Consider the following 62,855-nt stretch of genomic DNA (forward strand, 5'->3'; position numbering starts at 1 on the left):
CCCATTGTGAAGAATACTTACTTCTTCACTTATAATGAAGGGTTTTGTTTTAAAGGGAGTCCGATCCAAGCGGAGCAGCCTTCCACACCTAACTTTTTTCCTTCAAAAACAAAATGGAGGTGCGTCAGTTCCCTATTTTGAAGAAACCTTTTCCGTGTATGACAGAGTGGTATAGATTTGTGGATGAGAAAACTGCTAACACACAATCAATACTTATTCATAGCCCAGTGCCTGCATGGTTGGGTTGACATCACAGACAAGTGACATAAAAACGGAAAGTATTATTATGCAAAACACGCCTTTCAAAATAGCAAGGTTTAACAAACAGTGGTATGTGTATACGTCTTTAGTTAAACCCCTTACATCATGACTTATAGGTGTGTTAACATGTACAATATCACTACGCGGGGTAATTCCTAAAATGGAAAAGACACAGTCAGACACCTGATCAATAAAATCAATTAAGATCCGGATTACGTTCCGGGGTTACGTTTGAGGTTTTAAATAGGTCTATATGTTTTTATTTATAATTTTCTTTAATTGTTATTTATATATGTATATCTGCCTACTCTATGTTTGTATAATTTATCAATAGGCCTATTTAATATTTTTCAGACTATAATAACTTAGACTAAAATTTAGTGTGCACACCGTTAGGCCCTATTTCCAGGGTAGCGCAGATATGAGAGCATGCACGACACCCTTATCATCGTAATTATATGAAAAGATGGAATTTTTTCCCAGGAGTGGGTCTAGAATTTATAAATGATCAAGTTGCCATGGGACTGAGCACGCTAAGAAATAAAAGTTCTAAAAAGTTCCTGAAGTTGTCCTCTCATGAGAGCCCTTAGAGGTTCCTCTATAATGAACCAAAACTCATGTGATTCCAAAACCGTCGAAAATGGCTCCAAAAATGTGACACAGAACCGTTTTCGGTTAAGGGTTCTCCAAAGTTAAAGAACCTTTTTGAGAGGTTCATGAGGGAAGGTTCTCCTGAGAGGACAAAATTGCCGACAAAATATATAAAAGGTTTAGAACCTTTATTTCTTAGGCTAAATTAAATCATAAGACTGACTCGGCATTTTAAGGGGGGGGGGGGGGTTGCTTGATGGCGTCATACCGTGCAAGGGATAACTTCATGCGGCGGTGGATAACGTAATCTAATTGGTAACTTTTTGCAGGTCATCTCTTCAATCAACTCTGGAGTTCAAGTCTTTTTTAGATCTATCAGAAAGTGGTTGTCTAATTTCAAGCAAAATTCTTCCTAAATCACAATGCATCATTGGCCCTCATGGATGAAGTTATACCAAGTCGTCCTGTCGCTTGTAGAAAATCAATTTCTATAGATGTGTAAAGATTTCAACTTATAAAAAGTAACTTGCAAAAAGCTGTCAAAGTACACACCCACTTTGTTTACTGTCCTTTTGTATATAGTTATTAGTTTCGAGCACTTTTACAACAGTGTATCTCTGCATGGCACTCAATTCAATTTGACCAATGGTGCGTCAACAAAATTATAACTCCGGATTTAATAATAGTAGGCTAATAACTAATATAACACATAATCAAGCAAAGCATTCCAAACAAAATCATCCAATTTAGCCAACCTTGTTGATCCTGTTGTCTTTAACAAGAACATTAATTTTTGGGATTGCATGCTGATACTAGTCGAAGTTCTTTTGAATTTAATTTATCATCTAATGTCCTCAGAACCGCTTCAGAAAAATTCACCGATGATGAGGCATTCACAGGTTTTATCATAAAAAACACAGATATGAATAATATGTATTTAACTTCATTTATTTATTTTGATGAAACCGTGCAAATCGAATTCATCAATTACACTTGGGCTAAATTGTGGCCAATTGCTGATGATTGCACTGATAATAATTTTTGTGACAAATATCTTTTAAATTTAACAATGAAGTAGGCCTATATATGGTCGCGGGATCGGGAGTATGACAATAATATTAATTCATGATTTTTAAAATATCTTAATGTGCAAATGCAAACTTGAAATCACAGCAAATCCCAATGAGTAAGGGGACTCGTGTTTTATCTTCTGATTTTCCAACGATCATTCTTCTCTGAATCGATTTAATTGGTTGTCAAACTCATTGACTTAACTTCTATGCACGTCACACCGGTTATGTCACCTGGCGGAAGGGTACACAATTTGCAGCCTCATCACACATTTAAGTAAGGTTGATAGTGGTGCCGAAAAGTTCACTCATCCGAGGAAGACTATTATCATAAATTATTCAGGACTACAATAGGAAATGCCGTGCTAGGACGAATGTGTTTGGTTGGTAGTTTACGAAAGAAAGTCGTGACAATTCAAGTCACTGCATTTCCAGGCTGTTAAACCCTGCTTCACGACAGTGCATGTGATTTGTAGGAAACTTTGGGATTTGGTGTTCAGGGGCAGGGCATTCAAAGACATCAACAATCTGCATAATTTTCGCTAGCCGAATGTCATCAAGTTTGCCGAGGATGAAGATCACAACCTTATGATTCCAATATAGGATTTGATTTATCGTAACGGTGTATTTATATTGAACTTTTTACTTAAAATAAGGATATTGAAATTAACAAAATGATGCCCAAAGTGGGCTTAATATTTACGCTGTTGGCGTTCTTAGGATCGCAAAGAAATTTAGGTAAGTGAACTGCACATGTACAATTCATGTTTGATTTTCTGATTGCCGTATACTGTACATGTATATATAAATCGATATGTTTGTATTTTACAGCCTTGTCTGGTATTTTACTTTATAGAAGACTTGGGAGTTTCTTCGCAGGCATTATTGTGTGCGTTTCGCAAACTTTTTAATAGTAGCTGAAGTTGGTTCCCGGGAGTTGGTTGCTCTGCATGCAACAACCGTCGGGAGACAATATTGGTATCTCGATGTTACATTTAACCCTGGGACATTAACATTATTATGTTTTGATGAATCCAAGTGTGTGAAAATATTGGATCCAATAGGCCCTAAAATGATAAAATTGGATACTTTACGCCCAATATTTATTGGTCTCACTAGTAATAATGAGTTTTAAAATATTGGACGAGACGTATTTAAATAGCTCGACCAATAAATATGGACTCAATGGATCCAATTTTATATCATAAATACCCAACTGGATGATTGATACATGCCGTCTTTGATACAGATTCAGTCATCAAAAGCAATTAGGCCTATATTTATAATCCTATAATGATTGGATATAAGAAATTGATACTTGATGGAATAAAATTATGTTATTATAAGTTTACTGTGGGATATCGCCAGGTCCAGCTAGTCTCTGCTGTCTTCGGAAGACGAGAATTGGGAAAATGTATCTTGCAAAACTTTTTTGACTCGCTGAATAGAGGACTACCGAGCATGATATAATTTTGAGCTATGATATTAATATTTTCTTATATTTAATTACACAACATCCGTGGAACCAATTAACGTCTGGAACCTTACATTTGAATATAATAGATATTAATTGATTCGTGAATGGAAATAATGTACGGTTTTAATGACTTTTAATAGATGATTCAACTATATTTTTTAATGTTGCTCGATTTTCGCATGCAGAATTTTTACTTCCGCATGTAAAATGGGAATGGATAGGTGTGATCTGGTAGTACTGAAAAATATAGGCGGCGCTGTTGCAGTGGAAACCGGGATTTAGCCTGAGAGCTATAGTTTGGCCCATAAAGTCAAGTTTGCATGTATTAAACCGGGGTATTAAAACTTAACACTTTAGAACCCGGATTCCCGGAAACGTTGCAAAAGTTTTGCATGGAATGATACCGGTATTTAAGGAAATGCTCTGTATCGGAGTATTTTAAAAGGGCATATCGTGATCCACAGCCTCATCCCCCCACAAAAAAAAAAAAAAGTTGAGATTTTTATACCACTGGAAGCCTCTGGCTACATAATAAATGTTTATGTACCAAATATTTCTTGCAGATTAATTCGTTTAGCAAAAATATCGCTAAATTTGAACGAAATTACAACACTGGCCTCTAATGGAGCGGCCTACACATATTCATGCATAACTCGCAAACGCAAAACGGGAATCAACTTAAATTTTGGGAATAAGCTTTTTTCGTGAATGTCTACTGAAAAATGTCATAAAAAGAGGATACAAGGATCACGAAATCTTCCTTTAAAATCAACCATGACCAAGTAAAAAAAGTGTTAGTGTTCACGTCCGCATCGAAATTGTGGGGGTGTGTGTGTGTTTTCGACATAGTCCGCAAAAACTTTAAGGAAGTTATTATATTGGCCCCATGTTTGGTTATTCCTTCATGTAATTTTACACGAAATTAGGGTTAAGGTTAGGGTTAGTTTAGGATTAGGATTAGGATTATGTCCAATAAGCATTTTCAAGCAGGTTTTGTGCAAATCAATCCATCATAACCATCAAATAAAAATTTAGTGCAATTCAGTATGTTTCATACAATTTGAACGTCGTCTGATGTTAGATTTAATACTATTATCGGTAATTAGATTTTCTGATTTTGACAACATTTTGGTTTGTTTTGCCATTATATAGCCTATATTTATCTTATGTGATGAAATTTGGCGATAGTAGGCCTATATGTTTGAGAATATTTGAAGGGGAAGGTCATAATTTCATGAAACTTGGAAAATATGAAAATTGGTGGCAGCCAACTTTTTTCAATGTTATCGGATTCATGAGGTCAAATAAGTACAGGATAATGAATTTATCATGAAACTTGTTGAAAATGATCAGCAATATCTAGGCAAACTTTTCCAATGTCATTTCAAGGTCATCCGATGTCAGAATTATAAGGGAAGATTTCCATGAAAGCCAGTAATTTGCTAGTCAATATTAGAAAGTTATGTGGAGGTCATCCGAGGTCAAAATATATTCTTGAATTCAAGTTTATAGGCTGTCTTGTTTAAATTTGGTGTCGGGGAAAAATTAGGACCAAAGGTCGGGTTTCTTGATGCCGTTGGAATCGGCATAACATGAACTTGAACTTTCTCCCTATATTGACTCCAGACCTAAACGTTCGAGTTTCAAGTGAAAGGTTGTCGAACTTTATACATGTAGGTTCAATTATTTCAAACTTCAATACTCAAAAATCATACCAATGTATTTCCTTTAGTCATAAGGATTCTCCGATTCAGGGTTGACCATGGTTTGACTTTGACCTATGAACCGTTCTTGAAATATTTGGCTCTATGGGGGTCAAAAAAATACAAAACTGCTCAGATTTTGATAAAAATGGTGTCAAAATGTTTTGATAGGCCTATAACAATTCAAATAAAGATATAGAATTGCACGATCTACATCAAAATACGTCAAGGTCAGTAGGCCTCAGTGGTATAGGGCCTACTTGACTTGACTTATTTTGCTGTTACATAGGTAACGAAACATCCTAGATTGTGAATGAATCTACTTTTCTAAAATATCAGTTAATTCGTAAGCCCTGTATAGGCCTACATTTGCTTACATTGAATTAGCGAGTTAGGCCAAGAATATATATAATCAGGTAGGTCTAAAAAAAAAAAAAAAAAAAGAAGATATATCGGAAACAAGAGTTGGTCTGTATCGAGTTTGCACATCTGGGAGAAAGTTCAGGAAACCGGCATCTCGTATCGGAAACTATGGTACGAGATGCCGGTTTCCTGGAACTTTCTCCCAGATGTGCAAACTCGATACAGACCAACTGGTATCCATTTCCTGCGAAGACCATTATCATTATCAGATTCTCGCGATCAGAAGCTATCAGATTAGGCTATAACTCTTTACGGGCGGATACGTGGTGGGTGCAGGGCACCCCAACCACCACTAAAAAAAGGCAACGACAACGCACAAAGGGGAAAAAAGAGAGCATAGAAAACCTATTCAGACGGTGGGAATGTACGATTTCCCCCGTTTTGTGCAAAATTTTCCGACTTCGATATCCGTGGCCCGTAGCCACCATAAAATATATGGGTCGATCAATTTCGAGACATTTTTGGGGAACCTTCCTTTAAAAAATGGATCTGCGCCTGCAGTGGCGTAGCCAGGGGGGCCGGGGGGGGGGCAGATTCCGCCTCCCTGCTCCGTTGTGGAACATGATGTTAGGCCTATATCCCCCTCCCGGGATGCTTGCCACCTGACTTGAGACCTTTTTTTACCATATTCGTAAAATATCTGGAACCGTACGAAGAATGCAGGTGGCTGACCAGTAAACTGGGGTTTAAATTTCGACCTGTGTGTATTGTAAAAGCCTTACTTGCGGTTCATTAAATCTTTCTACACATCCATGTATTTCTTTTGAGGCTGGGGGGGGGGCTGAATCCGCCGCCCCTGTAATGGTCCTGTTTGTGAAATAAACAAGGAAGTTGAATTGTGATCTATAAACATGGCATGGTGTAATTTTAAGGAAGCAGAAATGTTGTTATCACTTCCTTAATTTAGGACATATACCGACGAGTGACCTGTTTTAATCTCTAAACCATAACTCTGATCGCTCTGCCTCGAGAAGGGCGGCGTGGTCCCAGGACTTTCGCCAGTGGCCAGAGGCGACGCTAGTGGGGGGGGGGGGGGGTATGGTGTGTGACACCTGACACCCCCCCCCCATACACAATTTTGTCGGCAAAAATTGACTGTTGTCGTAAAAACCGTGTGATTGTCGGCAAATGTAGTAAAAGCTACCTGATTGTCGGCAAATTGCCAGTCATATAAAAGATTAATGTGTTACGAAATTGTGCTGTTGTTACGCAATAGACCTATTGTGAATGCTAGCGCTAGGCCTTATATAGTAGGCCTATTACAAACATTTGTGTCGAAAAAATGATGACTCCTACCTGGATGCTTCACGCCCAATGTTTATTGGTCTCGCTATGAGTTTTAAAATATTGGCTCGTATAGGCCTAGGCCCCCATGTTTCGCCCAATTTTTTTTAACTCATAGGCCTACACCGGGGCCTACACAAATGTAGCTCTACCAATATGGGCTCAATTGATTCCCGGAATGAATCCAATTTTATATCAAAATTGTGGCGTCCCCACCCCCTCTCGTTAACAGAGCATCCACAGAAAAATAATATTCGTTGACAGCATTGATGAGGGGCAGTCCACCGCGCTTTGGGTATGCCCCTACGTGCAAATAATAAAGCCCTGACAGGATCGGGCATAGAAGAGCCGAGCTTTTAGAAACCGACCCGCAAACCGAGTTAAAAGGCTACGGGCTGTTAATAGCAGTATAAACCATAAACTGCTTGGCGGAAGTTTCTGAATTTTGATGCGAGATTCAAGAATTCAGAATTACGATTGAAAGGAAGTATACATAAATCAAATAGGCAGATAACTATGTTTCTTCAGATCAAGAAAATGCTCGGCATCCACTCCCAGGGTAACCACTGCGTGGAGATTTCCGACACAAGGTAAACAAAGGCGAAATACAATGAAAATGATGTTGCTAGGCTAAACCTTTAACATGTTCATGATGGGCACTTCGTGATCCACAGCCTCATCCCCCCACTTTCTCAAAAAAAGTTGAGATTTTTATATCACTGGAAACATCTGGCTACATAATGTTTATGTACAAAATATTTCTTGCAGATTAATTCGTTTAGCAAAGATATCGTGAAATTTGAATTTCGTTCTGGTGCACCAGAACGAAATTACAACGTATTGTCTATGGTAGACATGATCACATTTTGAACATGTGAGGGCGGGCTTCATTAAGCTTACTTGTGCACCAAGATCCAAGGAAAATGAAGAAAATATGGATTTTGACCCTCAAAACTCCAATGTAGCATGATTTTTAGAACTGCATTTGAATAATATTTAATACTATCAAGTAATGAAAGCCACATTTCATGAAACATTTATGAAAGTTTTGTAAAATGGCCCTTCGTGCTCAAAAATTTAGCCATAAAATACAAACACACATGTTATGACATAGGAAGCCATTGATTATGCTGGGACACACAATTTGGCCCATTTTGGGACATTCAAGCGAGCATACTTTTCCTCATAACATTGCCAATTATAGGCCTACACACATGATTGACCCTTCATTTTTTAAGTTAAATGATTCTCTTTTGAATGAAAGCAATTTTAGATGAATTTATTAAATTTCAAAATTTTATGAACATGCCTATCTATGGAGCAGCGTAATACACATAATCATGCATAACTCATAAACGCAATATCGGAATCAACTGAAATTTTGGGAATATGCTTTTTCGTGGATATGTACTGAAAAATGTCATAAAAAGAGGATGCTAGGATCACGAAATACTCACTTTCATATATAATGTACCGGTACATGTACGATCTTTTTTTCAGAATATACCTTTATTTTGTTAAAAACCGATTTTTTGGCATATTTGTAATACTTACACATGTTCCAACTTAAATCCATGAGCAAACTATCAAAATCGCCCTATTTGTAGTCAGGGGTATAGCTAGGCAAATTTTAGTGCCGGGTGAAATTTGTATGAAAATTGAAATGGACAATGGTATAAAAAAAAATTGAAATTTTGATAAGAATTGCTTATTTTTATACTGATTGTTCATGTTCTTTTGAAACATTGAGACTTGAGTGCCTGGTATTTAGGCTCAAAATTAACTTGAGTGCCGGGTGGAAATTAGGAGTGCCGGGCAGGTCCGCCCGCCACCGCCCAGCATAGCTACAACCCTGTTTGTAGTAAAACGGGATGATTTTCTGTTGGTTCGACATATTATCATAATTTTTCAGATTATGATAATGTGTCTGAACGATCATAAATCGTAGTCTCCTACGAATCCAATTTGGTTACGCTCCCTCCACATGTGGAGGGAGCATAACCAAACTTAGCCCGAGGTACTCACACCTCCGTCACTACGATTTCCACTGTCCTTCTCCGTACGAAGGTCTGAGACTCCTGAGCATATCTGGTCCAGGGTACACATAAAATACCACCTTTTCTCATAAATACCACTTCCTATCAGTCCTCACGTGAAGATGAGACTTAAACAAAACATATTTGGTGCATGTTCGTAAATTTTGAGCACATTTGAGGATGTAAAAGACCAGACTTGTGACTGTTATCGTCGCCGTGTTTTGAATTCTTCCTATAAATAGATGCTGTCAGTGTGACGTCATCACCGCGACATGAATAGGAGACTAACTCTGAGGCCGCACTTGTCGTCCTCATCCAAAAAGTCTGAGATATTTTGAGTGATAGAGGTGAAGTTTATGTTGTTCATGTTGTTTCTTTGCAAATTCCCCATGTTTTTCGCGTCCAAATGTATTGGGAACTTTCATAATGATTGCATATTATCATTTTGGAAGAAAACAAGAAAAATCTAAAAATTTAAAAATATCGTACATTAAGGCTTTAACTAACACATGAACAGCATGGACTACAGGCATGACAGGAAAAACTTCAGGCTCAGCAGCCCAGGGTTTATCATTGTAGTATGCTAGCTTTATCCAAAAATAAATAGGCCTATATTATGATCATGATCTCCGAGTTGAAATGATGACCCAGCCATACATGTTTATTTATATACAAGCTATACCAGTAGCTCGCGGGTGGTGAGAACAAAATTGTTAAAAGTAATCCTCCTAAAGTCACTGATCCAGACAGACCTGGGGGACAGACGTCACAAATAGACCAATGCATTAACTTATTTATCCTGCGTCACTTGGAAATCTTCACCCTGACGTTATAAGTCCAAGTCTGACCGACATGGTGCCAACTACTCCACTATACGACCCGACAATGTTGTCAACTTCCCCTACCAATATCCGACGTCAGGCCTATGCTTGTGTGTTATCAGGGTATGCACACGCTTGACGTCACGTCACACATATCCAAAAATTTGTGAACGGTTACATGCATTTTAAGTGATGCAGCGGGTGATGGGAATCAACTTTCATTAGCCTAATGGGGCGCATGATTGAGTGAGAGAGATTAGGTCACAGCTGATTGGTATGATACTGAGAATGAAAATTAGAAAAATCTTATTTTCTATTTATAGGCCTATTATTATTTGATTGGATACAATCACTCTGGTATGTAGGGCTTTGAATGGGGCTATTACTTTTAGTAATAGAACTGAGGGCACAACCTGGTTGATGAAGTTACACACACAACTGACGAAAGCTCGACCACTCACGCAGGGACAGGATGCACCCCGGATCAGGGTCGGATCCAGGAATTTTTGATAAAGGGGCGCCTTTTGGTCGACGACGAAAAAAATGTGTTAAAGGGGGTTACCCCCTCGAAAACTCAACGGTTTTGGCCCATTGTTTGCTGTTCATGGCCGAATTGGTTCCTTTTTTTAAATTTCTTACAATTTTTGTATTTTTAAGTTTCCGGCGCCCTTTGCTAGTCAAAAAATAGCGCCGGTTGCGCCCCCCCCCCCCTAAATCCGCCTCTGACCGACGGCACACTCGTAGAAATAATGTTTACTGAGTTTGTCCTTCCATTCTCTTAATGTAATGAGCTCCTAAAATAATGCACAGGGTAAAGCAAACATACCAAAACAATAATTGTGCTTTCCATTATTTGTTTATTTCAGTTCTGTCTCAAACAACAACCCTGGAACCAACGGAACCCCCAGTTACTGTTGTGGAGACAGAGGCACCTACCACAGCGGCTTCCACAGAAGGTCCACCAGGCACAGTGGATCCTGATGCAGATATAAGTACATATACTGATGATGAAATAGTGGAGTATGAGAGTAAGTAGATCAATCCTGAGGGCAGGGCACCTATGTTTCATAACCACTAAGGTATAGGGCATTTTTTGTTTTAGCTATAGTCCCCTCTCCAGAAGTACCGGTATTTAATTATATTTGTACTTGCTCAACATGTAGCATTCAATGCGAATTTTGCTACACAATTCGATGCGGTTCTTTTTAAAACGGCCTAAAATGAGGCTATAACGCCCTTTCCAGCAATCTCTAATATTAATCTCCATGGACTTGACAAGTAAAATTGAAAAGGTCCATAAAAAAAAGAACGGCATCGAATTGTGTAATAGAATTTTTCAAAAAAATCACTGATTTAAATCCAAATTTTTTTACCATTTTTGATAAATCATGTAAGTATATTTCTTTTTTAAATTGACTGTTTTACTTCATTCCTAATGCTTCTACAGCTTTTGGATACAAAATTACAAATACCTCTGTGTCCTTTTATCTATTGCTAAAACTTCATCTTCAAGGTGCAGAATTCAACAGGTTTTTTTTCCATGATTTAAACAATTTTTTTAGTTTTTTGCTACATTATACATTGACGCCCATTATTATAGTACCGTATATACTATATTTTCCTTGGCATAGTCAGGAATATCATAATGAAAGGACCTCGCTATATAGACTAATCCAATTTCACACATTCCTAGACCTCAATGTCAGCCATATCAGGGTCCCCGTCGGATGTGGTCTTGGCGGGATTTTAAACTGCATTCCATCACTTGTGTTACACATAGACAAAAGAATGATGAAAGTGTACAACACAATACAAGAAAACATCAATTTTAAGCAGTTTTAAGCCACCCAATTGGGTAGTCACAACAACAGTTTGGGTCCCAGTAATGGCCAAATGAATTCTGACCATCACTTTGCTCGTTGGATTCACCTATATCTGTACACAAAATTACATTAAAGCACCCACAAACATGATTCCTCTAGTGTACAAAAATATTAGGATAAACTTGTAGACTGCATATTGAGCTCACGGTGTACAGTAATGACATACTTATTCCTTTTTATTGTGATTTTTGTACAGAACTAGTTGGAGTCTTTGATGAGTATGTGCATAGAGAATATGAAGGCTATGATGGATGGTACAATAACAAAGCTCACCCTGATTGGGGAGGCGCAGGTGAGTGGTCATAATTATTATTTACTCTCAAGATCAATTGTGAGGTTTTTACATATATCTTAAATAAAGAGATATTTTGCTCCACAACGCCGTTTTCCCCTATGAAATCGGACATTCCTAAGCGAAGATATTGAGTTCGTAAGTTATGGTATTATAAGATTGGAAATTGAGATATATCGGCCTTTAAAAATATTATTGCCAATGTTGAGAATAGGAATTTCCTTGAAAAACGGCTCAAAAAATACAAGATGGCAGTTATATTCCGGTCTGAAACTATCAAACAATATTTTTAACATTGATAACATCACAAATTCGCAACAAACCCAAATTGTGAAAAAATTACCCCCGGGCAGATTTTTGGCTATTTCTCCATTTATGATCCTGCCCAAAAGTGTCTGCTTTTGACATGACACGTCACAATTAATGATCGATCAAAAATTTGATTCATTTTTCAATTTCATCCACATTCATACTTTTAACATTTAAGGTGGTGCTACACCCCTGATAAATTTTGTGACTAATTTTACATTTTCTCAAAAATAACTACACACTGGTAACAAAGTTATGTATATTATAGGGCAAGGAACCCAATTACTTCACTGAAATTTCAGTGATTCAAGACAAGTGGTTCATTATATATGTTAAGAAATGAGGTACATTCTAGCGGTACCTCTTTTCTTATCATAAATAACATACCGCTTGTCTTGAGTCACTGAAATTCCAGTGTAGGAACTGGATTCCTTGCCCCTATAATATACATAACTTACCAGTGTGTTATTATTTTTTGAGAAAAATTCAAAAATAGTCACAAATTTATCAAGGGGTGTAGTACCACCTTAAACCAACCCTCTTCTTCTCTCTCTCTCTCTGTCATAAAGCTTCATATTTGCATACCGTATATTCTGTAATAAATGCCCCACTCTAATAAATGCCCCCGCCATTTTTTTCAAACCAAACTGTTTCATGCACTGTCAAAATACCATACACCACCCTTATTTTTGAACATCAATCTCCGATTTCATGATATCCATATGTGAGCGACCATTGTTGTCAACATTGTTTACAGTATTTGTAGAAATTCCGTATTGGTTGTGGAGCACCGCAGCACTGCAAGATGGCACTAGCAATCTTTTAACAGGAATTATCGTTGTAAAAAAGACCACTAATTAATGCCCCCCCCCCCTTTGAAAATGTTATGCCTCGGTGACATTTATTAGATAATATCGAGGGTTGACAAACAGAAGGCCTTAACTCAAAAAGTGCCTTTTTGAGAAAAATGAGTAAAATAATATTTTGCATTGAGATGTGACCAAGTATTATTGTGCTATAGATGCAATAGGAAGTTGAATTGAGTTAAGGCTTTATGATTTTAAGAATCTGTGGTATTACAGATTATTTTGGTACCAAAATCTCAAAATGGCCAAAAGTGAGGCCTTCTGTTTGTCAAACCTCGATATACGGTATATAAAACGTAAATGAATGAAAGAATATTGTGTAATCAAAATTATGATTCACTCGGATAAATCACTGAATCACCTTTTGAATATTAAATGGCTGGCTAGTACACTCAATATGTTGCTTACATTTGACTTGTGTAGAAATGGCATTGACTCGAAGACTACCAGTAGCATATGAAGATGGTGTGTACTCTATGGCAGGCAAAGATAGACCCAATCCTTTTGAAATCACATGGAACACAATGAGGGGACTCACAGGAAAAGCTTCTTTTATGAACAGAACTGCATTCTTGGTCTTCTTTGGTAAGTAACACTTTACACCCGGGACTTTACATGATCATCAGTTTTCACACACAAATATACTGCAGGATCCAATTTTTTTAATTAGAGGTTAATAACTGCGCATCAGTTATTTGGAGGGCATTGTGAAAAAACATTTTGCCTTTGGAACCGAGGAATATCCCGAGGTCCAAAGCAAAATGTTTAGATTTTTCACAATGCCCGACATATTACCGATGCAAAGTTATTAACCTCATTCATAACCATTACTTTAATCACTTTACCTTACAAAATAACACAAAATTTTGCTCAAAAGTTTATAAAAATAGATGATTTTTACATCTTCCCTTTCCGAAAATCGATCAGGCTAAAACATGACGACCAATAACAAAAGTGCGTATCACAATCTGTGCAAATATGGTAGCGCGCAATCCAAATACGCGCGCAGTTTGTTCGCCGCACAACAACACGCAAATGCCAGTCAATTGTGTGCGACATTGGAACAATTACGCATTTTGCGGTCAATTGTGAGATATTAATGACCTCGATTTGCGTTCGCCTTTTCACAAATAACTAAATGTAATTGGATCGCACACATCACGTTTATTAATGAGGTTATGAATATTTGATATTCCTTGCATGTGGGGTCATTACCCTGATGGCCTAGTACCATAGTTTAAATTTCCTTTTCACATTAGGGTAATAGTATCTGGGTATTACAGTTCCCCGCAACTTTTATGCCCCTGTCAGACTTTCTTGCTGCGGCAAGCGGCATGGCGTTCATTTGTCTGCAATGCCCATGCGTCAGTGACTCGGCAGTATGAAACCAGCATTATGTTAAGCTTGAAGATATAAAGGATGGACGGAGGGCTTCCATAAACAAGAGAAGCTACAGGGTGTTGTGTTATTTTATTTTAATTATTCCTAATTACATTAGGGGCTCACTGTATTATCAATTGTGTTCAACAAATTTTGGAACCGATTCTAGGTGCGCAGTTCATAGTTCTATAAAATATATCCATGTACAAAGTACTCACATTTTTGGAGACTTGACATTGTGAAACCGGGTTTCTTTAGTCATGAGTGATGACTTGCTCCAGCAGCACTGGTGGTGTTTCTAGAAGACGTAGTGTTTCAAAAAATTGCAATAGAATTACACTACATCTTATAGAAACACCACCAGTGCTGCTGGGTCAATTTAGTCATCAATTTTGACACCAGGCAAGTAAGTTTTGAAATGTCCAAACATGTTAGTATTTCTTACATTTATATGTTTTATAGAACTTAAACTGCCAATGGAACATTAAACTATCCAAATGACCCTGTTCAAGAATGTTAGATACCCAGTTAGATGTAGATGCCCAAGAGAATGTGAGAATGGGTTATTCCAGTTGAAGTTCAATATACCCTCTATGGAAGACATGACCTTAATCTCCTACACAGGGAGTGTGAATTTCAAATGGAGTCGCCCATTCAGGTAACCCCTTTTGATATTCGCACTCCCTGTGTGGGAGATTAAGGTCACATCTTCCATAGGGGCTGTATGGATTTCAATTGGAATAGCCCAAAATACCAACCTGTCCAACCATGAATGTCAGTCCAATTGTGACCTAAAAACCAGGAACAAGTTTCAGATTCAAATGTCATGAAATTAGTCATTTGAAAATTTGAATTTTTTTGGGGGGGGGGGGAATTCCATCTTTATAAGGCTGTATTAAACTAAAACAACGTGCCTGTCAACTTGCGCCGGGTTTTGTGGGAGCGAGTCGCAATTGTGCTTGTGAAGATATAATCCGATTGTCACAAAACATGACGAAACTGCACCTGTGAGTGGTCCTTTTTTTCTGTCACTCAAGTACTTGAGTAAATCATGCTTTCTCTCAACATCATTTCAGGACAACAAGTTGTGGAAGAAATTCTTGATGCCCAGAGAGGAGGATGTCCTGTGGAATATGAGAATGTACCAATCCCAGAATGGCATGAATTCAGGAATACACCCGAGACTGAACACTTGACGGAAATGCCTTTTGTTAGGACCAGATACAGCTTTAACACAGGATTTTCACCTAATGTCCCAAGGGAGCAGGTATGCCAAAATAGGGAGTCGTCTTAAAATTTTGAAATATATGCAAGAATTTGTGTGGGGGGGGGTGGGTATCGTCAAGGTTTTCCATGAAATTTCCAACTGAAATTTATACCCCCTGTGTGGGAGATAAAGAGACTCAGTACACCGGTCGATCTTACCGTTTCCGATGTTGATTAAGATACTTCTTGCATCGATCCCGAGATGCGGAAAAAACCAATAGTCATTTTGTCCCACATAAATGAATAAATAACAAAACCCCCGATCCCCGAGTGGACTCACCCATTCGGTGACGCCACACTACGATAATCACCCCTTATCCTCCTTGGTTTCTAGATGAGATAGACGTGTGGATTTTTCTTTACCAACGCTAAGTATCATTACGAACCAAAGGACGAGATATACAGTTTGTTTGTTACACTGAGGTAAAAACCAACCAGTATAGTCGCTAGGGAGATAGTTTTGACGACATTTTTCGGCTAGAAAAGTGACAAAAACGATCCAAAAACTTAGCTTGTATGTGTGTTTCCGTTCATATACGGGGCACACGTTTTCAAAATGGCCGCCCTTAGGACGCCATTTTATTTTTGTTCTCACGTAAAACAACTATAACAGACTAGTAAGTTACAATAGATGTTTGTACAGTACTGTGTATACATGTATGGTGAGTGATTATCGCTATGTTTATGGTGTGCTCTATCGTTATATCTTTCAGTACGCGCCTGATGACGCCGAGTTACTGCTAAGAGTTCGGTGGGTTTCGAAGGACCAGCCTGACAAATCTTCCCCAAAAGGTTTTCAGTTTTTCATCCCTTTGTATATATATTTTTATATCATACCACTACATCAGCGCCAGCCACTGTGCGTGTGGGTCTGTTTATTGGGCTTGAGCTTGTGTTCGGGGGGGTAGTGCTGTACGCTCCCCGATTACCACAATGTCTAGGCCTTGTCAATCATGCCCTTCCTTGTACCAGAGTGGGACCCGTGATCCACTCTGCTACTCCCACAGGGATTGCTCTAAATCAAATAAGTGTGCTTCCTTTTGCATAGGCTTATCGGACATCCACTTCGAGGATTTAGAAAGTAGCGCTCGTTTAGGTCTTCGACACAGACAGAAGACGAAGACTAAGAAACAGAGGCCTACAGGTAAGATTGATATGGTAGGTACTAGCGAGGCAGGCAAGGGCCACGCTAAGGTAACCTCTGGGGCTCCGGTCCCGGGCAAGCAGGCGGACCCTCCGGGGACTGCTAGCGAGCCCGAAGGCCTAGCAGCCAGCGAAAGCACTGACTTTACGTCCAAGCTAGTAGCAGGCAGCAGGGCGGTACTTGCCCTAACAGGCGAGTACCAGTCTACCAGTGAGATCTCTAGCGAAGCTTCTTGCAGGTGGACACCCGTCTATTGCTGGCTAACGAAGCGGGTCTAGCACCATGAAGTAGCCGGCGACGGACAGTATGCCAAGGGTACCCGGCTTGCCTGGGTTGAATCCTAGCATACAGCGTGCAGCGGACTTGCCTCGGCCGGTCTGTAGCACGCAGCGTGCCAGTGGAACCCGGGCTTGCCTGGGTTGATCCACGGCACGCAGCACGCTTCGTTCGCCCCGCAAGGGTCGAATGAAAACGTGCATGGGTTTAGCAGAGACGATACGGGGCTAACGCTTCAGGTGTAGTCTTAGCAGAACCAACTGGGGTTGTCACACGGCAGCGTTCCATGGTGGGACCGCCGAGTGATTCCCTGGGCCTTGGAATGGCTGCCGGCTGTCCTCCGGGACTGGCTAGCGGCTATACCGGGGTGGGGCTCGCAGTCGCTCACGGGACAGCGACCCAAGTGCAAACAGTGGCAGCTACCGAGGACGAAGCACGGCTTGACTTCAGTGGTAGCCACTATGCACGCGCGCCCATAGCTGCCGTGAGTGGTCCGCCACACACAGCGACCTTGGGCGAGGCTCGAGAGGTTAGGGTAGGTAGTTTGAACAGCCTGGCTGATCAACAACCCACTTATGTCCTCGAGAGCCAGCAGAGCGTGGGTGATCCATTACAGTCAATGGGTCAATTACCCTCTTATGATCGATCACTATCTATTCAGCGGAGCATGGCTCCATTGATTGATACTGCCTATTCAGGTAGCGAGGTGACTGATCGAGGGTATACACGCTCAGCTACCCGTGATACTAGGCAAGCTCCCTTTAGCCAAGGGACAGCCAGTATGGCGGGTACCCATACACACGGCTTGATCCTCTAGCGGGAAACGCTGTGAGGCATGGGTACAGTGGTACGCAGCCGGGAGCCCTACCGGGCACCTACGCTACAACCACGCAGGTACCGCAGTACTCGTCCTGGTTACCACAGTCTCTGTGGCAACAGGGGGAGGCGGTACTGGTACTGCCGCTCCATGGGGTTTCCCTGGTGGCGGATCCTTTCAGGGTCAGCTACCAACAGGGTATGCCCCGTGGTATCCGCCGCAGGGTGGTTTCTTCCACGGTCTTCCACCGTGGCAAGTGCCGCCTAGCGTTGGGCAAGCAGTACCACCAGTTGTTACCCAACCGGCGGCGAGTGGCTAACCCTGATACAGCTCAGGGTAGGCCGCACACTGCTATGGCTAGGGCGACAGCAGCGAGAGCGTCGGCGGATCCCGGGTGCTATAGCTAGCATCTCGGGGTCTAGCGGGAGTACTCCCTCTTCTGCTGGTGTTCAGTTGGCTAGCCACACGGTGGCGACACCTCCCTGTCCACCTTCAGATGCCCGTCGTCAGACCTCTTCCTCATCAGAGAGTGAGTCAGAGTCTGAAGGCGAGGGAAAGGAGTCGGAAGATGAAACCAGTAGCGACTCACAGTCTGTTGAGACTGTGCAGCTAGCTTCAGGTATCCTTCCCCGCTTCCCCGTGAGGAACTCGCTAGCAATGGTCTGCCTGCGGACACCGCTGAGGTGATGAGCCGTGTGGCCCAAGGTTTGGGCCTGGCTTTCTCTCAGGAGGAGTCCGTTCAGGAGGACCAGGGCATCTTTTCAGTAGGATGCCCAGCTAGCTGGCGTCCACACAAGGGTCGCCCGCACTTGCATTCCCGGCGGACCTCAAGGGTAGGTTTCAGTAGGGCTGTCAGGCTCGCTGGAGCTTCGACGCCGCGTGCTTGCACGCTTCCACCGCGTGTTTCGCAGGAGGACTACTGAAACCTACCTCAGGGTCCCTGACATGGATCCAGACGCGTTGCCAGCGCCTGCCGCTAGCGGCCAAGGCGCACGGGTCGTTTCTCCCCCAGTGGGAGGAGGAGCTAAAGCTCATCGATAAGCGAGCACGCCCGCTCATCAGAGTCTCTAGCGTCGCTACCACGCTTGCCGAGCACCTCGGTAGGAAGGTAGCGAACGACCACGGGCAACGCGGAACTCTTCCGCGAGGTTAATCTGTTAGCGGTGCTAACAGCTAACCTCAACGAGAGTTCTATGGGCCTAGCCCATAGGATGTCATCGCGCCGCCGGGGGAATGCCTGTCTGTCCCTCCAGTCAACTTACGGCTCCGACTTTGCTGATGCAATGAAGAAGTCAGACTCGGTGGGACAGGGGCTACTTTGGACAGGCCTTTTTGCGCTACGGTTGAGGACCGGGCAAAGAAGGCCACCAATGAGAGCACTCTGAAGAAGTCGGAGGCTGCCCTGACCAAGGGAAGGGCAGTAAGGCGAAGAAGAAGCACAAGAAGAAGAAGTCTTCTAAGCGTTCTTCAGCGCCAGCTCCGGCTTCAGCAGGACGCGCACCACAGACTACACCCGAGCCCGAGGCTACTCCAGCACCTCCCAAAAAGACTGGGAAGCGCAAGAGTAGGGCTGGACCAGATGGCAAGCCCCTAAGAAGAGCCGTTCTTCTAAGGGTGGCAAACCAGATCGGTCCTGAGGGCACGGGCGGTCGACAGTCCATGCCGGCAGGTTTGGACTTCCCACAGGGATTCCCCTGTGGGCGGCCGCTGTGCATTACGCCCAGAGATGGCATGCCATCTCACCGGGCGCCTGGGTATTGTCAGTGGTCAGTGGGGGTTACAGGCTGGAATTTACCAGCCACCCTCGTGGCGCCTGCACAATTCAGAGGTCCACGGTAGTGCCGCCAGACGGCCCCCAGCGCCGGGCACTACTGTCAGAGGTCACTCAGCTTCTCACGAAGCAAGCGATTGTCCCGGTCTACCCCCCTTTCACCAAGGGTTTTTGGAGCACGTTTTTCTGGCTCCAAAGAAGACCGGCGACTGGAGGCCCATTCTGAACCTCAAGCCGTTGAACGAGTTCATCAGGCCCAAGAGGTTCAGAATGGAGACTCTCGCCGGTGCTAGCCTGCCCCATCAAGGGTATGTGGGCGGCATCGCTAGATCTCTCGGACGCATATCTGCATGTTCCGATCGCACCTCAAGATCAGAGGTTTCTACGCTTCAAGGTACAGGGTCAAACTTACCAGTTTCGATGCCTGCCATTCGCTTGTCCACCTCCCCAGAGTGTTTACACTCCTGGTCAGGGCGGTGGCAGCGTACCTGAAGCGCAGGGGAGTCAACATGTGTTGCTACCTGGACGATTGGTTCATTTACGGACGCACCCCACTGGAGACACAGTGTCTCGTGGAGTTAGTAGTCCGACGGTGCGGGACCTGGGATTTCTGATCAACGCCAAGAAATCCAATTTGGTCCCGGACGCGAGACACCACTATTCTTAGGGGCCCAGATCAACCTCAAGGAGGGATCGCAGGCGCCCTCACCCGAGAGGGTGACGAACATGGCGAGGTGTGCCCGACTCTTGGCCGAGTCAGAGGGAGCACCCGCTGTGGCATGGATGAAGGTTTTGGGCCTTATGGCCAGTATGGTAGACCTCGCACCCGTGCTGCCGCTTTCACATGAGGCCTATACAACTACACCTTCTAGCCTTTTACAGGCCCAGTCGTCACCAATATCCCTCGCGGTTCCGATGTCGGAGATCGCGCGAGAGGAACTCTGGTGGTGGACCCATCAGCCCAATTTGACTCAAGGTGTCAGGTTCCCTGCACCAGCGGTGCGTCACGTAGTGACGACCGACGCGTCAAAACTGGGCTGGGGGGGCCACATCCACGGGACTCAGTCTCGGGCCTATGGTTCGGCCACGGAGACGGAGTTCCATATCAACCTTCTCGAACTTTGGGCAGTGGAGAGAACTCTCCAGCATTTCGAGAAGGTGATCGTGGATCTCATATCGTTGTCCAACGGACAACACAACCGTGGTGGCCTACCTCAACAGACAAGGGGGCACAAGGTCACCACGGTTGTGCCTGCACGCACTCACGCCTGATAGGGTGGTGCAAGGCCAGGCAGATTACGTTGAGAGCGATGCACATAGCGGAGTCACCAACATCCTCGCGGACGATCTGTCACGAGGAAAGGTGTCGGGACCTACAGAATGGTCCCTTGCTCCGCAGGTCGCCCAGACGATCTTCGAGGTGATGTACCACCCTCGATAGATTTGTTCGCATCTCATCGCAATCATCAGCTGCCGGTGTACTGCTCGAGGGTCGCAGACCCACAGGCATTCGCCGTGGACGCTCTGTCCGTGAGACTGGGGAGGAATGACTGCTTACGCTTTCCCCGATCTCGCTACTCGCAAGGGTGGTGACCAAGATCGGGAGGGAGGATTGCAACGTCATTCTGATAGCACCGTTCTGGCGAAACACCTGTGGTTTCGACCGATGGTGGATCTACTAGCGGCACAGCCGCGAGTACCCCCGAGTTACCAAATCTACTCCGGATGCCCGGGAGAGGTACCAAGTCTACCACTAGAGCACCTGCAGTTAGCTGCATGGCCCTTATCAGGAACGCGGCGGCGGAGGGAGGCTTTTCATCAGAAGCTGCTTTCTCATCGCCGGGGTAGACGAGTCTACCCTCCGCACGTATAGTCAGCGCTTGGCTCCCTACTACGCATGGTGCGATGAGAGAAATACATCTCCCACTAGAGCCTCTGTGCCTCTAGTGGCAGATTTTCTGACAGAAAAGTTCAGGTCAGGACTTCAGCAGGCAACGATAGCCAACTATAAGTCAGCCATTCTCTCGATTCATCGAGGATTCGAAGACGGGTCGACTATCAATTCAGACGGGTCCCTAAGTCTTCTTCTCGACGGTATGTTCAACGAAAGCGCTCCGCCTGAAAGGAAGGTGGTCCCTCCATGGGACCTCAACACAGTCTTGGAGTATATTAAGGGTCCCCCCTTTTGAGCCCCTGTCAAAAGCGACCCTTAAATACGTCACTCTTAAGGCGGCCTTTCTTCTGGCGTTGGCTTCGGGACGGCGCTGCTCAGAGTTGCACGCAGTCTCAAGTCAGCCTCCGATTTGCTAACAACGGGCGACGCTGTTTCTTCGCCGGATTTCCTTGCAAAAATGAGCGAAGTACATTCCGACACTCGCCCCTCTTCCTCCCCAGTATTGGGCAGGGTTCGTCAATAGCCGAAGACAGGTTGTGGTGCCCGTGAGGCGCTACAGCACTACCTTGGCCGAACACAAACCTTAAGAGGGGCTCATGACCGCTTATTTATCACTCACGCCGAACCGCACGGTCCAGCCGCTAAACAGACTCTGGCACGGTGGCTGGTCCAGGTGTTAGTGGACTCGGGGCGGCAAAGACGCCGCCCCAAGGCCCACTCAACCAGATCTATCTCATCTTCGTGGGCCTACCATAGGGGGGTCCCCATAGAAGAGATTTGTCAGGCTGTGTCTTGGAAGAACCCGTCGTCCTTTTCCACGGTTTACTACAAAAACGTAAACCAACGACCAGGCGATAAGTTCTCCAGGGCTATTCTGCAGAGATAATATGGTGGTTGGGTATCAGGTGTTTTGCGGAAAATCAGAATTCCAACATGGTAAGAACCAGTGTTTCTATTCTTAACCACTGAACTTTCAGTTCAGGGTTTTTGTCTGTTCACGTAGTCTTTCTGTTTCCGGCCGTGAGGGGGGGAAATAGTTTGACCTCGCGATTACCATGCTACCCACTCTCCCGATCCTTATCAGATGCTGGCCAATCTTGTACCTCCATCCGCCGGTTACTTGCTAGATCGATCTTTCAGATGTTGATGCAAGAAGTATCTTAATCAACATCGGAAAAGGTAAGATCGACCGGTGTACTGAGTCTAGTCCCAAACAAAAATGTTTGGTAGACTCATAACCGGTGCGATCTTACCTTTCCGATGTTGATTATCCCGACCCCGCCGCCCCTACAAGTTTGGCCGAGTAGGGCTGCCCAAGTCGGATAAGGGGTGATTATCGTGTGTGACGCCACCGAATGGGTGAGTCCACTCGGGGATCGGGGTTTTTGTTATTTATTCATTTATGTGGGACAAAATGACTATTGGTTTTTTCCGCATCTCGGATCGATGCAAGAAGTATCTTAATCAACATCGGAAAGGTAAGATCGCACCGGTTATGAGTCTACCAAACATTTTTGTTTGGGACTATTATGTCTTCTATAGGGGGGTGTATGGATATCAACTGAAATAACCCAATGGTGCTGTCAGCCATGGAGAAAATTTTTTGGAAGTAACCTTTGCCAGCATTTGCATGTATACTATGATAAAGATGAACTTGTGTTGTTCTTTTGTCCCAATCAATGTCTTGCACCAAGAAATGATTAAATTATGCTGTGTGTGTCTAGCACCAGCAGTGATTTGTTATAATTGAAGACTGAATTAAAAAGACTGACGGCCTGTCAACCAGACCAAAAATGCCATACTGCGCAGGTCAGTAACCAATCACACCGTGCCGTTGCCCTGACGTCAGACGTAAACTAGTCTTTTTAATTCGTTCTTCAATTATAATGCATTTTGAGCAAAATTCAAATACCCACAAATATTCCTCCGTGGCTGATGAATTGTGATTCCCATTTATATATTTCTATGAGAAATCTTAACTGTTTTTGTTGACTTGTTGACCACATACTTCTTTTAGAATCACGAACTTCTGCAAGAATTGACCTTCAGAAAATAAAATTACCCAAAAATATTTCTGAATACTGTGGGTCATTATTGTTTTATGAGTTTTTTATGATAATACCAAGAGTTTTATTATAGCGTTCTGAGCTTTCTTGAGTGCCACCTTAGCGGTTTAATTTGATACATGAAGCGATACTATAATCAAAGACAAAATTAAAAAACACTAGTTTACGTCTAAAGTCATCTGTCAATCAAACTCGTGCACGGCTTTTTTGCAAGTGTTGTGATGATGAGTTGCTGAAAACAGGTTGCCTCAAAAGTTAGGTCTTCATAGGAGGAAACTTTCTTTCCTGAAGGCACCATGTCAACAATGCCTAGGAAAGTTGCTTTTTTTTGCCTTGTAAAAGGTAAAAGTATGTAATTTTTTGCCATTTTCTGCAATTCCTTTTCTCCGATCAACACCAAATGAATTGACCTTCCTTTTACGCGCTATTAACCAATCAATGATCCTAGGGAGTTCGATTGACAGTGACGTCAGAAGCAAACTAGTCTTTTTAATTCTGTCTTTCATTGTAGTCACTTTTTAGTGTAAATTTTCCATTTGATGCCTATGTTCAGAGATGTGTTGGTATGATTGAAATAGAAACCGGGATCCCTCTGAGTCTGCCATGTTCGCTTTTCACACAGTATAGATCATGTACATGTATTAAATATTTTTAAAATGTCCCCCCCCCCCCAGATGAATGAGATCACACCCTGGATTGATGGAGGCTTGATGTATGGTACAACTAAGGCTTGGGCAGATGCTCTTCGTGCTTTCAAAGGAGGCGCATGGCTGATAATAGTGCCGAGGGCTAACCCATGTTTCAGAGAGGAACACAATTGGTTTACCTATGGCTAACCCACCCAATCCTGCAGAACACAGATACAGAGATGCCAAACGTTACTTCAGTAAGTTCCCGTATGGGTAATACATAAAAGGTAGTCAGTTTCGAAAAGAGTAGGGTGTTAACCCCATGAGAACTACCTGCCGATTGGCCAAAGTGAATATTGTGTCCAATTTTGAACCAATCAAGGAGGGTATTAATAAGATCATCTGCAAATGCAAGTTTGACCATAAATGGTTTAAAGCCTAGTCATAATTGGTGATTAAAATGAGCATTTCAAGTCAAAAAAAGGGCTGAATTTTAATGTTTTTTTTTACATAAAAGCAGATCATTTTTCAGATTGGCATTTTGGAGGGGGGTGCACCCCTGGCAATGGCTCTGCCGCTAAGGATGTATGGCCGAATATTTGACCCAATGAATGGAGAAATTAGTCTGGAGAAAAAACAAAGAAGAAAATAGCAAACTTGTAGACTTTTTTTTATGAAATTGCTAACATTGGCCCAAGATTGAAACACTTAGGTGGAACACTGGTCCTAGAATTTAAAAAAAATCATTCATGATGTTTTTAACGAGCAATACAGTTTCCAATAAAAAATTAAAACTTACACTGCAAAATTCCTGGCGACAGAGTGACTACATCGCACTGGAACTCTGAAGTCACTACCGACGTCACTCCAGAATAACCTACCCTATGGTGGCCGACAGAGTCACTACAGGAGAGTGACTACATCGGAAACAAGGCAGTAGGGTACTATGCAGCAGTGTCATCACGTAGTGACTACAACTGCTAGCCTCCGATGTGTTACCTGCTCGATGCCGCGATCGGGCGACTCATGATGTACACCACCGACTAGATTCCGACAGTGGTCCACATCTTGTAGTCACATCAAAGTGACTTTCGTAGCCAGTGTCCCATGCGTCGCCTGCTCGGTGCCCAGTCGGTGAACTTCAAGGTGACTACGCTGTCGAAAGGTCGTTGACCGAACCCTGTTATGAGTTCGAACACTCTGGGGACGCGCCAGTATATCTACCAAATACGCGCTGATGATGACAAATACGCGTATCATGCTTGTTTACTGCTTGTATACGCTCATGAATGGAATGAGTTGGTTTTATAATTAATTGATTGATGCATGCTGTACAGTGGGTCCGTGGCTGTAGGCTACTGCCGTCTTTGTGTGTTTTATATCGTGCTTTTGCATTCTTTATCATTTATATTTCAACTGTGAGACTTCCGATTCATTTTGTTTCATTTATTTATTGTTCTCTTTTATAATATTTTAATTCTTTTCGTGCTGCCTGTTTAATAATCTCATCAACTGTGTGTGTGTTATTTGCAGTTCTTGTTCTTGGTTTATTTGTTTGTTTCATTTCAAACGTTTTTATTTTGTTTATTTGTTTGCTTGTTTTCCCACATAACTTATATCATTGCTTTGTTTACTTCAGTGGTTAGGCCTAGATGGCATGTTTTGCAATCAAAGTAGGCCTATTTTTTCATATTTTGCATGATAACGTTATATAGGCCTATTGAAACTTTTTTTATTTAAAACGAATTGTGTTTTTAAATGTTTTAAAAGAGATTTTCAGCCGAAGTTCGCAAAGTATGCCTATTATAGGCCTAGCATTTTCAATGTATACATTTTGATTTGCCAAAACTTTACAGTAAAATAAATTGATTTATAGGCCTAGCATGCATTTTGTTTTACTTCTTGTCACTTTCCTGAAAGGTCTACTGCAAAGTTATACTTTTGCTGCCGTAAGTTTTTGCAAAACTTTGGCTTGTGCTATTTTCTTTTTCCGTTTTTCAAAATGGTGTTTTATAGGCCTATTAGTTTGATTTGTTTTTCATGTTTTTTTTTACGTTATCAAATTATGCCTATAAATCGGTGTCACATCAATATAGGCCTATTGCATTGTTTGTTTGAAATTGTGTCTTATTTTTTATCACGCAAATATTAATGCTTGTTATGAATTATTATTGTTATAATTATTTATTTTACACATTTAATATTTTAATTCATCAATAGGCCTAAATGCTTCTTATAATATTCCTACTTTTAACTTCTTTATTTGCAATTTTTCTCAAGTTGTTTTCTTTCAAAGTGTTTCTTTGTTTCTTCCATTCTTCTTTTATTGGTTTCTTCCTGCTTATTTATTTCTTAATTTGTTATTTATTTAGTTATTCAAATAGCCACCAATTAACAAAAATGTATTTTATTCATCATATTAGTTTATTGAATTATACTTTGTTTACTGATCATGTTTATTTCTTTTATTAACAAATTTATTTTATTCATCTAATATTTCCCTTATTTTTAAAGTCCAGTTTGCAATTTCCTCCTCCCTAATCCCCTAAAAAAAGCAAGAAATAAAGAATATTAATTGAATAAATCAAGAGAATATAACAAATATGGCAATAAAATCAAAACCGGCAACCCAAAGCGTGAGCACCCAGGCCCAGTCGGCGCTCGGCAGTAGTCACACCAGTGTGACTCTCCTGCGGAGTCACCAGCGCGCACAAGTCACTCTGTAGAAACCTAGGAGGCTGGCTACCCGGCTATTTCGGACCGGCGATATGGAAAACCGAGGTGTAGTTTCCGATGCAGTGACATTGATGTGACATCGGCGTCACACAGATGAGAATCTTGCAGTGTACCTAAGTTAATTGAACACATATGAAATATTTCCTCATTGTTTTTTTTAAAACAGAACTTGGTAATCCCCGTGGTAACGAGAACCCTTTCATCCTAACATTTGGCATTCTGTGGTTCAGATGGCATAATTACTGGGCCGATAAGCTAGCGGAACAACACCCTGACTGGCACGATGAAAGACTCTTCTTGGAAGCACGCAAATGGGTGATTGGAACCTACCAGGTGAGTTATAGTCTGAACATTGGGCTATTCCATTTAAAATCCACACTACCCCTGTGGAAGATATTGGAAATATCTGCCACAGGGGGAGTATGTTTTTCAAATGTTATTTGTCAAATTATTTTGAAACCCACACTCCCCTGTGTTATGACTTTGCCTATATCTTCCACATCTGGAGTGAGTATTTCAAATGGAAGTTAACCAATTGTCTATTGTATTCAAAACTCATACTCCCTCTGTTGAAGACTTTAACTAAATCTTCCACAGGGGTGGTGTGGATTTTAAATGGAATGACCCGTTACGGGATCATCAAGTTTGAACATTTTTGCACAAATTGTATTTTATGGAGACCCTAAACACATATTTGTTAAACCATATTATAAAGAAAAAAAATCTTGTTGGCATGTTATGTGATCATATTTCTCATAATTCGTCAGTCCGTATTCCATAGTGGCGTATAGTGGGCGCCGTGAATAAACAACTTTTCGAGAAAATCGGGTTTGAAGAAATGCCAATTTAAAATCGAGTTGTGTAAATCAGACATTCGTTATATTTTGTAAATGATGTGAAATTTCTGTAGTAAACTAAATAGATTTTATTGTTATATATTTTTCAAAAGAAATAAATACATACTATTGCTGGCAAACTGACAATAAAACTATACGTCACTATGGAAAACGAACAAAAGCGCAATACCCTAACCTTACGTTAACCAGACGCATACCTCGGTCGCCATGTAATCCCTATGGCGTTACTTTTCGTCGTTCAGTATTCCATAGTGGCGTATAGGTCCGATCTGCGATGCCACTATGACATACGATGTTTTTCATTTTGCCGATATTTCATAATTATAAAATGTGTATAAAAAGTGGCGTATGGTCGATACGCCACTATGGAATACAAAAATGTCACTTTGTAACTATACATACATTTAATTAATTAATTACTAATTAATTAGCTAATTATGACTGATGAGACTTAGAAAATGAAAGAGAACATCATTAAAAACATATGTGCCAATTTTCAAAAAAATGACCAAAAATCACTATACGCCACTATGGAATACAGCCGACGAATTCACATTAAATTGCATGATTAAGGTGGGTTGGAAGAGAGCATGACCTGGCAGTGTTTGCACTCAAATATTGAGACAAATAAAGCTGACACACAAGAGGAATGGTATGGCTTCAATTAATCAGATCCTGAGGCTGATATAAGGGCGTTGTTTCCACCCCAATTTTCTCGGGAGGGGGAAAACATTCAAAAGCTTTACTTTTGATGCATTATTGGCCTTAATTCAAGAACCACAAGACCTATGGAAATATAAATAGAATTATTGGCTTCCGTAGTTCATTTTCTATAAGAGCAACATATTAATATGAAGAAGAACACTGCAGTTTTTTTTAGTTAAATGGCTAAAACTGGAAAAAGTTATCAAAAAGCTGATATTAGTATGAGGCCAATTAAATCATTTTTCCATATAAATTGTTCTATATTTTTTATCTTAGGATAAATATTAACTTCGAATTTTTTGGTAATTTGTTTCTTCTACAGAAAATTTGTCTTCAGGATAAATTTTAATTTCTTGTCTACTTTTTGTTTCTTCTACAGAAAATTGTGATGTACGATTGGCTACCCGCACTTCTTGATATGCAACCAGACGAGATAGAGGCAAATGCATACACAGGTACAATGGGAACCCATTACAAAAATCATAGAAAAATTTACTGGTCATTCCAATTAAGGGCTTGGAGAGCGATCTTTTCACATATTTTTTGTGGGACATGAGAGCGCATCAGACATATCGAATTGCATTTTGAATATGAGGAATGTCTTCTGATATCAAATAATTTTGATTTTTTTAAAAATTAGTGATATAATACACATTTTATGGCAAATGATTAAAAATTATATGCTCTCAGGTCCCACATAAAATACTGTGCAAACGTTGCTAACTGATTCCTTACAGGAGTATTTCATGATTCTAGCATCCTCTTTTTATTTTATGTTTCAGTAGATATGCACAAAAAAAGTTTATTCCCAAAATTTTAGTAATACTGATTTTGCATTTTTGAGTTATGCATGATTGTATGTATTACAAAGGCACCATAGGCAACTGTGTTGTAATATTCATGAAAACATTTTTAAGTATCTTATATAAAAAAGAACCAGTACACTGCCATTTTAAAAATGTTGTTAAAATGTTATTGTAAAATATTTTTGGCAAGCATTTTCAATGAATTTCATGAAATTACCAGTATTGTTATTATTACCAACATTTTTAATTTCCATCTTACAGGTTACAAAAGTTACGTTCATCCCGGTATTACTCATGAGTTTCAGTCGGCTGCTATGAGATGGGGTCATACCCTAGTACCCCCAGGAGCTTTAAGAAGGTGAGTTTTGATCTCAGGGTTGCCAAAACATTTCAGCCCAAAATCGTGGGTCATTAATCGAAAAGTCGCCCAATTTTTCTCTTTGCAATTTCTATGGGACAGGAAATTATCGGAACTCACGATGGCCAATGTTGAAAAGTCACCCAATTGTTTTCTTAACCATTGGTTTCTATGGGACAGGAAATTGTCTAAAGTTGTGGGGAAAATCTTCAAAAGTCACCCAATTGGGCTACCAAATCGCTGGTTTGGTAACCCTATTTGATCTATGAGTTGTCAAATTTGGTGAACACAACCTGCTCCAAGATGGCCGTCATTGTATGAGCAGTCATCTCGGATGTACAGTCAATTTAAAAATGCTTTATGAGGAATGAGGAATAATCATTTGAAATGTTTATGAAATAAGGTAAATTAAAAAAAAAAGTTTGATTGTCCTCATCCGACCGACCCTAATCTGTGTAAAAGAATACCGACCCTAATTTTAGAAATTCCAGAAAAAAATTTTTTTTCACAAAATTTTGATAACCTATTTGGGCTATTTTGTGAAGCTAATAATTAGACAAAAATATTTTGGCTCTGACCTTTAAAAACAAAAGCAAAAAAAAAAAAATCTGACCGAACCTACCCCATTCTTACATGCTGATTAATGACCGATGGCGATTGTGGAATCATAGGTACTGAAATGTTCAGTCACAGACAGCAGAGGGAGATATGGGAAAGAATATTTTGCAAGACAAGCACTGTACAGGCCTTTCCTAATCCTATGCTAACATTTAGATACACTTCACCTTGGTCAGGTACCAGCACACTTGTAACAATTTATTCTGCCGCCACTGATATGTGACTCCTCGCCACAACTGAGCCCGGATGTCGCCAATCATCATTTTTGAGATATTCAACCAAAATATTCTGCTTGAAATTAGCTTTAAAATGATGTATATCATGTCTATAGTACTTGACATTTAAGTAGTGAAAAATTAATAAAACAGTCAATAAATCCTTTCTTTCCTATTGTTTATTGTTAAGTTCGATGGAGCATATCTCAATAGTGGCACTGGCGACATCCGGGCTCAGTTGTGGCGAGGAGTCACATATAACTCTCAGCATTTGTAATTATCCTCTAACGGCTCCCCATTCCCCCCTGAGTGGGGTGAGGCAAGCGAGGTAAAGCGCCACCGTGCCCTCATCAATATGTGTTACATTCTTCATTTTATTTCTTTTATTTCTTTTACAGAGATGCTCAGTGTAACTTCATAACAACGACACTAAAGTCAAGTCTCATACCAGATGAAGACGACCGTGTGGGTCACCACGCCGTCAGAACATGCAACTCCTTCTGGAATCCACAGGTAAAGATTGGGCTTTCCTAGTTGAAATCCAAAATCCCTATGGAAGACATGACCTTAATCTCCTGCACAGGGGGTTTAGATTTCAAATGAATTCACCCATTCATGTAATCCCATTTGAAATGTCCACTTTCTGTGTGGAAGATTACAGTCATGTCTTCCATGTTTCTTGTCCCAATATTTATAAATCGCTGTTAACCTCATTGTATGTATGACTTGCCTTAATGACATCTATTGTTTTAACAGGTTCCAGTGAGAGAACACGACATAGAAGCTTTCTTGATGGGTATGGCATCCCAGATAACAGAGAGAGAGGATAACATCATCACACCTGATTTGCAAAGTATGTACTCCTAAACACCCAATTACTCTTTAAATATAAAAATGCAGATTTTCTTTTCAAATAAAATTAAGTCTTGCCCCCCCCCACCAGTGGCACATGTCTGTCTCTATTAGCATTTCAATACACAGCTTTTGGGTTTCTCAATTAATTTATAACAAAATTCCTTCCCAGATGTAATAAAGCGTATTGCCGCATATTAAATAAATCAAAAGCTCACTTCCTAAAACGTAATCCATATCCATCTTGTATTTACATATGTATTTAGGACGTGTATTTGGAACTCTGGATTTCTCTCGTCGTGACCTTATGGTACTGAATATTCAACGTGCGCGTGACCATGGTTTGCCTGATTATAACACTGCTAGAGAGTCTCTTGGGCTTAAAAAGATGAACAGCTTCCAGGAAATCAACCCTTCTATTAATGATAGCTCTATTTTATCGGACATTGATAGTACAGTAAGTAGTCATGTAGCGATGTGTTCAATTGATTGTTAAAAATAGTTTCATCTTTATAGACGAATCCAACGAGCCAAGTCATGGTCAGGATTTGGTTGTCCATTACTGGGTCCCCGCAGCACCAAATTGGGTGGATTAAAGCCGCATAAAAATCGATGTTCGATTCTATTGTGCAGTAAACTGTCACCATAATTTTACATCTTGTTTTTGTTTCAGACTTTGGATAATTTGGATGCTGCATATAAAGGAGAAATTGACAAAATTGATATTTGGGCTGGAGGTCTCCACGAAACCACTGCTAGGGGACCTGGTGAACTCTTTAGATACATCATCTTGGATCAGTTTATAAGGACCCGTGATGGAGATAGGTTCTGGTATGAAAATACACAAAATGGGTAAGTAATGCCATTAAAACTTTGCGCAAGTGTGGTTCTACATGCTGTATTAGTGAAAGTTTTTATTTTCAGTTTTTTGCTGTAAATGTGCTTTTTAAAAAAAAAATCCAGTGGGAGATTGAGCTAGTCTTCTGCAGAGGGAGTATGGGTTTCAAATAGAATAGGCAGTTTGTTAACTTCCATTTCAAAAACTTAATCCAGTTGTGGAAGATATAGGTAAAGCCATATACAGTGGGAGTGTGGGTTTCAAAATGATTTACCCTAGCCAATTCTATTTAAAAGACTTTTGATGAATCTTCCTCAGGGTATTGCACATTTTGAATGGAATTTCAAATTTCAAAGCCACAAAGTTAAAAACCATGTTTTTATTTTACTCCTAGGCTTTGACATAATACAGCTATTTGAAACCATGACTAAAACATGCTGCACAACTGTCAGAAAGTCTGTAAAAAGCATCCCAGTTGAAATCCACACTACCCCTGTGGAAGATTTTGGAAATATCTTCAACGGGGGAGTATGTTTTTCAAATGTAATTGATCAGAGGTAATCATTTTGAAACCCATACTCCCCCTGTATTATGGCTTTACCTATATGTTCCACAACTGGAGTGAGTATTTCAAATGGAAGTTACCCAGTTGTCTATTCGAAACTGATATTCCCTCTGTGGAAAACTTTAGCTAAATCTTCCACAGGGGTAGTGTGGATTTTAAATGGGATAGCCCAATATAACCAGTACTCTAGTCATAATTGATTCCTTAACCATGGCGATAGAGTAGAATTCTTCCTCTATTTGTACTTAGTTGCTCAAAGTATTAACAAGAATTGGTCAAACAACAACACTTGAGTACTTAACCCCTGAGCACTACCTGCCGATCTAACATTGCCTCTGATTGGTCAATTACATATTTTCACTTTATTCACCAATTTTTTTGTGTGTTGAAATTATTTTAACAATGTTGCCGATTGGGCCAATTGATAATGAAAATGTTTTGGCCAATCGGCAGGTAGTTAAGAATCAAGCAAATTGAAATTCCGAACTATATTATTTTTCAACATTTATATGGTATATATAATGTTATATATCTCTTTGTGTGATGATGTTTAAAATGCTATGGATTTAATGCTATTTATTAAAGAAATATATTGTTTCCCCATATTTTTTCCCCAGGTTATTTACAGAGAAAGAGATAGAATACATCAATAAAATTACTATGTATGATGTACTTATACGTTGTACCAATATCACTAAAGATGATATCCAAAGGGACGTCTTCCACTTCAAGGAAGGTAACGTATATGTAGGCCATAAACGCAAACTGCACGAACTCGCAAACTCCATACAAAATTCCCACTCCAAATAGCATGCTGCCCTCTGTCTTGGGCAACTATTTTTAAGTTCCACACTAGACAGTGTTAGGAGAATTGACTGCTGATCAGCAGGTCAATAAGCTTCAATAGACCATCCTGGGCTGCCATGTATGTTGGTATTATGCTAGTTTTAGTCGGAGCTCTATTGTATGTGATATTGTGCGTTAAGCAGTGTTTAAATATTTCAAGAGTTACGGTATCGGCTTTTTTGTTATGTCAACTACATAAATGTATTTTCAGGTAATGATAATTAGTAGAGCTGGGATGGCTCATTTTCGACATCGCCGTTCTAGCTGCTATTGAATTTTCACGCGAGTGTGATAATAAATATGGTGAAAACAGCTCCACGAAGGATTCCCTGTGATCAATAGATAGAAAATGGATCTACTATAGTTGTAAATTGTTGTTTTAGTGTGCATTCGCATGTAACATCATTATAATGACATTTAAACCCACAATGATGCATGTTCCTGTATTGTATTCGTATTATGCGGGCTTTGGATGTCGACTCATTTTCCCATGATGCACTGCATATTTTGGCCTCCACCCAGCGACCGCTGGAGGCGCATCGTATTGTGAAACGCGAGAATTGAAATATTCAAATGACCATAAAATACATTTTTAGAACATCCATTGCTATCAATAATTATTGCTTTGAATGAATTCTCCAAGAGTTAATGATCGAGAGATCGAGGTAAATTAATTAGCAAAATAATAGATCCAGTTGATAGGAAATGATCGGTTGATGCATTCATGTCTCAAGATTTCTACAACTCACAAAAGCAACATAATTTTTACCTCAGCGATTTGTATCGATTGATCGGCTTGACGCTCTGCAAATGGAAATAAAGTCCGAGTATGCGTGATAATCACTTTTCTGCAAAAGCGATCAAGTATAAATTCAGCTTAAGGCCAAACAATATTGTTTGTCTCATGTTGCATGCGACTTAAAAATCAAATGCGGTATGCATTTTTTTTTATTCTTTGTAATTCAAAAATGGCAATTTTGAGTTTTTTGTATCAAGTCTCCTGATATAAATACAATTCTGCAGTGTTGTATATTTCTCACTGAACATTTGCCAATTCGATCAAAAACAAACTTGAAACTGAATATTAATTTAATTTAATAGCCAATTTTCAGCCTAATTTTTGTTAAAATGAAAAGAAATAAATAATGTTTGCAGTATTTTGCCGCCTCTTTGTTCCACTTCAAATAATGTTATATCATGCAATAGAGACAGAGCTCTCAAAACAATACTTGAATACTCTTTAACTTTTACATTCTTGTTACTGACACATTGCAGGAGATCGATGCTATGATGAAGCCGTAGATATTGATCTGGGAGGACACGGAAACCCAAATCGAACAGTGTCTGAGCTGGACTGTGCCAATTGCACTTTCTTAAAGGGTTACGACTACTTCCAGTACAGCGAGGTTTCTTTTGCACTGACCTTCTTGGCAGCTGGTTTGTGGGTTGTTGGTAAGTTGTTCGCTTTCTAAAACATGTTTATGCCTCAACCATGAGGCATACCATTTGTGCAATGTCCATCTGTCTATACTAAAAATTTCAATTGAACGAACACAGCTGTACATGATCCAACTGCGATCGCGTATTGCGTATTTCAAACTACAACACAAATGCACGACCTTGGTCACAATAATTAAAATACTAACCAATCACGAGTGCGTTGGCATGGTTGGATTCACTTCCATGTTACTCACGCACAGGCGCACACGCTGGCAATAATAACCATCGCGCAGTTTACATGAAAAATCATTACGCTATGTCAGGCTGTGTTCATTCAATGGAAAGTTCTACTGAAGTGCCGTCTGGCTTGTAGCTCTTTGGAAAGGAAGATTGATTAAGGATATTCTAGGATAGGTAGGACACTTCAGAAACTTTTGGGGTCTACTTGCATATTCATTATTATGAAAATGAGCTAATTGGCATTTTTTATTCAAATTTTTTATTTTCCAAAATTTTTTTTTCAAAATGTATTTTTTTTTTACCAACACACATCAAAATGGAGATATTGTGGTCCACACTTTTCCGAGAACCGCAACATTTCTAGTTTATGTGGTGGGGAGCATGAGGCGAAAATGCCTCACTCTTGTCACAATCCATGCTCTCACTGACATCCCCCTATAGAGGCCCTGCATGCTTATCAATTGGCTCCAAACAAAGGATTTGAACTGGTGTCCTTCACCGTAATAATTGCGCGGCTAGTGCAGTCCATTTAATCAAATGTTGTCATCAACCTATTTGATTGTAGTGCATTTGTTATGTGTGTGAGACGAACTGTTGTGGTAGATTGCAATCATGCTTTTGTTGAATGGATTTGAGTAGTCCGCCGTATTTACGGTATGATACGTCATATGCACAAACTCTATTCAAGCACTGTATACACCGGCAGAAATCTAACCTTGCCAAATATTTTCCCACCAACAATGCAGTGTACAAATAAAGAAGCAATATTCTATATAACAGGTTAAAATGACACATCAATGGGCTATTCCAGTTGAAATCCACACTACCCCTGTGGAAGATGTTGGAATATTTTCCACAAGGGGAGTATGTTTTTCAAAATTTTGGTCAGGGTTAATCATTTTGAAACCCATACTCCCCCTGTATCATGTCTTTACCTATATATATATTCCACTACTGGAGTGTGTATTTCAAATGGAAGTTACCCAATTGTATATTGTATTCAAAACTCATACTCCCTCTGTGGAAGACTTTAGCTAAATCTTCCACAGGGGTAGTGTGGATTTTAAATGGAATTAGCCCAATGACATCAATAGGGTTCTACTGTGACCAAAGGGTACATTAGATCTGACAATACTCATTCAGATTTTTTTGAAGGCCTTTGCAAATTTGAAACCATTTACACTGTAAAAAATGGGGTAAATATTCACAATTTTTTGCTGCAAACTGGAAATGTGATGTAAAATTGTCTAGAAACACATCTACAGATTTCTAAAGACAAAAGTTTAAGACATGAAAGTGTGTGTTTTTGCAAAGAAAAGAATGTAAAGGTTTTATACCCATTATGGGTATTATTTGTCTCAATTGGTCATGCTGGATCACACACATGTCTAATTTGGTCACGCTGAGACACACTCATAATAATAATAGCAACAAGGCAAACAAAAAACTGAACAAAAGACAAAGAAAACTAGAAGCAAAATCAAGGAAAATAACTTAAGAATTACAGAATATCTCTGACATAAGATGAGTTTTTATCATCTTTTTAAACACAGTTACATTTTTAGTAGTTCTAATATATGTCTCGTTTAGACATGCTAGGGCACACTCACGGCTCATTTGGTTATGCTGGGTCACACTCCCATCTAATTTGGTAACGCTAGGTCATGCTCACGTCTCATATGGTCATGCTAGGTCATGCTTACATCTTGTATGGTCACGCTGGGTCGCACTCATATGATATTGTATGTTTCATCCTTTAGGCTGTATTGTTCTCCTGTTGGTACTCGCTTCCTGGCAGACTAGCAAAACAGAAGAGAAACGCAAAGAACTGCACAGAAAATCACGTAAAGGCAGACCAGAAAAACTCAAGAGTTACCAAGGTAAGGTTAATTAATATTCAGTTGCATTTCATCCGTATGATATATCAATGAGCCGTTTTATTAAGATCAATTTTAGCATATGGGTGGGTCATTTGGACAGATGTGACCTGCCCCCACAGTCCATTACAGTACAGTGCATATGACAAAATACAATAGAGAACAAAAGAAATTCTAGACGAAATACTGATTTTGAAGACCAAAGCAAGGAGTTATAACCAGCGATATAGAATAAAAACTAGATAACTAAATGACCAATCACAGGACGAGCTAGCTGGAGGAATGGCGACCATTATGCTAATTAGGAGATTGTTGTGACGTCATTTTTTGCCAAAAAGTTTTGTGCCGAAAAATGACGAACAATTTCAGTTTTCTTTCCATTACTGTTATATTGTGAAAAACCATATAGCTGTGGAGTTAGTCCAATATGTTAGGAAAATATTCAAACCGATGACCCCATGTTGACACTGGCCAAATAAGCTGTATTTTCACTCGTAAGGGTGAAAGTCACTGTTGCAATTTCGTCATTTTATTTTTCACAGACAAAATGAGAAGATTTGACCTTTTGAGGTCATTTAGTAGACCTGTTTACCAGTCGTTTTGATTTTTGTAACAACAGTTTGCCCTTTGAAAAGTGAACTTTGACATACGTGGTGCGAAACTTTCTTGCCACCACTTGCCAAGTTTTCTTACGGTGCTTCCCGAATCTTTTTATTGTGTGGTTGATCAGTGCATGAGCGGTAATGACACACGGCACCAGGGCATTCGCTTAACTGCCTTGGTTATAACATGTTTGGTATGATTTTAAAGGGTATAAAATAAGGATTTCAAATCTGGAGTATCTCAGAAAGTTATTTTGTGAGAGCAGTTCACAAATAGTTAAATTTTGCCTTGTTGTTTAAGATTTTTTCAAAAATTCCTGCAAATTTGATAAAAACTGCTGTGCCGATTTGACAGAATATAAAGGCTTTCATAGAAAATTGGTATAGCGATGGGCTAGAGGGGATTCATACACACTATGACAGATTTCTTGCCTGATCAGCAAGGACGTTAACCCCCTGAGCACTACCTGCCAATCTAACATTGCCTCTGATTAGTCAATTACATGATATCTTTACTTTAATAATAAATTTGCAAATAATTCGCCCCAATTTTTTTGTGTAGTGAAATTATTCTAACAATGGTTTCAATTGATTGGTTCAATTGATAATGAAAACTTCTTTTTGGCCAATCGGCAGGTAGTTCTCATGGGGTTAATAGCTATCTGGTCACAAACCTGTTAGCAGTCTGCAAGATTCATGCTGTCAATGCCTAGATATGCCTTTGAATTAAAAAAAAAAAAAAAAAAAAATTGCCAAAAACTACTTGATGGGAGATCATGTAACATTCTTGTTCAAAAATAAAGATGAAATTTAATTACTTGGGATTTTCTGGTAAGGAAAAGCACTACAAAATGTTCTTAAAATATTGCAATTTTTAATTTTTCCTATTTCTTTATAGCTACTGAATGGTGTGGTTACAAGCAATCCAAGCGTCCAATTCAAGTTATGCTTGGGCCCGGTAAGCAGATTAAAATACAAAATGAGAGAGGAAACAAGCCGTACCGTACCGTCGACCTCAGCGTCATGCAAAAGCTCACTTTCTGCGTTTCACCCGATCGTCAGCGAAAGTTCGTCCTGATCAAATTCGATCGCGAGTACGATCTGGTCATGAAGTTTGATGATGAAGAACTTCGCGGAGAATTCATAAGCGACTTGGAAAGCTGGCTTGGCAGCACAGAAGTTGGAATTGGTCGTGAGAGACGAGAGATCCGTGAAACTGAATTGTTGAAAATGGCTGTCACCAAAGCACATAGGCAGAAAACTTTGGAGAGGTTCTTCCGTGTAGCCTTTGCACAGGTTAGTTACTCTATAAGCCGGGTGTAATATTGTGCTATTCCAGTTGAAATCCATACACCCTCTATCAAAAACATGACCTTAATCTTCCACACAGGGAGTGCAAATTTCAAATGGGATTACCTGAATGGATGACTCCATTTGAAACTTATACCTCTGTGTAGGAGATAATAAAAGTCAAGTATTCCATGTATATGATTTCAACTGGAATAGCCCATTCGATTCCCAAGCATAAATGGGTCGATTTGATCATAATAGCTAAAGTTTGAGCACACGTTTTTCAAAAGAGTTTCATTCTAAATTGGAAGCCCCACTTTTGGTTCAAGTTCCTTGGGGAATTAGTCAGTGTTAAAATTTATCCATGTAAATTCTGTTCTGTCTGTCATCATAATAACAGATGTATAATTGTCAGTTCTTCTGTGGTGAACTGGCCAAGAGGTTCTTCCTGTTTAAGCCAAAAATCTATACTATGCCTATTAAAAATGTTCCATTCTATTTTCCAGGCTTTCAAGCTTGACATCGACCCTGATGACATCCAAGAATTGGAATCCACCATCGCTAAAGACATCCTTGCCTGTGAGCTGACCAAGACCGAGTTTGCTGAACTCCTCTCCATGAAAGGAGACAGTCTCTTCATCGAACAAATGTTTGAGCTTGTCGATAAAGATCGCAGTGGAACCCTCTCCTTCCGTGAATTCCTGGATGTCATTGTCATCTTTGCCAAAGGTATTGTTATAATGCTAACCTAGGGAATTACTGAAGGGAAAGGCAGAGAGCGATACCGGATTTGAGTCCCAAAAAGGTTCTTGAATATATGAAATTAATTGTGATACATAATCCTTTGTCTCAAAAAAAAATTAAAAATAAATTGCATTCCGCTGAAGCTGAAGAGCTTTGAAACAAAGGATTTTTTAAAGCCATAATATACGATCTTATAATATGAAATTGGTTGATTTTTTTTCAAAACTGACTTTTTGGCATATTTGTAATGTTTACGCATGTCCCAACTTGCACCTAAAAGGAATCAGCCAAATGTGTTGTGTTTGCAGATCAACAGAGCAAAGTTTGACTTTAAGTCATAATTCATAATTATGACTTTATGTCCTCCTATAAAAATGCATGTTAAACGGCCAAAACAAGCAGTAGAGTTTCTTTCACTTTACCTTGTTATTTCAGCTCAAAATGGACAGAAACCCTTCCCGACAATTAGTACAAGTATTATTTCAACATTTTGAGTATAGAAGATCAAATTTCAAATTTAAAGGAAATCGTACATTGAGGCTTTAAAATGGCCTTACTATAGTCTTGATCCTGAGGTTCTATAATCAGAAATGACTAAGAATACATTTATTGAGTTTCAATTACAGAGAACCACTCACTTTTCACCAGCTTATTCAATGAGCTTAACACAACTCCTTCATTTATTTCCAACAGGCAAACCTGAGGATAAGCTGGCCCTGATGTTTAACATGTACGACATTGATCGCTCCGGACATCTTTCCCGTGATGAGTTCAAGACTATGTTGAAGTAAGTTGTGAAGTAGAAGTGGACGCTTGAAATGGGCAAGAATAAAGTTGCCATGTTAGGTTTGATCATGGAATATTAACTGCAGCATTTGTTTTGATGCTATAGTTTTGCTTGAACATGAGGGCGGGATAGTCTTCAAACCTGACTTAAATTAATTTACCAGTAAATAATGAGATAGCTCCAGTTAATAGCACTAGCAACACTTTGCCATGTTATAGAATTATGTGCTCATAAACCTCTGTGCAGTATGATGTTGAGACCAAGTCTTAGATGACACAAGTGTAACTAATTTAATGTCTGCGTTTATGAATATTATTAATTAAACAAGTCACAGTTGGTAGTTCTACATGTGTGTCACTCTTCGAAGAGTGTACCATTCAAACTGTGATAGGAATTATTTGCTCATCCTGTGACCCCTTACTTTTTAAAAAAGTTTTGGATGGTTTGGACCCCTCAAATTTCAAGTTGAAATTGACCAACAGGTCGATCAAAACTGCAAGGACCCCTTAAAATGCTCATTGGACCCCTTAAATGTGGGTTTTGCAGGGCTTAAGAGGTCCAGAAAAAATCTGTTGGACCCTTTAAATTTTTGAGCTCGCGTTATCCTTGTTGCACAAGCTAAAAACTCATGAGTAATTAAGTCTAATTATGAAGTAGAAATACCAAGTATCAAAAGTTAGCGACAAATTAAAGCAAAATGAAATCACCTTTGTTATACAGGTCCATGATGGAGATGGTTAATGCATCCATAGAACCAGGCCAGTTGGATGATGTCATCAATTCCATGTTCAGCGCCGCTGGATTTGAAGAAAAGACGGAACTCTCGCAGGCAGACTTTATCCAACTGATGGCAGAACACAAAGCTGAGCTCAGTCAGGCTGCTCTGCAGATTAGCGGTAAGTGTTATAGTACATGGATTTTGAATGCTCTATTGTCCCCCTAGGTTTCATTATCATTAAGTATAGGACTTATTATTTGTTTGGAGAAAAGCAGATACGGCAGCTATTTGATTATATCTCTACATGCTGTGAAAATGTCGGAAAAATTAAGCAAGGGGCATTTTCATGCAATTGGCCTTTATATTTAAAAAAAAAAAGTGGAGGTTATAGCACCCTCAATGAGCCCACTCCTCATAGAACTCCATGTAAACACTAGCTATAGAAAATCGGCCCTAAAATTAAACACGCCCATTGTTATTTGCCCAAATGTTGGATATCATCGTTATGAATTCGGCAGACGGCCGAGTCCAGATTTGGCTTTTAGTAAATTCATGTTATGCATGCATTATTTTTTAATTAGAGAACAAGGGATCAATGCTTTACCTACAGAGGGCAGCATATCAAGTTTTTAACGGTTAAGATCATTGACTGTACTGCGATGCACCATTAGCTAACCTTGTATGGCGCCGCCTTATGATTACTTATTATGCTGAAAAATTGATATGCTGCCCTCTTTCATATACAGCATTGATCCCTTGTTCTCTAATTCAAAAGTAAAATGATTTTACCAAAAGCCGAATCCGGGCGCGGCCGTCTGCCGAATTCATAATGATATGATGTAGATTCAACAGCTGGAATATAATGCAAGTGATGTCTGCTCTTGCTGCTTTTCTAAATTCATTTATAAAATGTCGTCTGCCCCATACCAAGGTGTGTCGCAAGGATGCAAATGTTTTAACAGTATTTAAAAAACATGTCATTAATCATTAATCCTTGATTTACATGTACACAGGTGATGTAGAAATTCCAGAACAACCCCAAGAACAACAAGGTATTCAGCGTCAAGGAGGTGCCACAGTGATCCGTCGGGATAATGCACCAAGTCGTGCGCGCAAGACTGTTATCCGTGCTTACCAGTAAGTAGTGTATCTATATACTCTGCGATTTTCCAATAAATTTGGACCCATCGCTATACCAAGAGTCAACATTTTTGGCCAAATTTAATGCAAATAGAGTTTTTACAACTTTTACCAAAAGTTTTGGGAAGTTTCAAAAATGATGGTTACAATAGGGGCAAAATTGAGCTATGGGGGGATTTGAAAATATTACCCATCAATATACCAAAATTGGCCTAGAAAAAGGGGTCGTTGATATACAAAATGGCTGAAAATGCGACCCATGTTTGAGGTATATCCCCGTATGGTCATATATACTGAGTACCCCCTGGGGCTTTGCTCCTGCTAGTTGTTAATATTTTCAAACAATTTTCCATTGCAGTGCTCAAGATAAAGGTGGTGCTCATGGTGCCGTGGCCAAGCGTACTCAATCCAAGAACGTCAAAGTAGAGACTCTAGAGAAATCCTACCCTTCAACTAGACAACATCAATACTTTGGACAGATCAACCGTTACATTGAAAACAATCGTCTAGAGATTTTCTGGTGTGCTCTCTACACTATTGTATTGCTGCTGATCTTTGCTGAACGAGCCTATTGTAAGTTGTTGTGTAGACTTTATTTAAGACAAAATTCGTCGTCTGCATCACATCCTGTCGTATCTGAAAAGGCTGCCTTGTGTGATTTTTATTAACATTGTTGTATATTATTGTTATTTTATATTTCAGTATGCTTCTCTCTTTTATGAATGGCTATGTGATTGTAATTTTTTTGTGATAATACCTCAAAATTAATATTTAAAGTAAATTTTAGCCTGTATCTTTTCATAAGTAGATGACAATTATATAAAATCACACAAGGCAGCTTTTTGAGATATGACAGTATGTGATGTGGCCGACAAAATGATGTAAGGTTAATAGCACTATGAAAAGAGATTAACAGAAAACATAAGCAAGAAATAAGAACAACAACTTGTGAAACAAATATGTCTTGAGAAGAGACTTGAAGCTTTCTACATTGGTTGCAAAGGTTATGTTGTAAAAAGCAAAGTAAAAATGGGAATATTCCATTTAAAATCTACACAACTTTCATATACCTGATTGTATGTTAAATTCCACCCAGAAACTGGGAAAAAAATGAAATAGTTGAGAATTTTACATAAGTGAATGATTTTAAGAAAACATGTCCAACTACAGACAAAATGTACATACATACATACATACATAAAACATTTCTATAGCGCATTTCACAGTTCAAAGCGCTTCACAGTACAAAGAAAAATAAATGAAATTACAATAATTTAAAAAGGTGGGTTTTAAGATGCCTTTTAAAGATCTGCAGTGACGGGGCCTCTCTGATGGAAGTGGGCAGTGAATTCCAGTGACGTGGACCGTACACTGAGAACCCACGGTCACCTGCAGATCTTTTGGTCTTGGTCTGGTAACGTCCTTGGAGGAGCAAAGATTACGTTAGCTGGAATGGGTGTTATACATAGAAATTAGCTCAGACAAGCAGGTGGGGGGCACTGTTATTTAACAGGCATGCAACACTGAGCATGTAGCCTGTTGAGGTCTACCTGTTATAGACAAGTACAGACTGCAGAATTTCTAGTCCAAAAGGTAGTGTTTCACAGAACAAAATTTGGCCCCAAACTGTGGCAAAGTAAAAGATCTTTCAGGTTTAAAATAACCAAAAAGATGCTTACTATACTAATGCTGTATTACACACTCAAGATGACACTGATGCGTGTTTTGGTTGTTGGTAAAAATACAATTGGAGCTATGTAGAGATCTGATTTAAATGTGTCTTGCTAACATCTATTGTTACACGATAACCCCATGAGAACTACCTGCCAATTGGCCAAAATGAATATTCTGTCCAATATTGAACCAATCAAGGAGGGTATTAATAAGATCATCTGTAAATGCAAGTTTGACCATAAATAGTTTAAAGCCTAGCCACTAGCCATAGTTGGTAATTGAAATGAGCATTTCAAGTTATCAACCAATCAGAAATTCTTTTAGATGACTAGCAGTGTCCAGGGGCAGAGGAGGCTTAAAGGCATTCCTACAATGCACTATGATTGGGAAATTTGATCAATATAACCTAATTTTAAAGGCAAAGTCCCCATTGCCACACACACAAAATGGTAATTTTAAAACTGCAGCCAACAAGCTAATAGTTGAGACTTAGGACTGATATTTGATTTTCTTACAGGAAACATTCATATTGTCCCACTGCATTAATTTTATTCCTAAGTCTTGATGTTATGAATGTTAAATAATAGGATGAAAACACCAGATATTTGCACACAATTCCAATGCAAGCCATGATCAACTGTACCACATGTGTACAAAAGCCAGACATACAAGGTCAGAAACCCCATTGGGTTGTGGGAATGTCTTTAAACATCCTCTGGTCCAGGGGGTTAATAATGGATTTTTTCTTTAGTTAACTTGTTTTTGTACCGTTTTATTCTCAGACTATTCCATTGAACGTGAGCATAGAGGTCTACGACGTATCGCAGGTTTTGGTGTCACCGTAACTCGTGGAGCTGCTAGCGCTATGATGTTCACATACTCGACTTTACTCGTAACCATGTGTCGTAATACCATCACCAAGCTGAGAGAGACGTTCTTGCATCGCTACATTCCATTTGATGCTGCTCTTCCCATGCACAAGTACATTGCCTTTTGGGCTCTGTTCTTCTCAGGTATGTAATCAGGAAGGAGAAAAAAGCAGCAATATTTATATAGTGCAATGACATCAGATCATAAAGCTGCTGACTGCTATGGCTCAAAACATCTTATGAACATAAAACCATTCAGCATCATTTAGGGATGCAACTCTATTATAATGCAGGCACAGTACCCTTACCAGCCTACATACAGATTAAACGTCCCAGCCAGAAACACAAGACCACTATGGCTCAAGATGCACCTTATAGACATAAAACCATATAAGCATCATTCAATGATTCAGTCCTTTAGGCACAGTATCCTAATCAACTTACATATAAAATAACCATCACAACCAGAAACACTGGACCACTGTGCTTCAAGACACACCTTACAAATCATTTATTATCATTCAGGGATTCACCTATATAGGCACAGTATTCTAATCAACCTTCATATAAAATAACCATCACAGCCAGAAAAATTGGACCACTGTGGCCCAAGACACACTGGTATTGCATAACACCGTACAAATCATTTGTCATCAATTTAGGGATTCAGCCCTAATCAACATACATATAAAATATCCATCAAAATAAAACACCTGTTCACCATCTGACATTATTGCTGCGGAATAATCTTTACTTTCATTTTAACCGATATCATATGTTCTGTTGTTATATTACAGTGATGCATACTATTGGTCATGCCATCAACTTCTATCACATCAACACTCAGCCACCAGCAGATCTAACCTGTTACTTCAGGGATTACTTCCACAGGTAAGAAAACTAAATACCTATGAGTATGATCAATGTCAATACTCTTCAGCACTGATTAAGAATAAGAAAATGGTCTCCATAAACTATATATAAAGTCACTGTCAAAATTCTTTTAAGGATTTGACAGTGACTTATATATAGTTCATGCAGACCACTTAAAAGTACTGGTTATGACTATAGATTTTGGACTTTGCATTTATACGTTCTCTTTCAACAAATAGTATGCAGAATTTAAAGGTGGGTAACCTGATTGACAATCTCATCCCCCACTTTACCTCATCAAAATGCTGATTTTGGTATCAGATGAAAGCTCATATTTTTCTCATAAACATATTGAAATTTGGCGTTCCAAATCGGTATATTTCGAAGAAATCATCAAAAAACTGTCAAATTAGTCTCAAATATGGTATACCATATTTGAGACTAATTTGGCAGTTTTTTGATGATATCTTCGGAAATACACTGAGTTGGAACTTCTAATTTCAATATGTTTATGAGAAAAATAGGTCTTTCACTTGAAATCAATATATTACATGATGATTATCATTAATAAAAACACTGTAGACTACCAATATCATGCTGTATAAATGTCGGTAATTCCATTAGGAATTAGTCACATTTTCAAAAAACATTTACATGTTCTTTTTGCATGTGCTTGAAAGGGGTGACATTTTATGTTATACGTAACTTTTAAAGAATTTGATTTTCCAAATATATCACCTTCCTTTAAACTGTATTTATTATCACTAGTATAACATTGTGGTACTCCATTTAAAATCTACACTACCCCTGTGGAGGATTGTCAAAATTTCTTCCACAGGGGAGTTTTGAATTTCATACACCCTCTGAGAAAGATTCAACCCAAATCTCCTTGTGGAAGATATTTCCAAAATCTTCCACAGGGATAGTGTCATTTCAACTGGAATAGCCCAATATCAACGATCATGCTCTTTTCTATAGATCTCACACTCTGACCAACTTCCACTATTGGTGCTGGAAGACAATCACAGGATTCACCGGCGTACTCTGCGTGCTCGTCTGCGCCCTAATCTACACCTTTGCCACCCAATACGCCCGACGTAAAGTCTTCAACCTCTTCTGGTTCACACATAACATGTACATCGTCTACTACATGCTGATGATCCTCCACGGTAGTGGTAATCTTGTACAGCCTCCATTCATGTGGTATTTCTTCTTGGGACCAGCCATTTTGTTCACCTTGGATAAGCTCGTCAGTATCGGGCGTAAGAAGGCTGAGATTACTGTTGTAAAAGCTGAACTGCTTCCATCAGGTGTGTGTTTTTTTTTTTTTTTAATTAGCATAGATGTGCCAAGTTTTTTACTTGTTTTGTTCAAATTCTACCATCGTATGCAATGGACTAGAAAAGCTAAGCCCTAAGCTATATGTACCACAGGCCATGCACGATTGTTATAATAAATTGTAAGCCAAAAATTAGCTGTTAAAAATGTTTTCATAAAACGTAAATGTTACAATTATCCTCAACAGATGTTACTATGTTGGAATTCAAACGACCAACCACCTTTGACTACAAATCAGGCCAGTGGGTGAGAATCGCCTGCAAGGTCCTCGGAGGCAGCGAATATCATCCTTTCACCATCTCATCTGCTCCACATGAGGAAACTCTGACACTTCATATCCGTGCTGTTGGACCATGGACTATCAATTTAAGACAGACTTATGATCCTAATGTTGTCAGGGAACATCCTTATCCTAAGGTATGGGAACATGCTGATGTAGAGCGACATGATATTGATATCTCTGTAGTGAAAATAGCTAATTGTGTATTTTCACGGTTATGAATAAATTCACAATAAATAACATATTACATGTGATGAAAATGTAGCAAATGTGGTACTTACTGGTATGCCAAGCCAAGGTTTTACTCAAGACTAAAATAACATTTGTACCACATTGATCAACTTGATATCTGTATTTCCTCTGAAGATTTAGCCAAAGTCTTCCACAGAGGGAGTATGGGTTTCAATTTAGAAAAGACAATTGGGTAACTTTCATTTGAAATACTCACTTCAGTTGTGGTAGTTATAGGTTAAGCCATAACCAGGGGGAGTACATGTATGAGTTTCAAAATAAATAACCCTAGCCAATTCCATTTGAAAAACATATTCCCTCTGTGGAAGACTTTTCTTCCACAGGAGTGTGGTAGATTTCAAACAGAATAGCATGTAACAAAAGTTGAGTAGGATTTAATATTTTGAAGTCCCTTTTCCTTTTCAAAAGGAAGTCCTTTACAAAAGGGCTTCTCTTGAAAAAAAAGCCTTCTAGGGAAATATTTTTAGGGACTTCTTTAGGGAAAGATTCTCTAGGGAAAATCCTACTCATGTTTATCGACCTAGAGTACCAAGTAATATCAAATTATAACACAAGTTACAACAAATTAAAAATGGGTAGTTTTCTCCCCACCATGTATCCTAAGATTCTGATAACTTGTACTACACTACAAGATTCTTGCACATTAACCTCAAGCAGTGGTACTGCACTGGTACTACACTGATACTCCGCTGGTACTGCACGGTACCAGCCAAGTACCTTGGTGACGGTGTGCCTGTACAAGCAGCCCCAATAGGAATCTTGTAGTATAGGTGAGTAATAGTAGCAAATTATAAATGTTTGCTATACCCTCTGACACGTTTGATCAAATGTATTTTACAGCTCTTTTTGGATGGACCATTTGGTGAAGGCCATCAAGATTGGTATCAGTTTGAAGTAGCGGTGCTGGTAGGAGGCGGTATTGGAGTCACACCTTTTGCTTCCATTCTCAAGGATATTGCTCACAGATCATCTCAACAACAGCGCATGACATGCAAAAAGGTAATTATAATTTATTTACGTACTGTTTAGAGTAACAGAAGATATCAAGTGACTGTATGTGGATCAGCGATCAACTAAACTCATCAAAAACAATTGCACCTGTTTGTTGAGCTGCCTAAAGAGGAACAGAAGACAAGGATGACCTCCGTATATGAATTTGCTAATGCACATTTTAAAGACGCGACACATATAACATAATTAATATATTTTGAACAAGCACTGTTCATGTCATTAAGATAATTAAATAAAACATTTTCAACAGACGGCCTAAAGTGATTTTCCTGTTAGCAAAGTCCCAAATAGGCATTGTCTTTATACAATGAAAAAAGAAGTGCTCTGGATGATCAGCAGTATTACAAGAATTGCACAAATATGCATCTTCTTTCCCCATTTTACATAATAAAATCTTTGTTGGATAAATGTTTTGAATAATTGTTCCAAGTGCAGTATTCAAGAAGATGCCATTTATGCACAGTTAGACTATAACCTTCAAAATATATCAAATTTGTGACCAATTTTGTGCAAATTTATTTGTACCTCTTCTCAGGTTTATTTCATCTGGGTAACCAGGACACAGAAGCACTTTGAATGGCTGACAGATATCATCCGTGAGGTAGAGGAGAAAGACACCAGCAACCTTGTCACTGTGCATTTGTTTGTCACACAATTCTACCAGAAGTTTGATTTGCGTACTACTATGTTGGTAAGTTATGGTCATTATCATTCTACTGGGCCGCAAGGAAGAACAGATGATTAATTGTGTTTTCAACTGATTGAGTGTCCCAGGTTAAAGAAGAAATAAAACAAATAAACAAAACAAACTACTGCAAAGCATAATAATTTGCAGCATGTAATTTTTATGCAACTGATACTGGATTTACTAAATACCTGCACATATCTTAGATAGATAAAGAAGCGATCCTGTAATAACTGTCAGGAAAGGTTTCTGTCCATTTTAAGGGGGTACTACACCCCTGTGGTAAATTTTTGACTATTTTTGCATTTTTCTCAAAAAAATAATAACACACTGGTAAAAAAAGTTATGTATATTATTGGGGCAATGAATCCAATTATTACACTGAAATTTCAGTGGCTCAAGACAGCCGGTTCAATATATATGATAGGAAATGAGGTACATCTTAGCGGTACCTTATTTCTTATCATAAATAACACACCGCTTGTCTTCGGTACACATTCCTTGCCCTATAATATACATTAATTTTGTTACCAGTGTGTTATTAGTTTTTGAGAAAAATGCAAAAATAGACACAAATTTATTGAGGGGTGTAGTACCCCCTTAAGCCAAACTAATAAGGTAAAGTGTAAGAAATACCACTGGCTATTTTGGCCTTTTAATGTGGAGTTCTATGGGGGACAATTATGACCAAATTGCTCTGTTGACCTGACAATTTAAATGCAACACATTTGGCTGTTTCTATTTTTTATGTAAGTTGGGATATGTGTAAACATTACAAATATGCCAAAAAATCAGTTTCATATTAGGCCCAAAAAAATAATGGTTTGTCTCAAAGCTCACAAGTGGTTTGAAAACAAATGCGAAATGCGATTTTTTTTATTTATTTTTTATTCCCGACTTTTTTCATGGCATTTGGAGAAAAAAATCAGATTTTCGCCGAATTTTTCTGGAAAAACTAAAAAAAATTTTTTTTTAAAAAAAAAAAAATTTCCGCATTTCTTTTTTTCCAAATCTCACGATTTTACAAATGCGCGTGTGAGCTTTGAGACAAACCTTTTTTTTTTTGGCCTTATAAGGTCGTACATTATAGCTTTAACTTATTCAAACTGTTTTCTAACTATTTATAAACACTTTTGTTTCATCACAGTACATTTGTGAGCGTCATTTCCAGAAGATCTCAGACCGCTCTCTGTTCACCGGTCTACGTTCAATCACTCATTTTGGACGACCCAACTTTACCACCTTCTTGAACTCACTACAGAATGAGCATCCTGAGGTAAGCTTTTCTCTTCATTGACAGTTTTATGAAATGGTTTTGACAATGTGGCTGGAAGTAAATCAGTGATTTTAATTTATGACACAAATTTAAGTCAGAATTTTTGTATAGAAAGTTGCTGGTGGAAAATTATTGTGGGTGTGAGGTGGGGGGGGGCTGTGTTTGTAAATATCTTCAACTGAGGATGTTAACTTGAATTCGCTTCACATAACAGTAGATGCCCAGCAACCACATTTCCTTGGTATCATCAGTGTATTTGTAAACAATGTATAAACATTTGATGCAGAGTTTCAGATGAAGTCCTTATTAGATAGGTCCAAGTTACATGTCCTAGCTTTGGAAATCCTAGGTCCTTGTTTGCATGTGGTTCATTGGGATATGCATGTGAGGTTGTGTGTGGGTGGAGCTTAGATGTGTCTTGTGGACCCGTTTCAGAATAGAGGCCGTCAGCGTGATGTCATATGCCGCCATCTTGTGGGTACACGCTGTATGGTCGTTCGATCCCCGTGCGTGAACATCAAAATCACCGTGTTGATGTGTGATAACAGCTGCGTAGCAAGCTGCGCCCTGCGCGTAGTGTCTGACGCATGAACACGCAGATCATTTGTACCCACAAGATGGCGAAAGGCTGACGGCCTCTATAGGCTTTGCATCTATAAGGGCTTATCCATAGATTAATAAACACATGGATTGGAATGTTCCATGCCTATGCCCTTTAAGCATACTTGAATTAAAAGTCTGACGCAAACCTTATCGTCAATCCCCATCGTCAACATGCCTACATTCCGAGGTATGGTCTTATCTGTATACGAATGTTCAACCTGGCTTTGAATCCCTGTCCACCAAAATTTAATGGTAGGCCAGCAAAGACAATCACCCTTAAATTTTGTATGTCAAGCATAGTAATGTTCCTGGGGTACAAGGTTTCTTATTTCGTCAGTTTATAATATTTCTTTCCATTAATTGGATTTCCATTATAATTAAAGACAGAGATAAAAACAATTTATCGCGTCTGATGTCACTGTCAATTACGATCCTTGATTGGTTTACACAGGTTAATCAGCGTAGAAAGGAAGACCGATCTATCTGGTGCTGATCGGAGAAAAGGAATAGCAGCAAATGGCTTAAAAATTACATACTTTTACAAGGCAAAAAGCAGCTTTTCTAGGCATTGTCGACATGGTGCCTTAAAGTTTCCTACTATAAAGACCTAACTTTTGAGATGGTTTGCATGTCGAAAGGTGCAAAATTAACAATAAGGCGCCCGGTTATAAATCCGCGTTCAGCAAGTCATCATCACGACACTTGTAAACAAACCGTGCTCAAGTTTGATTGACAGGTGACGTCAGACGCGATAAATTGTCTTTATCTTTGTATTTCATTATAATTGGACTCTCTAAATATCTACCTGCCAACGTGAATTGGTAGACATCTTGAGTTGGGATGTTATAGGATATTGTACATGGGATTCTGACAATATATCTGGATTGAAAACCTAATTTGGTTTATGTATCTTTATTCTCACAGGTTGGCAAGATTGGTGTGTTCAGCTGCGGTCCACCAGGCATGACTAGCAATGTGGAGGAGGCCTGCGTTGAACTCAACAAATACGATGGCGCTGCTTTCATTCATCACTTTGAGAACTTCTAAAGTGTTACTTCTTAGATTTGTGTGTTCTCTCAACGAGTGTAATTATTAATAGTATCGATTTTTTCTTCATGTGTTCTATACAGAAAGACTATTTTACATATGTACAAAAAGGGGGATTGATATGATTAGTGTTTTTTGCGGCATAGATCTTGGCAAATTAATTGACTGTGTACGAAAACATTGCAGACGACAACATTCAATAAACAGGTGCAATTGTTTTGGATGTTATTGAATGCAACTCAACCAAAAAGTCTACCATCTTGGGCAATTTTTGTTGAAATTCAATAATGCAACACCATTCTTGTATTAATGACTATAAAAAGACTGATTGTATCAGTAACTTTTGACCGTTACCCAACTGGGCTTGCGATAATCAGAAGAGGCTTTATAAAAGCTGACGTGATCGAAGGTTTGTGCCATATGACATCTATCTGATGAAGTACTTGACAGCAAATGAGAATTAGTCCAAAACATGGCGATCAGCTTTGAAATATGGATTTTACAAACACTACTGACAAGATAATACAATATTTTTATCCCCTCGCATGAAACTGATGCAGGATTGAACATGAAATCCAGGTTACCCAAAGCCAGGTTGAAATTCAAGTCCAGACTCAAACCCGGCAATATTGGTACAAATCCACCGAAAATGTGTGTATTGTTTTGTCATTATTTTGCCATTATCAAATTTTGTCTGTTTAAACAAATGTGCTATGTGTGTGGATTTATGAATGTTACTACAAGAATTTGCCTTATCGGTGGAAGACATAAGCACAGATTGCTCAAGTGGTTGAGTATACTATTCCAGTCCTCATGATCATCATAACCATTGCATTGGACAATGATCTGATCATGTATTTAGTATTGAATTAGCATATTAGTGATGTGGTAAAATATGTAAATAAGATATATTTTAACAAGTAACAAGAATTTCTTGAGTGGATGTACAGCGATATGATAAATATCTTTAAAAAATTCCCTTTCTGTAAGTATATTGTTCAATTTTATACAAGAGCTTAAAACCGAGAAGCAAGATTGGGTAGTATGCTATAGGTAGTGTAACCAAATTGTAAAAAAAATAGAAATTTCAAGTAGTGTTTAAGTGTCATAATAAACTTGTCAACTCTTTAAAAGTAGGAAATGGTGTTATGCATGATGCACATGAACAAATCAACTCAAATGAAGCGGTTCAATTTTAGCTTTACAGAAACATGTTCAAGTACCACCTCCTATTATATTGAAAGTGTTTCTGTGGATGCAGAAATACAGGGGTAGCCGAAATCATGGATAATGAAGCTTAAATGAAAATGGTAGTTAAATGTTCTTTGTTCTGTAATGGGCCATTCTAGTTGAAATCCATACACCCCCTGTGGAAGACATGACCTTGATTTTCCACATTGGAAGTGAGAATTTGAAATGGGGTTACCTGAATGGCCGACTCCATTTGATATCTGCACTGTGTATGGGAGATTTAGGTCATGTCTTCCACAGGGGTGGAAGGATATTAAGTGGAACAGCACAATATGTAGGCACCTATCAGTCTTGCTTTTGTGCTTCAAATCTTGAATATACTATTCTGCTATTACTGATAATATCAATCATTAAGTTGATGTCAGTCAACAATTACATAGAAAGTTTATATCAATAAGATCATAATTCCTCAAACCCATCGCGAGTTGCCAAATTCAACAGGTTTGGAAGCTTATCGTGGGCTGGTTTGATAATGCTCTATGTATGTAATGTCTATTTGAAGCAGAAAACGAGAGATTGGTGCCGTACAGAAAAGAATGTGTGTGTATTTTTTTTCGTAAACGGAAAAGATGGTTGCAAGTATGATACAGCCAACTGCTTTCGTGGTGTATCCAGGGTGTAAGCTATTCATGAGGTGTACTAGTGTAAAGACTCCATTCAGGACTTAAGCAGTTTATGGAATAAAGCTTTATAAATATAATCTTTCAATAGAAGATTTCTGTGTTAAACTAATCCTGTGCAGTTTTACACGAAGGATAAACCTAATCTGAGATGTCTAAAATTTTAACTTGTTTTACCTATAAATAAAGAAAAAAAATAAGAGGAATTGGTCCTCATGGTGGTGGACAGTTTAAAACCTGAAGAAGGATAAAACCAGTTTTTAAAACCAGTTTTCTTTCTTTTGCATTTATCAATTATTTGATATCAGCTTATGTGATTCATTTCAAAAATCACTACAAATGTCTTTCCATAAATCAATTGTAGATTTAGTGCTTTCCTTAGTGTGTATATTGTAAATTTAGTTAAAAATATGTCCAAAATTATGTAATATCTGTTGATTTTTATTATTATTTTTTTTGACAGGTAAAGTAATGGTCTGTTCCGGTTGAAATTCATACACCCCCTATGGAAGACATGACCTTAATCTTCCACAGAGGGAGTGTGAACTTCAGATGGAGTCACCCGTTAAGGTATCTCCATTTGAAATTCATGCTCTCTGTGTGGGAGATTAAGGTCATGTCTTCCGTGAGGGGGGGTATGGATTTCAGTTGAATAGCCGGACGTTTAGGACCTAAACCTTAAAGTGACGTCAGGCTTGAATAAACTGTATTGGGGGAAAACAGTTTTTGTGTATTTTGTACAAAGATAAAGACACCAGATTTTTTGATACTATTTTATACCATTGAACTAGTCTATAATAGTAGTGTAAAATTTCATATGTTATTTTTGATATGTAAATTTTGAGACTAACACGCAGTACTACAGACTTTATTGAAGTAATATGCAATTTGAACTCAATTGTGAGTGGAATAATAATTCACCTATGCAATTTTGTAATGTCTGGTCCAATGGAGGACCAATATGTTAGACTTTATGATTTATTATATTCCTACACAGGTGAAGTATGCTATTCCAGTTGAAATCCATACACAGGGAGTGTAGATTTCAAATGGGGTTACTTGAATGAGTGACTCTATTTGAAATCTACACTCCCTGTTTTGGGAGATTAAGGTCATGTCTTCCATAGGGGGTGTGTGGATTTCAATTAGAATAGCCAAATATGTTTTACTCAGTAATATGAATATATGTGATGCTTCAATGGTCTCATCCCCAGTGGCAAAAGTTCAATAGTGCCATTCAGTTATCATTGATCAAAAGCTGACCTCAAGTTGTGGGAGTATCAACGGTCATTTTATGAGTATACATTGATCATATTGGGGTTAAAGAATTGCATCATATCATATGACACATCTCTACATCCTGTACCGTCATTGTGATGTAATATACTTGGCAAAGTTCTTAAACAATTTGATATTATTCTCCACTTTGACTTCGCAAAATTGAACTTTTTAGAAGTAGACTTTTGTGTGAAAGTGAACTGCCCCATTGAAATATTGAACCATTGATGCTTTTTTGAAGTACTAAACTGATATGAATTATAAAGTGACATTATTGTGTGTAGTTTCATGTTTTTATGTTGTTATGATCTTGTACACATTGGTTTAATGATACCAAAGTGGAGTACTGTAAACTATACTATATGTAAATTCAAGGGACAATAATGCTGATTTCATACTTTCCTGCCGCTCTGAAGATGATTTTCACTGCGCAGTCGCACCAAAAATGCTAGCGGTGACCAGCGGCAAGCCGATATATCGATCACTCCACCGCTTTGCCCAAGCGGCAGCATTGCTGGGAGTTGAATTCAAGTCAACTCGGAGCGGTGCCGTTCTGACGTATGTGAACAAAAATACGATTTTGCAGCTGTGCTGAGCGGCAAAAGTGGCTTTCATAGTCATGCTGCTGCCGCTCTGAGGTGTGCCGCTCCGCTTACAGAAAAGTACAGGCGGCAAGATGAAGCGCCACGCCGCTCAGCGGCAAGCAGCAGAAAGTATGAAACCAGCATTAGACACAAGTTTGCAACAGATGTCTTTGAGCAGAAACACAAGTTATATCTAGTTTAATTTAAGCCAGATAAACTTAAGATTAGTTAGCAAAGTCATTGTGAACAGTGTTTAAAAGTGTTAAATGACTATATGATCTTTACACAGGTTCCTTGTACATTATCACTCTATACATACACTCCCTTTTTAAGGGAATTTTTTAAAATCAAAGGCTACATCTAAATAAGTCTAACACAATCAGTTTAGACACTCACTGAAGTTAAATTTTATTGGATATGTTATTTATTTTGTACTCCCATGATGGTTTTATCTTCACGATGTTCTGAATGACCTGAAGACCAAATTATGTCATCTGTTAAGATAATGTGATTGTACTCTAGATGTCGTTTTTGTTCAGATAAATAAGGTTGTAGTTTAGATGTCTTTTGTATGTAAAAATAATTCCTGAATTTTATGTGTATTTACAATTTAATAAAAAAAATTCTGAAACAGTAAACTGATTTAATGGTTACTTTAGTGATCTGGGTCAACATTTTCAAAATAGTCTGAACTCTGAAGTACCCATATATTCCTCATTCCATCTAACTTTAATATTGGTACACTAAACAGTCCTATTCAGAAGTTACGGATTGAATACTGTATAAGTAGTTATACAATAGAAAACAATAAACGTCATTGATCCATTTGTACTGCTTTAAGGGGTACTACACCTTTGGTAAATTGTGACTATTTTTGCATTTTTCTCAAAAATAATAACACACTGGTAACAAAAGTTATGTATATTATTGGGGCAAGGAATCCAATTACTACACTGAAATTTCAGTAACTCAAGACAAGCGGTTCAGTATATATGATAGGAAATGAGGTACATCCTAGCGGTACCTTATTTCTTATCATAAATAACGAGCCGCTTGTCTTGTGTCACTGAAATTCCAGTGTAGTAATTGGATTCCTTTGCCCCAATAATATACATAACTTTTGTTACCACTGTGTTATTAGTTTTGAGAAAAAAAAAAATCGACACAAATTTATTGAGGGTGTAGTACCCCTTAACAGGTTTTTAATTCGTAGCTTTACATTTTATAACGGTTTTGGTATCAAGATTGAAAGCTCACATTTCCTAAATTATGTTTGGGAAAATAACCAACTCGAATAAAGTCTGCCCATGCTTTCTTTTGTAACATTTCAATATTTAAAAAAAATAGAAGGAAATTGCTTCCTGTATCTTGATTGGAAAATATATATCCTGTTATAATGGGAATAACATAAGGAAAACAAACTTCTGCCCTATAAGGAATAGAGAATGGAAAGCTCAGGCACTATAAACAATTTGAAGTGACATGCAAGTACAAAAATTTAAAAAAAGTAAAGAAGGGGTTCACAAGTGTTAAGTTACCCTCTAAACCTTGAAATAAAAATTATATTATCCATTACCAGGTAAATGTGGATATCAAATACTTCCTGGATCCTGAATTTGGCATAAACGTAAACAAATTTTGAGCAGGCCTCTTATCTTATCAGTATAATTGGCTTAGTAACGTTTCAAAGTCCCATTAAGGTTGGAAAACATAGTCCCTGGTTAATATTGTAACTTAATGGTGGATGTATACACACCAAAGAACCGCATCACTGATGCTGGTTAATTTAGGGACTACCCCTGATACTAAATAAATCTAAATGTCGAAATACCCGGCATAGTCTAAATTCTAATTAGGACGTTGTTAATTTGCATATTTAGTATTTGATTACATATCGGTGACCTACGTCTGAGCATCCACATTACCGATTTATTTCATGATGATGGAGTGGTACAAAAAGTTTACTTAGATGCTCTCGATTTTTAAAAACCAGGGCGCCTAGAGAAAACTGTAGGCCTAAACGTTAAAAAAACGAGATTTAGTTGATTTGAGCCAGTACCGTTAATATTTTGTATACCTGTATCTGATATATCGCGAAGAATAACTTTACCGGCATGATGGCCATGAAGGCCTCGATGCTCTTGTGTCTTCTGTTCCTGGGAAGTCAATCAGGTAAGACCAACATTTCTTTGAAATATATATTATTCTCTTTGTACATAATACATTGTATACATGCCTGTGTTTGACCACTAGCTTTTCATGACATAATTTTCAGATTAGAAAGAAACCTATACGTTCATATCAAGTACAACGGGAGGTTAAAATCGACCCAAACGCGGTTTACATCTGAGACGAAAATACCTACATCTTCCATTGCCTCATAATAACCAAATCAGGCAATAAATTAACAAGTAATTTTATTGTACCCCAATAATGTTATTTTGGAAACGGGTAAACCGCCCGGTGAACCGAAGATCTTAAAGTTTAGCCCCTTCCCCGTATACCGTCATGACATTTCACCGGATGTCTATTATGCTCAGTGGTGGCCTTAAAATACCCTAAAAAATTAAGTTTCCGACGATACAGTTTTTTCAGGGACACCCTGTATCTAGGCATTAACAGCTGAAATCTATGAGATAATGCTGACGAAACTTCGGCGCAGGTGACCTGGTGAAGGGAGTCGCCGTATAGCTGGCCGGGGTATTTTTACAGGACAGGCAAGTGTGAGCCGACAATCGGGCGTTACCCTGATCGGAACCGACTGTAACGAGATCTTTTATCAAGGATCATCTGCCCCGCCATTACCAGATGAACCACGAGGAGAGCGTAGATTTTTGTTTGGTCCTGTGGGGAATTGAACCCGGGACCTCTCGCACCAAAGGCAAAGATTCCATGGACCCAAGTGTGTGTCCCTTACGGACTAACCTACGTAAACAAACAAACAACAGATTTTCCAATCATGGCGACCTGAAAAAAGTAGGCCTACCGTTGCTTCACAAGAGTAGACATTTCACAATCTATTAGTAGGCTATGATTTAGTTTAGTGAAATTTCCAAGAAAGGTAATTGCAAATACCCGCGAAAATATGTTATTTGAATAGCCCCTACTGGAAAGGTTCAAAATTAGATTTTGGTCTGAAACAGGCCAAACAGGAATGTACATCAGATATTTTGGTTAATTTGTCCGGGTACCACCCCCCCCCCCGACGGTATTTGTCAAACGACATTATCTACATGAAATGTTTTATGTGCTTAAATATTATGGTATAAAAATATTATGGTATAAACTTTTTTGAGGGATGAGGCTGTTGATTTCAAAGTGCCCCTTTAAAGAGCAGATTTGAGGTTCAGGTGACGAATTTTCTGCGCCACAAGGGTGAGTGGCCGCAGAATTTGACAGTGACAATTTGAGGTGAGGTGAGGATCCGAATTTTTTCCCGGGGCAATGGAGGGGTGGGGTGAAAAGTGGGATTTGTGATGATTTATCAAGTTCATCGATTTTGGGTTCTGAATTGGGGTTGGGCAACCGGAGTTGGGGGGGGGCTCGAGTATGGTATATGCCACCCCCGTGATTGGCGCCGCCAGTCTTTTTGTAGCACCCGCCCCACCCAGCAAACCGCACACTACGTTTTACAGAAAAGGTTTAAATATCGGGTTAAATAAAAAGGTATAAAACCCTTTTAATATAAACATTCATGAAACATTTTATGTAAACCGTCGCATTATGCAAAACGTTCTTACAAAATGTTATTTAACTTTTGACAAAATATTTTGCAAAAAATGTTTGCCTAAAGCATTTTACAATAACGTTTTAAAAACCTGGCCTATTCGTTATCTTTATTTTACCCGACATTTAAAGGGGCATTTCGTGATCCACAGCCTCATCCCCCCACTTTTCTCCAAAAAAAGTTGAGATTTGTATATCCGCTGGAAACCTCTGGCTACATAATGTTTATGTACAAAATATCTCTTGCAGATTAATTCGTTTAGCTAAGATATCGTGAAATTTGAATTTCGTTCTGGTGCACCAGAACGAAATTACAACGCATTGTCTATGGAGCAGTGTAATACACATAATCATGCATAACTCACAAACGCAAAATCGGAATCAACTGAAATTTTGGGAATATAGGCTTTTTTTCGTGGATATGTACTGAAACATGTCATAAAAAGAGGATGCTAGGATCACGAAATCCTCCTTTAAATGTTATTAAAACGTTTTGGAAGGAAATGTATTACTTTGATCAGCATCATTATATTGGGCCCATGAAACCAGATGATCACTTAAAATTAGAGAAGATTCAAATTAATGTTTAGCCATTATGTAAACTTCCTGGTTCGACAATTTATGTCATGTCGGGCGAAACTTGTCGTCAAGTTTCGTTTCAAAGTTCAATCAAATGCATTTATCAAGGATAATTCTACTAATAAACTCTAGAAAGCCTTCTATCTAGGGTTATTACAGATAAGATAAACCTGTGTCGAGTCCGCTTCATTTAAGTTCCTTTTGAGGAGTGATCTGCTACCAGAGGCGTAAACAGCGGGCGGTCCCCGGGAGCGGGCGGGACTTCCCCTCCATTGGAACCATTGCCTCTCAAATGAGTTGACCGTTTGTACACTTGTACCGTTGTAGGCCTATATTATTTAAATTTTCAACCCCAGCCGCCCTGGTGTGGCCATGTGGCAGACTCCGGGCTCCTAGCTGCCCCTCAATTGCGAAAGTCTAGTGATCATAGAGTGGTAGTCCTACATTTCAATCCCAAATCAAAATGGAGATTGTGCCAGCAGTGGCGTAACTACCGGGGGCAGAGGGGGGCAACGTGCCCCGGGCGCTACCCTTAGGGGGGAGCCAAATTGACTTATTCAGCATAGATTCTGCGCCCCTCCAAGCGATGAAAGTCAAAATTTTCTCGCGCTTCGCGCGCATTTCAGCACAAAATCAATTGAGAGAACATTTTAAAACTAATATTCAACATCCAGTAACAAAAATTAATTTCATGAATAGGGGGAGGGAGCATATCCTTAGCCTTGGGTGCCACAACCCCTAGCTACACCACTGCCCGCGTCCAAGATAGGCTCGGGTTGGGGTGGGGGGGGGGGCCAATTTTGTTCCTTGCCCCGGGCGCTACCAACCCTAGTTACGCCACTGTGTGCTAGTGCTTCTTCGTCCTTCCCTCATGCCCTGGATATCGATCCCATCATTAGAAAAACATTAAAATTTGCAAATTTTTGCCCCAAAGTGGAAACGTCCCCAATTTATCCATATGGGGTATAATCTTCTTCCACGGTAAATGGTAAACCAAACAGCTTCCGTGGTAACCTTATAGCGCCATCACTTGGTGAAAGTACGTTATTAGTAGGCGTGAGTTAAAAGCTATCTGGGCTAGAACTATTGCGACTGTAGGGGTGAGCTTGTCTACAGGTAAAAAAAACAAACTATATTACACGTCTAGTTTAGGGCAACGGGGGGAGGGGCGGCTAGGCCTACTACGGGGATGTGCGACAGATTCGGGATGCGTTTTGGTTTATTGATGGCACTCAATTTCATGAAAATTTGGTTTAAGAAAGATTGTTTTTATTTATTTTTTTAAAAATTAATTTGTTTCCCAAATTAAAGTTTAAAACGTTCTTCCAATATTAAAAACTATTATTAAATAATCCCTAACATCTCAGACAACAAGCCCCCACTCCCCCCAACACACACACCTACACCCCCTACACCAACAACCACATGCCAAGTCTTGGCGAAAGTCTACCTTGTAGCCAACATCGTGCAACCGCGCAGGCACCGCGCGTGCACCATCCAGCATTGCCCCGCTAAAATACACTACCCTATATACGAGCAATGGAATAGCCCGTCAATCATGCACAGTGGTTGCTCCTGGAAGGAAGACTATACCCGATATGACGCGGTTGCTCATGGAAGACAAGAAGGATTATACCCCTTTTCAATTTATCTGTGGGGTAATTCCAAAGATTGTCCCCTATACTTTTTCAAAGATTTTACAAAGGTGGATATCTTCATCAATTCACTTATTTTTGTTCACGCTTTGTGAAACGGGCCCATTAACACTCATGCAGCTTGCTGATTGGCTAAAAGTTTTGTGACATTACATTTCCCTAATATTGAAACACAGATGTACAAGCAGCTTATAAAGGAACAGGGCATCATATAAATAGGGCCTATAGTATGAAGGGAAGATCTCTATCACTATGACGGGAAATAGCATAAAGGGGGCAGGAACTAGTGTTGGCCGAAAGTAGTAAAGTGAGGAAAAAATTCAAGAAAGTAAAGTGAGGAAAAAGTTCAGGAAAAGAAAATAGAAATACACCTTAGATAATTGTCATACGAGCTATGTTTAGCTAGTAAATTGCTTCGGGAAAATTGAAAGTATTTGGTGTAAGCTTAATTAGCTAATTATGTTTTCTTCCCATTCATGTAGCTGTTATACCGGTATGCTTGCATATGTCATCCGGGGGGGGGGGGGCTACTCAACTTAAATTTCGGTAGAGGTGTGTGGCGCGTAGCGCCGAACTTTGGGAAATATTGAACTGGACTTGTGAATGTTGGGGTAAAATTAGACTCGCTGAGTCTCATGGACGCCGTTCCTATGTCCATCAGACTCGTATTTCCCATTTTGGATGTCAATGGGAAATACACACTTAACGATTTGCGCCAGTTAGAAACTTGAAAAAAAATCTTTAAAATTTTATCAATGTAT

The 62,855-nt window shown here is 39.2% G+C and overlaps 2 protein-coding genes across 3 annotated transcripts in view; one reads left to right on the forward strand and one right to left on the reverse strand.

Moving 5' to 3' along the window:
• The window catches only part of LOC140159234 (dual oxidase maturation factor 1-like), a 21,217-nt gene extending 20,920 nt beyond the window's left edge, over positions 1-297 (reverse strand). Inside the window, exon 1 of one of the 2 annotated variants that reach the window (XM_072182642.1) lies at positions 1-291. This exon is cut by the window's left edge and continues 160 nt beyond it. In XM_072182642.1, the coding sequence (XP_072038743.1) occupies positions 1-5 (5 nt within the window). In that variant the 5' untranslated portion in view covers positions 6-291. The other variant, XM_072182641.1, reaches the window with a different exon arrangement.
• Positions 298-2,248: 1,951 nt separating this feature from the next.
• Positions 2,249-55,873, forward strand: LOC140159229 (dual oxidase 1-like). Its single transcript, XM_072182636.1, is given in 32 exon segments — positions 2,249-2,660; positions 10,533-10,694; positions 11,746-11,841; positions 13,440-13,601; positions 15,473-15,663; positions 24,305-24,392; positions 24,395-24,412; positions 24,415-24,516; positions 27,162-27,328; positions 28,937-29,012; positions 29,625-29,721; positions 30,953-31,067; positions 31,311-31,407; positions 31,673-31,863; positions 32,080-32,258; positions 33,427-33,545; positions 34,931-35,107; positions 37,096-37,215; positions 38,713-39,110; positions 39,611-39,833; positions 40,542-40,635; positions 41,356-41,531; positions 42,367-42,490; positions 42,852-43,066; positions 44,950-45,180; positions 45,834-45,927; positions 46,888-47,219; positions 47,435-47,664; positions 48,620-48,778; positions 49,326-49,481; positions 50,623-50,751; positions 52,279-55,873. Coding segments are annotated over 32 exon segments (4,905 nt in total). The 5' UTR covers positions 2,249-2,596; the 3' UTR covers positions 52,402-55,873.
• Positions 55,874-62,855: the final 6,982 nt, after the last annotated feature.

This window comes from Amphiura filiformis, chromosome 8 (genome assembly GCF_039555335.1).
Source record: "Amphiura filiformis chromosome 8, Afil_fr2py, whole genome shotgun sequence".
Taxonomy (NCBI): Eukaryota; Metazoa; Echinodermata; class Ophiuroidea; order Amphilepidida; family Amphiuridae; genus Amphiura; species Amphiura filiformis.